The sequence below is a fragment of the Arachis ipaensis genome, chromosome B5 (genome assembly GCF_059453495.1).
Source record: "Arachis ipaensis isolate K30076 ecotype BB chromosome B5, ASM5945349v1, whole genome shotgun sequence".
Lineage (NCBI taxonomy): Eukaryota > Viridiplantae > Streptophyta > Magnoliopsida > Fabales > Fabaceae > Arachis > Arachis ipaensis.
The window spans coordinates 144,912,266-144,984,354 of NC_142440.1; the positions used below are offsets into that span (position 1 = coordinate 144,912,266).

The 72,089-nt window shown below is 32.7% G+C and overlaps 3 protein-coding genes and 1 non-coding gene across 4 annotated transcripts; 1 reads left to right on the forward strand and 3 right to left on the reverse strand.

Moving 5' to 3' along the window:
* Positions 1-28,481: 28,481 nt before the first annotated feature.
* LOC148566089 (small nucleolar RNA R71) lies at positions 28,482-28,589 on the reverse strand. The gene has a single exon (XR_015884060.1). It is a non-coding gene; the product is annotated as a small nucleolar RNA R71 (small nucleolar RNA).
* A 15,532-nt stretch (positions 28,590-44,121) lies between these two features.
* Positions 44,122-44,970, reverse strand: LOC107641205 (uncharacterized). Its single transcript, XM_016344707.3, has one exon. It carries the CDS (start codon positions 44,968-44,970, stop codon positions 44,125-44,127), a length of 846 nt encoding a protein of 281 aa, XP_016200193.1. The 3' UTR covers positions 44,122-44,124.
* Positions 44,971-49,141: 4,171 nt separating this feature from the next.
* LOC107644287 (AMSH-like ubiquitin thioesterase 1) lies at positions 49,142-54,884 on the reverse strand. Its single transcript, XM_016348121.3, has 14 exons — positions 54,505-54,884; positions 53,614-53,678; positions 53,394-53,469; positions 53,135-53,314; positions 52,883-52,977; positions 52,355-52,460; positions 52,239-52,285; positions 51,561-51,951; positions 51,328-51,417; positions 50,901-50,963; positions 50,729-50,803; positions 50,422-50,484; positions 49,980-50,032; positions 49,142-49,465 (listed from the first exon to the last, which is right to left on the reverse strand). Exons 1-14 carry the CDS (start codon positions 54,619-54,621, stop codon positions 49,291-49,293), a joined length of 1,596 nt encoding a protein of 531 aa, XP_016203607.1. The 5' UTR covers positions 54,622-54,884; the 3' UTR covers positions 49,142-49,290.
* Positions 54,885-66,390: 11,506 nt separating this feature from the next.
* Positions 66,391-66,924, forward strand: LOC148566090 (secreted RxLR effector protein 78-like). The gene has a single exon (XM_088487370.1). The coding sequence runs from the start codon at positions 66,391-66,393 to the stop codon at positions 66,922-66,924; it is 534 nt and encodes a 177-aa protein (XP_088343496.1).
* The last annotated feature ends 5,165 nt before the right edge of the window (positions 66,925-72,089 follow it).

Genomic DNA, 72,089 nt, shown 5'->3' on the forward strand with positions numbered 1-72,089 from the left:
GGAGGAGATGGGTACCTACAGTTGGGGTTCTGCAGCACTGGCATGGTTGTACCGGTGCATGTCTGTTCGCCACTCGGCACATGCACCGGTACAACCATGCCAGTGCTGCAGAACCCCAGCTGTAGGTACCCATCTCCTCCAGCCTAGCTACGTAGGGAAGCCCTCTGATGTGAATGCGGTTGCCGGACTTGTCCGCAAATAGTTGCGTACCCAACAACATCATGATGTACGCACGGGCATATCGCCGCACAGTCTCGTCATCGGCTCCCTCGGGGCACTCACCAAAAGTCTCCTGGAACCAGCTGCAGTTCACTGCGTACTTCTGAACCTGGCTAGGAGGAGGAATCACTCCAAGCAACTCCTGGAACCACACTCAGGCTGGACAGCCACCCTGGATGTATATCTGGAATTCTGATAGGCAGCCGCTCACGTAACGCCCGTCCACTGGCAAACCCAACTGGTATGCCACGTCCTGAAGTGTGATCGTGCACTCTCCAAACGGCATATGAAACGTGTGCGTCTCCGAACGCCATCGCTCGACGAATGCACTGACAAGGGCCTCGTCTAACCGGAACCATCTATCGTTCAGCCTTGCAAGATGGTATAGTCCGGCCATCTGTAAGTACGGAACATATCTGTCATCGAGTCGCATGCCCTGCTGCCGCCGCATGCTCCTGATGCATCGTTGAGGCTGCGCATGACATGCACCGCATTGTTAGAACCAGCTCCATAACCAATGACAAACATAACCAACATATTAAATCACCAACAAAACATCATACTAAATAAAACCGCATAAAAATCCATGAACGAGAACCACATGCAAAACAACTATCATAGACCACACAACTAAACCACTAACATAAAACAGCTTAACTAGAACCACTAACATAAAACAGCTTAACTAAAACCATTAACATAAAACAGCTAACATAAAACAACTAACACAAACCACTAACATAAAACAACTAACATAAACCATCAACATAAAAAAACCAACATAAACCACTAACATAAAACAGCTAACATAAAACAACTAAACCATACCACTAACATAAAACAACTAACATAAACCACCAACTAAACCACCAACATAAAACAACCAACACAAAACAACCAACACCTACCACTAACGTAAAACAGTTAGCATTAAACAACTAACGTAAACCACTAACATAAACCACCAACAGAAACCAACTAAATAAACCACCAACTAAACCACCATCTAACCCGCATCCTAAACCTCTCAACTAAACCACCAGCAATACCACTATGCTTTACCGCTAACATAAACCGCCACTAAAACCAAATGCAAAACCACTAAGTCACATATACCGCTAGCACGAAGTTATTTCTGTACTAACCTCGTCGTTGATGAGCCCGACTATATGAGCAACTCCGTCCAAGCGATATAACCGTGCCGGATCGTCCCCCATCAGCAGAGTTTTCCGTTCAGGTCTTCGTCGGAGAGAATCTGGGTCGTTTTCTCTGGGATTTGGTGGGGTAGGGGAAATGAAGAATGGTTCGAATGAGGCTGATTTGAACTCCTTATATAGCCGAATCATGAGTAATTCGAACCAGGGTGGTTCGAATTACTAATGGAGCCACGAGAAGGGTAATTCGAACCAGGTTGGTTCGAATTACATGGTTAGCTATCGTAGGTATAATTCGAACTAGCCTTGTTCGAATTATGTGCAATTTAAGTTCGAACCACATTGGTTCGAATTACGTTCAACGTTTTCTCATCCTAATTCGAACTATGTTGGTTCGATTTACTAAGGAATGTAGTTCGAACCAGGTTGGTTCGAATTACATTAAAATAGGCCTTGGCTCATTGCTGAAACGATTTTGCTTTTGGCTTATTTACATAATGCGAAACTTGCCTTGGCTTATTAGGATTTTTTGCCCTAAAGGCAAATTATGAATATATCAAATCAAAATTTACAAGAAAAAAGATTACAAATTTGATCTCTAAAGATAAAATATTAACAAAATTATATATGAAAAGAATATTATTTAATTGTTAATATTAAATACACACTTTAATTAAGATAGACTTTTTATTTGTAACGAAGAAAACTTATATGCTAAAACGAAAAACATATATTACAGAATATATATTGAAAATAATTTTAAACTTGTGAAAAAGTCTTAATAATTAATAAAACAAAAAAGTTGAGATTTACGAGGTAAAAAGAATAACTCAATTAATTTAATTTTAAAGTGTAAAAATTACAAATTTAAGTTATTTAATGTAATGTTTGAAAAATAGCTCAGATGAAAATAAAAAATAAAAAATACATTTAACGTAAAAACACAATTTTTGTAGTAGGATTTAAAATAATTTTTTCCCCTTCTTTGATTTAGTTTGTGTATATTTCACTTATATAGAAGCGAAATATTTAAGTAAAATATTTACATACTTTTTATATATAAAATTACAAAATATGACTAAAGTTTTTAATATATATATTTTGTTAGTGAAATATGAAAATGATATATAAAATAATAAATTTTAAATATTTAACACAAATTAAAAGAATTTTAAAGAAATGAAAAAAGAGCAAAATTAAATATTCTAACATTATTTTTCATCAATTTTTAGTAAATTTTTAATTCTATAAAATTCATGATAACATATGTATTTAAGAGTTAATTTTAAAAAAATTAAAAAAAATAAAATTTCACTGTAAAAAATAGCTTGGAAAAAAAATGACTTGACATAATTCACAATTTGTCAATATTCATTGTATATTATAATGAAACAGGCTAAGTTAGGTAGATTGGACATTTTCATCCATTTCAAACTGAAAAAAAGGAAAAATTTATTGCAGGTTTTTTTATAGACTTTCCGTAATTAATATGCACATTATTTTTATTCACCAAATCTTGATCATATGTATTATTTAATATATATCTCAATGGTCATAGAAATTAAAATATCATATTTCAAGCAAGTAGAATAACATTCGTAAACATCTTCCAATGCTTTAATTTTACTTTAGAAGCATTGTAGGTAAAGAAATTTCATACTACTAGCAATATAATAATAAAATTTAAATCCTTTTGTAACTTAAATTGTAGAGAAAAATATTAAATTAAATATGCAAGTACCTCATCGAACAAGTTATGAATGGACTTTTTGTCAAAAGCATTATTGTGAGGTATCTCCTCTATTTGTTATAATTAGTGATCTCAACATTATTTTTTTTGTTCATCTTCATTTTTTTCCATATACTTCAACTCATTCTGGTTCATCACAGGCTCCTCTTTAACATTATTCTTTTTTAATAAATTTTTATAACTATTTATAAAAATATAATTTATTTAAATATTTAATAAAAATTTGTATGATATAATAATATTTTTAACAAAGTAATTAACTAATAAAATTTTAAAATAATAATATAATTATTTGTCAAGTAATATAAAATAAAATTTAATTATTTAAAATTTATATATTACAATTTAAAATTTAAAATATTATTTTTTAATATAATTTTATAATATTAATTGATCTTAATAAATAGTTTTGGCATTTATATGTTTTATATTTATTATTTAAAAATAAAAAAATTATGTTTCTAATTTAAAATATTATATATTAAAAAATATTTATTTATATATTAGTAATATCTAATATATTCTATATTTATTATAGTTTATCAATACTCCTCTTTTATAATAACTTTTGATTTATATTTAATAAAATCTAATAATTTATAAAAGTGTGCATGTTCAATAAGCATAAACATAATTAAATTAAGTCATCTCCCATTGTAAATTTGTAATAATCGAGTTTCATATGCAATGAGCGAAATGAACAAACAACCAAACAATACCATAGATGATAAACAACTTAATAAAGCAAACAAATAATTCTCTCTCCTCGCAAGAGAAAGATGGAAGCATTGAGACTGTAGGAGAGAATTTTAGGTTCACAAAGTAATAACAAGTAAACACTGTTAGACTAAATTAATAACTTGTTAGTTCTTTTTATTAATTTTAATGCCAGTTGGCATTTAGGAAAGAAAGGAAACAAAAGATTTGAATAAAAGTATGGAAATCACATTTTTAAGTTTACTTGATAAAACAAGCAGACTATAATTCTAATTTTCCTGAAGACAGATTTAATCGTCAATAGTAGGGCTAAAAATAGAACTTAATTAATAGCATAAATAATATAAAGGGTTAAGTACTGAAATCGTCCCTAAGGTTTGGGGTGAAAATCAAAATTGTCCCTGACCTTTTTTTGTTATTAAAATCATCCTCAACGTTACAAAACGTTATAAAATCGTCATTTTCTATTTTTTTGACCAAATTACCCTTAAATATTAATACAAATAATATTAAAAAAAATAAAACCCCACCCCACCCACACCCAGCATCTCTTCGTCTCTCCCTCCACCCCAAACCCACCCCCAATTCCATCATCATCAGTTTCCAGTTTCCACTCCCTCACCCCCTCACCCCCTCATCCACTGCCGCCGCCCCTGCGTCCAACCAGCCGCCGCCCCTATGTCCAATCCGCGCGCCTCCCCTGCGTCCAACCCCCCACCACCTTTCGTTCTTCCTATTTTTCTTTTTTCTTTTTTTAATTTTTGAAGAACATATACATGATTGATGATTATTGAACTTCTGCTTCTTCCTCTGCATCTTCATCTTCCTCTGCTCTGCTTGAATTTTTGCTTTTGAAATTGTAATTTAAATAATTATTGAACTTTTGGATCTAAAAACTGAAATTGTAGTTGGTAATTATTGAATTATTGAAATTATTATGCTTCTTCTGCTTCTGATTTTTTTGTTGATTTATTTTGTTTTGTGAATGTTGCTGTTAATTTGTTTTGTTATGAGTAATGAATGACTATGGTGGCAGTGGTGATTGGGTAAGGGAGAGGGAGAGGGAGAGGGAGGAGGTGGAAGGGGATTGGATGAGTGAAAGAGTGGGGTGAGGGAGTGAAGGGTGATGGGTGAGGGAGTGGGCTGAGGGAGTTACGGGAGGAGAGGGGAGTTAGTTTTAATTTTTTTAATATTATTTTTAATTATTTTTGTTAATAATGAAGGGTAATATGGTAAAAAAAATAAAATTGAAGTGAAAAATGACGATTTTATAACGTTTTGTAACGTTGAAAATGATTTTAATAACAAAAAAAGGTCAGGGGACGATTTTGATTTTCACCCCAGACCTTAGGGACGATTTCAGTACTTAACCCTAATATAAAACACATCCAATAGCTAGAAGGATGTTGTTATCTACAATCATTCACCTCCTAGATATGTATATTGATATAGCTATGCTCAGCGACCATCTTAAGAAATCTATACACACTATCCATGAACCAATTATCTTGCTAGATAGAACAATTCAAGAATCAACAATTCAAATGCTTGGAATAATTTACACAACAAAGTAAAGAGTATACACACAAACCTATCAAAATTTCTCTTTTTTTTTTTCGGTCCTCAAGATTCACCACTCACTTCTCTTGATGCTTTTGAAAACTCTCGGAACTTGGATAAATGTCAATATTATGTCAAACCAAAGGTATTTTCGCATTTTACTTTCTAGGTTTGGGATTAATCCTTGTTGAATTAAAGATCTGATGCATAATTCCACATGTGAAAAAGTCATATAATTGATAAAGCTGTTAGAGACAGAGCAAATAAAGAGGAACTTAAGACACCAAAAGTGGGAATATAGAAGCAGACAAAAAATGAAGGTGTGTAGAGTGTGAAGAAAATAGAATTTTAATTAGGTTTAGTTTTCAAGATTTACATAATCAACATGTATTGTCGTATCAATCAAAATAACTAATTTTCAATCCTGACTGAATATGACTGCTAAAACTCTTTACATTATCTGCATCAAAATTAACTCTATTTAAAAATCTAAATTTTTTTTGGCCCACTTAACACATAAGATGTTAAATTGAGTGGTTGTTCTATACTTGCATCCACACTAATAAAATAATAATAAGCTCACCTCATATAATTAATAATCTATTATTATTATTATTATTATTATTATTATTATTATTATTATTATTATTATTATTATTATTATTATTATTTTTCCTTTTTACCTCATCAAATGATCTTATTCTTATGAGTGGCTCTTTGATCTTTGATTTTATTAAACTTAATAATTTTATTTTATATTATTTTCTTATGAATTTTGAGTGCAAATTAAAGTACCCACCCAATAAAATAGAATAAAATGAATGCTTCTAAGTTCTAACTAGAGTATGCATTAACTTTGAAGCTTCATGACGATCAAAACCAAAGAATATAGGTCAATTCATACTCTTTTTTTTTAAGTAAAAAAATCATAGAATCTCCAATCCAAATGGAGAATACTCATGAGGATGAAAGAAACACTCAAATTAAAACCATCACAATTATATACAATTCAATCCTATGACATAAATTTATGTAACTTATCAACTTTCATTTTCTAATTTTTATGACTATACAACAAATAATCTCTCAGATGGCATTTAAGAAAGAAAGAAAATAAAGGTATGAAAATCACATTTCTAAGTTTACTTGATAAAACAAGTAGGCTATAATTCTAATTTTTCCTGGAGACAGGCTTAATCAATAGTAGGGCTGAAAATAGAACCTAACTAATAGCAATATATTATCAAGAACGTAAAACACATCCAATAACTAGAAGAATGCTATTGTCTACAACCATTTATCTCCCATATATGTATATTGATATAGCTATGCTCAGCGACCATCTTAATAAGTCTATACACACTATTCAAAACAAAATGAAAAACATTACAAGTATAGTAGTATATCTTTTGATTTTTTTTCTCTTTGGTAGCCAGAAGTTCTTGAAGTCCTATGCCGTGAGAAAAGAACTATAGTCATAATTGACTAAGACTCTTGATTCATGGAAGACATCCAACTCAAACAACTGCAGATTAAAATCAACTAAATTCGCTACGTCACCTTCACTGGTCTCAAGCAATACCTCTCTGATATTCTTCGGCAACGCCAATGTCCAACGCAACGGGTGTGCAGCCACCTTCTCCTTCAACCTCTATAGGCCTCTTTCTCATGTTCTGCTTCACCTGCAATATGTTGTGCCACTGTGGGGAGCTCGTTAGTGCATGAAGTTAGCCCCACATAAAAAAAGTAAGGAAAAGTGAAGAGTTTATAAGATGAGAGACCCATTAACTTGACACCTTAAGGTTTTGAGTTGGATGTGGTATATTCTCATCTTATTTTCTCTCACTTAAGTAAATTCCATTATATTATTAATATTCTTTTAGGGTGGAGAGTACATACCTTTATATTATTAATATTCCTTTAGGGTCGACAGTACATACATTCTTATAATGTTTTATTCAATTATTTAATATACCCTATTTTTATTATGTGCATTCATATGATCTTTTATACCATTGTATTATTAATATTCCTTTAAGGTCGAGAGTACATACCTTCTTATAATGTTTTATTCAATCCTTTAAAACTACCAGTGGGTCTCTCATGTTATAAACTCCTCACTCTTCCTTGCTTTTTTTTATGTTAGAACTTGTCCAATATGTCAATGGTGAAGCATCTTTCCATAGCCTGAAATTCAACTCAGTTTGATGCAGTCGCGTATGAGAAACTGAAAATCGGTTTCATATGAGAAACACTGATGGTTTCTCTTTGACTAATCAACTTCTTCATATCATCAATAGTAAAGGAGGATGGAAACTCCACATGGAGCTTCTGAAAATCGGTAACATATGAGAAACACTAATGGCTTCTCTTTGACTAATCAACTTCTTCATATCACCAATAGTAAAGGAGGATGGAAACTCCACATGGAACTTGTTCAATATGTTCATGGTAAATTTCATTATATTATTAATATTCTTTTAGGGTCGAGAGTACATACTTTTATATTATTAATATTCCTTTAGGGTCGAGAGTACATACATTCTTATAATGTTTTATTCAATTATTTAATATACCATATTCTTATTATGTGCATTCATATATGATCTTTTATACTATTGTATTATTAATATTCCTTTAAAGTAGAGAGTACATACCTTCTTATAATATTTTATTCAATCTTTTAAAATCACCCGTGGTCTCTCATGTTATAAACTCCTCACTCTTCCTTGCTTTTTTTTGTTTTATGTTAGAACTTGTCCAATATGTTAATGGGGAAGCATCTTTCCATAGCCTGAAATTCAACTCAGTTTGATGCAGTAGCATCGCATATGAGAAACACTGATGCCTTCTCTTTGACTAATCAACTTCTTCATATCACCAATAGTAAAGGAGGATGAAAACTCCACATAGAGCTTCTGAAAATCGGTCGCATATGAGAAACACTAATGGCTTCTCTTTGACTAATCAACTTTTTCATATCACCAATAGTAAAGGAGGATGGAAACTCCACATGGAACTTGTCCAATATATTCATGGTAAATTCCATTATATTATTAATATTCTTTTAGGGTCGAGAGTACATACCTTTATATTATTAATATTCTTTTATGGTCGAGAGTACATACATTCTTATAATGTTTTATTCAATTATTTAATATTCCTTTAGGGTCTAGAGTACATACATTCTTATAATGTTTTATTCAATTATTTAATATACCATATTCTTATTATGTGCATTCATATATGATCTTTTATACCATTGTATTATTAATTCCTTTAAGGTCGAGAGTATATACCTTCTTATAATGTTTTATTCAATCCTTTAAAACCACCAGTAGGTCTCTCATGTTATAAACTCCTCACTCTTTCTTGCTTTTTTTATGTTAGAACTTATCCAATATGTTAATGGTGAAGCATCTTTCCATAGCCTGAAATTCAATTCAGTTTGATGCAGTCGCATCACATATGAGAAACGCTGATGGCTTCTCTTTGACTAATCAACTTCTTCATATCACCAATAGTAAAGGAGGATAGAAACTCTACATGGAGCTTCTGAAAATCGGTCGCATATGAGAAACACTAATGGCTTCTCTTTGACTAATCAACTTCTTCATATCACCAATAGTAAAGGAGGATGGAAACTCCACATGGAACTGCTTCTAAAAATCGGTGTCGACACGGGTTGAGACTGAGGTGATGCCGGTTGAGACACTGGTCGATGTATATTCACCAGACGTTGAGACACCGGTTAAAGCAGAGGCGGAGCTGACGCTGGTTGAAGCAGAGGCACTGGAGGTGACGCCAGTTGAGACAGAGGCGGTGGAAGTTGAGACAGACTGACCCGAGGTTGAGACACCGGTAGAGATTATGCTCTATTTTTATTTTCTTCCATCCATGCATGTTATCATGTTTCATTGTCTGGCATTAATTATCTTTTACTCATCCTTTATCCACATTGATCATGTTTGTCATTATGTCATTCATGTCTTCTTGAGTCATTAGTACATGTCTTCTTATAATATTTTATTCAATTATTTAATATACCCTATTTTACTATGTCCATTTATATGACCTTTTATACCATTATATTATTAATATTCCTTTAGGGTCGAGAGTACATACCTTCTTATAATGTTTTATTCAATTATTTAATATACCCTAATTTTATTATGTGCATTCATATGATCTTTTATACCATTATATTATTAATATTCATTTAGGGTCGAGAGTACATACCTTCTTATAATGTTTTATTCAATTATTTAATATACCCTAATTTTATTATGTGCATTCATATGATCTTTTATACCATTATATTATTAATATTCATTTAGGGTCGAGAGTACATACCTTCTTATAATGTTTTATTCAATTATTTAATATATCTTATTTTTATTATGTGCAGTTATATCATCTTTTATACCATTATATGATTTATATTCCCTTAGGGTCAAGAGTACATACCTCCTTATAATGTTTTATTCAATTATTTAATATACTCTATTTTTATTATGTGCATTTATATGATCTTTTATACCATTATATTATTAATATTCTTTTAGGGTCGAGAATAGATACATTCTTATAATGTTTTATTCAATTATTTAATATGTCCTATTTTTATTATGTGCATTTATATGATCTTTTATACCATTATATTATTTATATTCCCTTAGGGTCGAGAGTACATACCTTCTTATAATATTTTATTCAATTATTTAATATATCCTATTTTTATTATGTGCATTTATATGATCTTTTATACTATTATATTATTTATATTCCCTCAGGGTTGAGAGTACATACTTTCTCTCACTTGATTCCTCTCCTATTTTGAGAAGGAATCAAGTGAGAGAACATAAGATGAGAAGACACACATCCAACTCAAAACCTTAAGGTGTCAAGTTAATGGGTCTCTCATCTTATAAACTCCTCACTCTTCCTTACTTTTTTGATGTGGGACTAACTTCATGCACTCCTCACACTTGCAACACTAACGAGTTCCCCACGGCGGCACAACATATTGCAGGTGAAGCAGAACATGAGAAAGAGGCCTATAGAGGTGTTGGTTAGTCTGAACGACACCATTGAGACATTGAAGGAGAAGGTGGCTACACACTCGTTGCATTGGACATTGGCATTGCCGGAGACAGAGAGGTATTGCTTGAGACCAGTAAAAGTGACGTAGTGAATTTAGTTAATTTTAATCTGCGATTATTTGAATTGGATGTCTTCCATGAATCAAGAGTCTTAGTCAATTATGACTATGGTTCTTTTCTCACGGCCCAGGACTTCAAGAACTTCTAGCTACCAAAGAGAAAAAAAATCAAAAAATATACTACTATACTTGTAATGTTTTTCGTTTTGTTTTGAATAGTGTGTATAGACTTATTAAGATGGTCGCTGAGCACAGCTATATCAATATACATATATGGGAGTGAATGATTGTAGACAACAATATTTTTCTAATTATTAGATGTGTTTTATGTTCTTGATGCTATATTGTTATTAGTTAGGTTCTATTTTCAGCCTTACTATTGATTAAGTTTGTCTCCAGAAAAAACTTCGAATCATAGCCTGCTTGTTTTATCAAGTAAACTTAGAAATGTAATTTTCATACCTTTGTTTCCTTTCTTTCCTAAATGCCATCTGAGAGGTTATCTGTTGTATAGTCATAAAAAATAGAAAATGAGAGTTGATAAGCTACATAAATTTGTGTTGAGAGCTCCCCACGGTGGCACAACAAGTGGTATCAGAATTTGTTGGTATTTTTCCGGACTTGTGATTCTGTGAATAATGGAAGTCAATACTAATACTAGTAGGATTATCACTCTTAATGGTTCTAATTATAATTTGTGGAAGTTAAAGATGGAAGATTTACTTTATGTAAAAAATTTTCATCAACCAGTTTTTGGACGATAATGTGTTGAACCATATTATTGGAGAGACACATGCTCGAATTCTTTGGATTAAGCTTGAACAGTTGGTCCAACAAGTGGTATAAGAGCTCAAAACCTTAAGATAGTAAGTTAATGGGTTTCTCGGCTCTGATACCACTTGTTGGGTTAACCGGTAGTAAGTTAATGGGTTTCTCGCCTCTGATACCACTTGTTGGGTTAACTGTGGGAAGCTGTCGACCGCCGGAGAGATTTCGGAGAGGAATCAAGTGAGAGAACATAAGTGGGAAGCTCTCGACTGACGGAGAGATTTCGAGGAGGAATCAAGTGAGAGAGCATAAAATGAGAAGACACCACATCCAACTCAAAACCTTAAGGTGTCAAGTTAATGAGTCTCTCATCTTATAAACTCATCACTCTTTCTTACTTTCTTTGACATGAGACTAACTTCATGCACTCCTCTCACTTGCAATACTAACGAGTACCCCACGATGGCATAACATATTGTAGGTGAAGCAGAATATGAGGAAGAGGCCTATAGAGGTGTTGGTTAATTTGAACGACACCATCGGGACATTGAAGGAGAAGGTGGCTACATACCCGCTGCGTTGGATATTGGCATTGCCGGAGACAGAGAGGTATTGCTTGAGACCAGTGAAGGTGGCGTAATAAATTTAGTTAATTTTAATTTGCGGTTGTTTGAATTGGATGTCTTCCATGAATCAGGAGTCTTAGTCAATTATGACTATGGTTCTTTTCTCACGGCCCAGGACTTCAAGAACTTCTAGCTACCAAAGAGAAAAAAAATTAAAAGATATACTACTATAATAGGAGGTGAATGGTTGTAGACAACAACATTCTTTTAGTTATTAGATGTGTTTTATGTTCTTGATGCTATATTGCTATTACTTAGGTTCTATTTTCAGCCCTACTATTGATTAAGCCTGTCTCCAGAGAAAATTAGAATTATAGTTTGCTTGTTTTATCAAGTAAACTTAGAAATGTAATTTTTATACCTTTGTTTCCTTTCTTTCCTAAATGCCATATGAGGGTTGTCTATTGTATAGTCATAAAAATTAGAAAATAAGAGTTGATAAGCTACATAAATTTGTGTCGAAAGCTCTCCACGACGGCACAACAAATGGTATCAGAGCTTGGTAATTTTTCGGGGCTTGTGATTCTGTGAACAATAAAAGTCAATACTAATACTAATAGGATGATCACTCTTAATGGTCCTAATTATGATTTGTGGAAGTCAAAGATGGAAGATTTGCTTTATATCAAAAATTTTCATCAACCAGTTTTTGGTACAAACAAGCCTAATGATTATTCTGATGATGATTGGACTTTGTTGCATAGACAAGTTTGTGGAATATTAGACAATGGATTGACGATAATGTATTGAACCATATTATTGGAGAGACACATGCTCGAACCCTTTGGATTAAGCTTGAACAGTTGGCCCAACAAGTGGTATCAGAGCTCAAAACCTTAAGGTAGTAAGTTAATGGGTCTCTCGGCTCTGATACCACTTGTTCTTTTAACCGTGGGGATCTCTCGACCACCGAAAAGATTTCGGAGAGGAATCAAGTGAAAGAACATAAGATGAGAAGACACCACATCCAACTCAAAATCTTAAGGTGTCAAATTAATGGGTCTCTCATCTTATAAACTCCTCACTCTTTCTTACTTTCTTTGATATGAAACTAACTTCATGCACTCCTCACACTTGCAACACTTGTAACATATTGCAGGTGAAGCAAAACATGAGGAAGAGGCCTATAGAGGTGTTGGTTAATCTAAACGACACCATCGGGACATTGAAGGAGAAGATGGCTACACACCCGCTGCGTTGGACATTGGCATTGCCGGAGAATATTAGAGAGTTATTGCTTGAGACCAGTGAAGGTGACGTAGTGAATTTAGTTGATTTTAATCTGCAGTTGTTTGAATTGGATGTCTTCCATGAATAAAGAGTCTTAGTCAATTATGACTATGGTTCTTTACTCACGGCCCAGGACTTCAAGAACTTCTAATTATGATTTGTGGAAGTCAAAGATGGAAGATTTGCTTTATGTCAAAAATTTTCATCAACCAGTTTTTGGTAATGGGTTGACGATAATGTGTTGAACCATATTATTGGAGAGACACATGCTCGGACCCTTTGGATTAAGCTTGAACAGTTGGCCCAATAAGTGGTATCAGAGCTCAAAACTTTAAGGTAGTAAGTTAATGGGTCTATTGGCTCTGATACCACTTGTTGTTTATCAAGTGAGAGAACATAAGATGAGAAGATACCACATCCAACTCAAAACCTTAAGGTGTCAAGTTAATGGGTCTCTCATCTTATAAACTCCTCACTCTTCCTTACTTTCTTTGATGTGGGACTAACTTCATGCACTCCTCGCACTTGCAACACTAATGAGCTCCCCACGGCGGCACAACATATTGCAGGTGAAGCAGAACATGAGGAAGAGACCTATAGAGGTGTTGGTTAATCTGAACGACACCATCAGGACATTGAAGGAGAAGGTGGCTACACACCCGCTGCGTTGGACATTGGCGTTGCCGGAGAATATCAGAGAGGTATTACTTGAGACCAGTGATGGTGATGTAGTGAATTTAGTTGATTTTAATATGCGGTTGTTTGAATTGGATGTCTTTCATTAATCAAGAATCTTAGTCAATTATGACTATAATTCTTTTCTCACGGCCCAAGACTTCAAGAACTTTTAGCTATCAAAGAGAAAAAAATCAAAAGATATACTACTATACTTGTAATATTTTTCGTTTTGTTTTGAATAGTGTGTATAGACTTATTAAGATGGTCGCTAAGTATAGCTATATCAATATATATATATATGGGAGGTGAATGGTTGTAAACAACACCATTCTTCTAGTTATTAGATGTGTTTTATGTTCTTGATGCTATATTGCTATTAGTTAGGTTATATTTTCAGCTCTACTATTGATTAAGCCTGTCTCCAAAAAAAATTAGAATTATAGGCTGCTTGTTTTATCAAGTAAATTTAGAAATGTGATTTTCATACCTTTGTTTCCTTTCTTTTCTAAATGTCATCTGAGAGGTTATCTGTTGTATAGTCATAAAAATTACGAATTTAGATTAATAAAATAAATAAATTTAATAACTAATAATTTAGATTTGAATAAGTTAGGATGAATTTGAGTAAATTTTATAAATTTACATAAATATGTATAAATTCGATATCCCTCCAATATACTATTTTAAACTTATTTTGACCTCTTAAGTATTAAAACATATAATTTTATAAAAAAAATACCTTCAAATTAAAATTTTAAAATAAAAAAATATGATATCTAACTATATTTAATAAATTTTAGTTTTTAATATCACACATCTATGATTTGTTTAAAGATAGATAATAAAGAGAGAGAAAAAGAATATTTAATAAAGTAAATTGAAATTTTATTATTGAATTTTGATTGCTTAATTGATTTGAGAAAAATAAATTAAAAAATACTTGAAATTATTTTATAGCAAAATATTGATGTATAAGTAAAAGAATTTGTATGTTTCAACTTTCAAGTAATCTTTAAAATAAATTCAAATTAAACTCTATAATTTAATTATAAAAATAAATTCAAATTTCATTTAGATGATTTATTTGATCAAATCAAACATTATATTTTAATTATCAAAAAGATAATTAAACAGTCATTTAACAAATATTAAAATACTTATTAATATATGAACTTATAAATTTTAATACTAAACAAGTAGTAAACAAATCATACTAAATTTGCCAATTAAGATTGCTATTTAACAATAATTTTTAAAGACATGATAACATGAAATAATTATCATAATAGTTACACGGAAAAAAAAATTCAGTACTATTTTTTTATTAAAATATTCTATTATTAACAAATATTATATATGATAATTATGATCATAAATAATTATTATATTGTGAATCAATTTAATAATTATATTTATGTGTATAATATAATAAATAAGATACATTAAATTTTTTTCAATGAAAATTATTATTATTATTATTATTATTATTATTATTATTATTATTATTATTATTATTATTATTATTATTATTATTCATCTATCTAAATTATTATTAATATTTTTTAATAAATTCTAAAATATTTATTTCTCAACTTATTATCCATATCATAACAATAAAATCCACGTGAAATAATTACATAAATTGTTAAAATATATTTAATAGCTAATATAGGTATATATTCAAAATATATAATTATATATTTATATATGTGAAAATATATAAAAATACGTACGTATTTAGTGTATTTCTTTTTTGGCAACACTACTTTTTATGTCATGTAACACATTTCACATCCATTAAGAGGGGGTTACTTATCCAATAGCAGTTTTCAGTATTCACCGCTGCATCAACAATGTTGCATCATTATTTCTGTTTATTTAAGTAAAATCTGAAAAATTTTAATAAATTACATTTTTATAAATATTTTAATAACAAATTATATTATATAATAATATTTTTAATAAAGTAATTAATTAATAAAATTTTAATATAAAAAATCTAATTATTTGTTAAATAATAAAATTTAATTATTTTATGTTGTAGTTTAAAATATTATTTTAATATAATTTTTTAATATTATAAAAATTTTATTATATGATAATTAATTTTATAAATAAAATATATTTTTTGTATTTATATATTTTATATTATTATTTAAAAATAAATATTATATTTCTTATTTAAAATATTATATATTAAAAAATATTTATTTATATATTAATAATGTCTAGTGTATTCTATATTTTTTATCTTCTACCAATATTTTTTTTTATAGTAGCTATATAAAAAAATTTTATGTGGTTATCAACCTAAGTTGTTAGTCACCCGGAAAAAAAAAACCTAAGTTGTTATATAAAGAAAAAAGTTTGGTAATAAAAAATTTTCGGTCATAACTATCAAAATTTTTTAAATTTTATTTATTTATATAATTTAATAATATTTTGATTTTTTATCTCACTCTCCTATCAATTCATTTATCATACTTTTATGAATCTCAATTATTAATAATATTAATTATAATATTATATTTTTAATTATTAGATATTTTTATAAAGAAGTCACTTGAATAAAAATATTTAAAATTTTTTTTTTGAAGATTTTTTATTTCAACCAATCAAATTATAACACATAATTAATTAAATCATATTAATTTCATCTAAATTAGACCGAATAAAACGGTTTGATCGAAAATTAGATAAATTAAATTTTAAATCGGAATAAATTAATATTTTTTATATAAAGTCACTACAACTCTCAACTCTGTCCAAAATACCCACATTCAAAATTGCTAATTCCAAGTGTACCGTTTGCCAAATTAAATTAGGGTTCAGTTATCAACTTATCTCATCTGCTCATCTTCTCGGTTTAGGGAACCATCATCTTCTCAGTTGGAGCCGCTACTCCAACGCCTGCGCCAGGACCACCACCTCGTTGTTGCCGTGGTAGCCACCGTGAGTTGGGTGAGTCGCCGTCGCACGCTGAAGTTAGTAGCCACTCATCTTCTCATCTTCTCCCATCGCAGAATACAGGACTAGCACGTCGAGCACGACATCAGTGTCGCCGTCGTAGCGTTTGTAAGCTGGGTGAGTCGTTGTTTAGCCAACACAGGACCAATCTTCTTTTCCACTGTGTTCCCAAATTCCATCTTCTCTTCTTTTGCCAATGCAGGACCATCTGAAGATAGGTCCTCTAGTTGCTGCCAGGACAACCACCTCTTCATCAATCATCATCGTTAGCTTGCCACCGTGACCTTGGTTAGTCGCTCTGATCTTAATTCATGTCGTGATTGCATAATGTATAATTGACTTGTTCATTCAATATTCAATTTTTCATAGATAAGTAGTGTTAAATTTTAATCTATGAATTGAAGTCCTGAGATTTTTTTATAATTTTTTTTTTACTTTCATAACTTATTGAGATGATGGTTATACTGCAATTTGTGGTATTGAAATCATCCCTGCTTGCATTTATCTAGCTGTAGAAATCTGTGAATTGAATTACTTTTGCATTGTTTGTGTATTCTATGAATTGAATTTGCGAGACCATCCCTGCTTGCACTACATTTTGTAGAATTCCAAAAATTCTACGTTTTGAAGTCACGTAGATTTGAGGACTGGAAATTTGTTCTTATTAGGCTAGAAAATTGTTCATTTAGGTGTATATACTACTAAATAGTAATGAAGTGGCCTTTTCTGTGATTCTGTTTTGGGTTAGCTTTGTTTTGGTTTATGATTGGTTTATGGAAGGGAACAAGGTTTTTTTTTTTAAATTTAAAGAAAAAGAAAAAAAGTAGTACGAGTATTCTTTTTATTATCAAAATTTTTCAACTTTTGTATACTAGATTAAAGAGACAATAGCTTAATTAATACTACATTTCTTGCAAGGTTTATTGAAAGGATTCAATAATGTTTTGAAAGGGCAAGATAGCAGAAAGTGAAATCTACCTATAATATTGGATCACACTATTGGACTTCTAAAGTAATAGTATTATACAATAATTATTATTTGCTTAATGTTTGACTAATGTTATCTCCATTTGTTGTATTAAACTTTTTTGCAGTTCCTTGAAAAAAAAACTGAAGGACAAGATGGCTGAGTTTCAGGTTACTTTGTCTAAACTTATCTCTTTTGTTTTAGAATTGTGTTTAGTTCGTTTGTATATAATCTGTTACTGTTGCCAATAAGCAAGGCTTGGAATTTTATATTTTGAATTGTAAGTATGAAGTTGACCTACATACAAGATTAAGATTAGATAGAAGCTAATATCATTTTGTTTGAAAATTTAGGACTAAAAGCCTAAAATGGATTTGACGCAAATGGACACCATCAATTCTTAATTTGATGAGCACCAACAAGACAAACATGCTGCTGAATTGTTTTAATCAAGGTTCTGAAAACCGAACCGGTCATCGAACCGCTCTAGCTACTGGTTTATTGGTTCATAGGTTCAACTGGTTCGACCGTAGTTGAACCGAAAAAATTGTTTTATAATAAAATAATAAATAAAATATAAATAAACACATAAAAACATAATTATAGTCTAATATAAATCTTAAAATATCATCCCAATTAAAAGTGTTACATAAATCAGAATGTTATGATCTCATTCAAATACAAAATCAAAAGTCAAATAACAAAAACAACCAATCAAACATAAACATGCCAACATTCAACTGATTCAAGTTTGATAAAAATTTTCACTTACAATAGAAAGCATCAAAGCTGTTGATGGTAATACAACAGTTCCTCCTGGAACATAAAGACCCACATAATTAATACTTCTTGCAACTCGCTTGCATTGAACTCCCTGGTATTTTCAGAAGACTCAAAACAAAAATATTAGTGTAACACCCCAAGAATGAACAAACACATAAGCATAATTACAAAATCAAAGGACTTGGCACAAACATAATGGTGAAAATCCATAAATCAGGGGCAGTAATGCACATCTGACTAGAACCAAAATAAATCTTCCACGTATTTTGTATTTAATTTTTCTAGGAATATCTAGCCTTTTCCAAATAAAGTTGGCAAGCAACAATTGTCATAAAAGGACACCATTTAACATATCTTTAAATAATTTATTTTCAACTGTTTAAAAAAATTGACTTAATAAAACATGGATGATCCAAAGTAAGAATAAGAATTGGAATGGCATACATACTTTCATGTTCTCAACAATTCTCTTAGGTGTCTTCTGAGCAGCATGGAATGCATATATATTGTTGTAGGCCACATCAAAAGCTTCCTTAATAGCTCCATCAAGCTGTACTCCCATAAAATAACATAAAGTTAAATAGCAGAAAAAGCTGACTCTTACTCACTCAAACCAGAAAATTAGTTGCAGAATTTCAATTTCAATTCAAGAGAAACAAACAAACAAAACCTACCTATCAATTAGTTGCAGAATTTCAATTTCAATTTCAATTATTCAGTTGAAAAATCAGTTGAAACAGGCAAACAATTATTCAATCAATTATTCAATCACTATATTAGTTCACACTTCACAGTTCACAGAAAAATAATTATTCAATCACTATATCACCATATCAGTTCACAGTTGAATGACTTGAATCAGAGTTCACAAAACTTCACTATATTAGTAAACTACATATGATATATCACTATATCAGAGTTCACAGAACTTCACAGAATCAAGCAATTATTCAATCATAAATTCATAGTTAATAAAAAAATTACCTAGAGAATACACAAGAGATAGTGGTTGCGGAAAGGGACAGAGACACCGAGAGACAGAGACAAAGACACCAAGCGACCAAGGGAGACAGAGACACCGAGAGACACTGAGGGAGACAGAGCAGCAGACGGTGGCTTCGAAGGTCGCGATGGTTGCTGCACGATGGAGGCTTCGAAGGTTGTGCTGGCTGCTGCGCGATGGAGGCGGAGTGACGGTGCCTGTTCGAAGGAACGACGACGGCAGCGGCACGAGACGGTGGCTGGACGGAGGTGAGCTCGATGAGATTGAGGAGCCCTCCCCCTGACTGAGTGTGTGTGCGAGACTGAGAGGACTGAGGAGCTCGATTAGGGCTTGGCTGTGCGATGGAGTAATAGTTAGGGATTTTTGGGGATTGAAACGGCAACGTTTAGTTGCCTTCTCTAAAAACCGATCGGGTCACGGTTCAGTTCGACCGACCGGTTCACCGGTTCGATGACGGTTTCTGAAATCTACGGTTTTACCTATTGCCCGAACTGCTTTTCTCAACGATTCATGATTCGACCGGTCCGACCGGCCGGTTCGAACCGGTTTTCAGAACATTGATTTTAATGACATTGTGCACAAGATTTGGATTTTTATGAGTTGCATTATGTCTGTATAAGGAGGCAGGGTTCAAAGTAAAATTCTAAAGTCCAACTTCTTGCATTAGACTTATCTGCCTTTGCTCGTATTTGTGACTTGAGTATGCCTTTGTCTTTGTGCCTCTAACTTTGGAGATTAGAACCACTTCAGAAGAAGTTCCACCATTCATATCACTATGGTAGTTCTATTTACTCAAAGAGCCTAATTGATCCTGGCTTGGCTACTTATTTGACTTGGTTTGGTAGAATGACAAATGAGAATGAAGTGCTTATTCTTTTTGGTAACATGCCACATACAAATGTGTATTTGTTCAATCTTTTGTTGTATTTACAAGAACGTGTTAATCTTATTTGTTATTATGTAAAAGTTTAAAATTGAATTGATATTATACTCTTTTTTTGTTTATCTATATAAATAATGGATTTTTTATTTACTATCCTATCATTCTTTTTAAATATTATAATTATGTACAATTCATTTAAGTATGTTGATAAGGAACTAAATCAAGAAAGTACTATATTCACTTGTTAAGGAACCTAGACACAGTTTCTCTCTTGCCCCAAGCTGTGTATACTTCAACTTTAACCCTTTTAAACCAAGAGGCTTCAACTTGTAGTGGCATCCTGTTTTGCTTGGATTCTTTCTAAGTGACATTGTAAGTGACATTGTGGAGTGTAGCGACACACGTACAATTACTGTTTTATGCACAATATAAACTAGCAAATTGAGCTTATACAAGAGCCATGCCAATGCATATCCGATTTGGGTTTAATTATTATTAGTCCACTAATTAAACAACGTTAATTTGTTGGTGAGAGATAAAAACTTGTTTGTACGACTGAAAAATGATTTATACATTATTTCTTATGCCCTTTTGAACTCTTACAAGGTCGAGCAACTTTTTATATCAATGGCCCCTCCTTTCCCAACAATTAATCATCAAATAGGGAGGGTGAACCAAAATGAACGGTTGAGTTAATATCAAGTAGAGTGGTTAAAAAATACGGCCAAAACAGAATGCTCACATGGCATCTAAGATGTAATTGTAAATATGGTCTTTATGCTCTCTTCTGCTCTACATTTCAAGGGCTGCAAAAAGTTCTTCGAAGGCTTGGCAGTTTTGACAGCTTAATTATTCATACCAATAATGCATCCTGATTTCTTCATCTACTAGACTTCTAATCTTCAACCCGCTTGTATATCTCGTTAGCTCGATCCTTTAAATAAAAAACCAGATGCAACATAAGAGGATTAAAATATTTATTAACTTAACACAGAGCTTGAAACCTGAGGTTCATGACAAACAAAAGATATACAATTAAATACGATTATTATGGTAAAAATGACACATGAAATAACACACTACTCATCACAGAATGTGTTTTTCAACGTTAAATATGAATTATACATGCAAAGAAAGGCATAATACAAAGATCTAGTAATCCAGAGTTAAGAAAAGCATAATCATCCAAGAAACCAGGTGTTTTAGATGGAGAATTTCTGAAACTACGGTTCAGCCTTTGGGTTTTAGCATTGTGAAGTTGCTTCCTAATAAATAATGCTACTTTTTTAGACCAAGAATGCCTTTTGGTATATTTCTAATTGCTTACACAAACTACATCAGTTCATTCTACTTTTACTTCTATATCTATCATCCATCAAAAACCCGATTACTTAAAAACTCACATATTACTTAAAAATCCATTGGATGATTAAAATTACCAGCAGAATGCACAGATGATATTTATATGTTGTTATCTATGAAGCGGATGAATCAGAATTTTTATCCCTAACTCCCAAAATAAAACGACAAGCCCCAACTAAAAGATCTCTAGAAATAACCACACCAAGACCATCAAACCTTAAAGCAGAAATTGAAAAATTAAAACCAAATTATGTAGAGGAAATGCAACATACCAAGAGGAATTGTAGTCAAGGTTCCATCCCTAACAAATTCAAGGTTCAATCACTAACAAATTCAACTCAGTGATAATTTTCAACAACAAAAAAAAAATTAGCTAAGTAATTATTTGAGTAAAACAGCAACAAATTCAAAGTTCAGTAATGATAATCAGGAACCAATTTATCTCAGTGATGATTCTCAGCAACAAAAAATCTAGCTCAGTGATATTTTCAACAACAAATTATGGATGGTTCAGTGATAATCAGTAACAAATTCACGTCCGTGATTATTTTTAGCAACAAAAAAGTAGTTCAGGGATATTTTCAGCAGCAAAATCAAACACAGCAACAAAGCAGAAAAGGAAAGAACAGGGAAATTTGTTGGGACTCACCAAATCGGGACCAGCTTCTGGTTGCGCGAAGGAAGCTAACGGCGAGAGTTGCTGATAGCGAGGAGGAAGCCCTGGGACCTGCTGCTTCTGCCTGATGCGTGAGCATCTCATCTATCTTGTTCTAGTGAATTTGTATTCAAATTGTTGAAGTTTAATCAAGATTTAAATATCTTTTAGCCACTATGGATGCTACTTTGAGTTGTGTGTAATTCTATTTATTTCAGGTAGCATTCAGATGGATTTGATGGAGTTTTGTAGCAGAAAAGGAAGAAAGCGAATGATGCTGCCAACTCCGACCTCCTTGCACTCAAAAAGAAATAACTTGAGCTACAGAAGTCCAATTGACATGATTCCAGTGGCATTGGAAAGCTAAATTCCAGGAATTTTCAACGATGTATAATAATACACACTTCTTCTCCAGCAATCTCTGCCTCCTCCACGCTGAACTTGGCTCCTTTCAAGTTCAGCGTGGGCTTGAAAACTCCAAGGAAAATCACATGCGTCTCTCCACGTTGAACTTGATATTTTCCAAGTTCAGCGTGGATTCAAAGGAAATCACAAGTAACACACTGTATCATCCACGCTGAACTTGATATTTTCCAAGTTCAGAGTGGACTCAAGGGACACACCAAAGGAGACACTGCCTCATCCACGTTGAACTTGAGAATTTCCAAGTTCAGCGTGGATCCTAATAACCCAAGTGGTCCCCAGACACTCATACAAGGCTGCGCATGAAGCTTAATTAATTTTGATTGAATTTTTATTTTATTTTAAAATAGAAAAAGATAGGATAAAGTATATTTTTTGTCCCTGAAGTTTGGCAAAAGTTTTAAAAATATTCCTAAATTTTATTTTGTTTCAATTTTGTCCCAAAAGTTTTCGATTTGCATCAAATATACCCTCGGAGGCTAAGTTTTCAAAAAATTTAAGACCAATATAACAATAATGCATGAAAATTATACTTGATTTGCTTGTGTTGAGGAGTTGTTCTTAAGAAATTGTTGTTGAATCGATCTTAAATTTTTTGAAAAATTAGCCGTTCAGGGGTATATTTGATGCAAATGAAAAACTTATGGGACAAAATTGAAACAAAATAAAACTTAGGGATATTTTTAAAACTTTTGTCAAACTTTAAGGACAAAAAATATACTTTACCCAAAAAGATATTATTTAGTTTTAGAAATTATAATTTACATTAATTAGGATTAGATATAAAAAGGGAAAAGAATCAGCCCTTCGGGCTCTCTTCTCTTCTCTTGAACCTCATTCCGCAATTTACAATTTTACAGAATCCTAGTTTTCTCTCTGAACCATGAGCAACTAAACCTCCACTATTAAGGTTAGGAGAGCTCTGTCTATTGTATGGATTGATGCTATTATTTTTCTATTAATAATTCATGTACTGATTTATAATTCAAGAATTGTTTTCGTTCTTTATCTTATGAATTTGGGTGGAACAGAAGTATGATCCTTGTTCTAATTTAGTTCTTGTATAACTTGGAAAAGCTCTTTACTTGAACAACAACTTGAAAATATATTCTCTTAAATTTCTAATTATCTGGACTTAACGGGATACGTGACATATAATCCTCTTATATTTGGGTAATTAGGATTTTTGTGGCATATAATCTAGAATTGAACTTCACCCTCTAATTGGAATTAAGTGACCAAGGAATTGGCGGTTGATGAATTTTAGAGGAGACTAAAATGGTCTAAGGAATTAGGGTTTAGTCACTTATAGTTTGCCATGAATTAAATCTTACATGATTAAAATAGTTAGTAAGAAAAGTCAATCTAGAAAATAGATAACTCTGAAGCCTTAACTGTTTTTCCATATATTATTCACAACCTGTTTACTACTTGCTTTCTGATATTCTGAATTTACTGTTAATGCTTTTGAACCTTTAACCACCATTTTCTGTTTGTCTGACTAAGCCAATTGATGAGCGGATAATTTATACGCTTTTTGGCATTGTTTTTAGTATGTTTTTAGTAGGATCTAGTTACTTTTAGGGATGTTTTCATTAGTTTTTATGTTAAATTCACATTTCTAGACTTTACTATGAGTTTGTGTGTTTTTCTGTGATTTCAGGTATTTTCTGACTGAAATTGAGGGACTTGAGCAAAAATCAGATTCAGAGGTTGAAGAAGGACTGCTGATGCTGTTGGATTCTGACCTCCCTGCACTCAAAGTGGATTTTCTGGAGCTACAGAACTCGAAATGGCGCGCTTCCAATTGCGTTGGAAAGTAGACATCCAGGGCTTTCCAGAAATGTATAATAGTTCATACTTTGCCCAAGTTTAGATGACGCAAACTGGCGTTCAATGCCAGCTCTTTGCCCAATTCTGGCGTCCAGCGCCAGAAACAAGTTGCAAAGTGGAGTTCAACACCCAAACTGGCACCAAAACTGGCGTTCAACTCCAGGAATGACCTCTACACGTGTAACACTCAAGCTCAGCCCAAGCACACACCAAGTGGGCCCCGAAAGTGGATTTATGCATCAATTACTTACTTCTGTAAACCCTAGTAGCTAGTTTATTATAAATAGGACTCTTTACTATTGTACTAGATATCTTTGGAATCTTTGAATCTTTGGATTATCTTTTGATCTATTGATCACGTTTTGAGGGCTGGCCTCTCGGCCATGCCTGGACCTTCACTTATGTATTTTCAACGGTAGAGCTTCTATACTCCATAGATTAAGGTGTGGAGCTCTGCTGTTCCTCAAAGATTAATGCAAAGTACTACTGTTTTCTATTCAATTCATCTTATTTCGCTTCTAAGATATTCATTCGCACTTCAACCTGAATGTGATGAACGTGACAATCATCATCATTCCCCATGAACGCGTGCCTGACAACCACTTCCGTTCTACTTTCGATTGAATGAGTGTCTCTTAGATCTCTTAATCAGAATCTTCGTGGTATAAGCTAGATTGATGGCGGCATTCATGAGAATCTGAAAAGTCTAAACCTTGTCTGTGGTATTCCGAGTAGGATTCAATGATTGAATGACTGTGACAAGCTTCAAACTCGCGATTGCTGGGCGTAGTGACAGACGCAAAAGGATAGTAAATCCTATTCCAGCATGATCGAGAACCGACAGATGAATAGCCGTGTCGTGACAGGGTGCGTTGACCATTTTCACTGAGAGGATAGGATGTAACCATTGACAAGGGTGATGCCTCCAGACGATTAGCCGTGCCGTGACAGGGCATTTGGATCATTTTCCCGAGAGAAGACCAAAAGTAGCCATTGACAATGGTGATGCATTACATAAAGCTAGCCATAGAAAGGAGTAAGATTGATTGGATGAAGATAGCAGGAAAGCAGAGGTTCAGAGGAACGAAAGCATCTCTACACGCTTATCTGAAATTCTAACCAATGAATTACATAAGTATTTCTATCTTTATTTTATTATTTAATTTCGAAAACTCCATAATTATTTTATATCCGCCTGACTGAGATTTACAAGGTGACCATAGCTTGCTTCATACCAACAATCTCCTTGGGATTCGACCCTTACTCACGTAAGGTATTACTTGGACGACCCAGTGCACTTGCTGGTTAGTTGTGCGAAGTTGTGAACCATGGTATTGGCATCATGTTTTTGGCGCCATTGCCAGGGAAAGAAAGAGCAATGAATTTTACATAATCAAAGTGTAATCACAATTTCTGCGCACCAAGTTTTTGGCGCCGTTGCCGGGGATTGTTCGAGTTTGGACAACTGACGGTTCATCTTGTTGCTCAGATTAGGTAATTTTCTTTTTGTTTTCTTTTCAAAAAATTTTCAAAAATATTTCAAAATTTTCTCACCTGTTTTCGAAAAAAAAAATTGTTTTCAAAAATATATTTTTCTTCAGAATTTTTAAGAATGAATTCTAGTGTTTCATGAAGCATGTTGAAGCCTGGTTGGCTGTAAAGCCATGTCTCAATTCTTTTGGACTGAGATTTCACTTAGACCCAAGAGAAGAGCTTCTTTATCTTTCTTAGCCAATTGGCTGTTGAAAGTAGGGCATGTTAGATGTGTCATGTCTGAGTTACATACTAAAGCTTGGCTGGCTATTCAGCCATGCCTGACCCTTTGATTGGAGCTTTAGAATAAGAATGCTAGATTCCTGGAATTCATATTAAAAATTTTGGAATCCTTATTTTTCTTTTTCAAAATGATTTTCGAAAAATTAAAAAGAAAATACAAAAAAATCATAAAATCATAAAAATAAAAAATATTTTAGTGTTCTTGTTTGAGTCTTGAGTCATGTTATAAGTTTGGTGTCAATTGCATGTGCATCTTGCATTTTTCGAAAAAAATCATGCATTCATAGTGTTCTTCATGATCTTCAAGTTGTTCTTGGTAAGTCCTCTTGTTTGATCTTTGCATTTGCATGTTTTGTGTCTTTTCTTGTTTTTCATATGCATTCTTGAATTCTTAGTGTCTAAGCATTAAAGAATTCTAAGTTTGGTGTCTTGCATGTTTTCTTTGCATTAAAAATTTTTCAAAAATGTGTTCTTGATGTTCATCATGATCTTCATAGTGTTCTTGGTGTTCATCTTGACATTCATAGCATTCTTGCATGCATTCATTGTTTTGATCCATAACTTTCATGCATTGCATCATTTTTCTTGTTTTTCTCTCTCTTCATTAAAAATTCAAAAATCAAAAAAATTATCTTTCCCTTTTTCTCTCTCAAAATTTCGAAAATTAGATTTGACTTTTTCAAAAAATTTTAAAATCTAGTTGTTTTTATGAGTCAAATCAGATTTTCAATTTAAAAATCTTATCTTTTTCAAAATCTTTTTCAAAAATCAAATCTTTTTCATTTTTCTTAGTTATTTTCGAAAATTTTAAAAATATTTTTCAAAAATATTTTTCTTATTTTTGTATCAAATTTTCAAAAATAACAATAACAATTAATGTTTTGATTCAAAAATTTCAAGTTTGTTACTTGCTTGTTAAGAAAAATTCAAACTTTAAGTTCTAGAATCATATCTTGTGATTTCTTGTGAATCAAGTCATTAATTGTGATTTTAAAAATCAAATCTTTTTCAAAAACTAATTTCAATCATATCTTTTCAAAAATATCTTCTTATCTTATCCTTTTCAAAAATTTGATTTCAAAATATCTTTTCTAACTTCCTAACTTCTTATCTTTTCAAAATTTGTTTCAACTAACTAACTAACTTTTTGTTTGTTTCTTACCTTTTTCAAAACTACCTAACTAACTCTCTCTCTCTAATTTTCGAAAATATCTTCCCTCTTTTTCAAAATTTCTTTTTAATGAGACTAATTATTTTATTTTTTATTTTAATTTTCGAAAAAAAATCACTAACCATTTTTCAAAAACAATTTTCGAAAATCCCCTCTCTCTCTTTTCTTCTCCTTTTCTTCCACTCACCTAAAGGGAACCTCTATACTTGGGTAAAAAGGATCCCTATTATTATTATTTTTCTGTGCCCTCTTCTTTGTCATATGAGCAAGAGCAAGGACAAGAACATCCTTGTTGAAGCAGATCCAGAACATGAAAGGACTCTGAAGAGGAAACTAAGAGAAGCTAAATTACAACTATCCAGCAAGCACCTGTCAGAAATTTTCGAACAGGAAGAGGAGATGGCAGCCGAAAATAATAATAATGCAAGGAGGATGCTTGGTGACTTTACTGCACCTAATTCCAATTTACATGGAAGAAGCATCTCCATTCCTGCCATTGGAGCAAACAATTTTGAGCTGAAACCTCAATTAGTTTCTCTGATGCAGCAGAACTACAAGTTTCATGGACTTCCATCTGAAGATCCTTTTCAGTTCTTAACTGAATTCTTGCAGATTTGTGACACTGTTAAGACTAATGGGGTAAATCCTGAAGTCTACAGGCTCATGCTTTTCCCTTTTGCTGTAAGAGACAGAGCTAGAATATGGTTGGACTCTCAACCTAAAGACAGCCTGAACTCTTGGGATAAGCTGGTCACGGCTTTCTTAGCCAAGTTCTTTCCTCCTCAAAAGCTGAGCAAACTTAGAGTGGATGTTCAAACCTTCAAACAAAAAGATGGTGAATCCCTCTATGAAGCTTGGGAAAGATACAAACAGTTGACCAAAAAGTGTCCTTCTGACATGCTTTCAGAATGGACCATCCTGGATATATTCTATGATGGTTTATCTGAGCTATCAAAGATGTCACTGGACACTTCTGCAGGTGGATCCATTCACCTAAAGAAAACGCCTGCAGAAGCTCAAGAACTCATTGACATGGTTGCTAATAACCAGTTCATGTACACTTCTGAGAGGAATCCTGTGAGTAATGGGACGCCTATGAAGAAGGGAGTTCTTGAAATTGATACTCTGAATGCCATATTGGCTCAGAATAAAATATTGACTCAGCAAGTCAATATGATTTCTCAGAATCTAAATGGAATGCAAGCTGCTTCCAACAGTACTCAACAGGCATCTTCTGAAGAAGAAGCTTATGATCCTGAGAACCCTGCAATAGCAGAGGTGAATTACTTAGGTGAACCATATGGAAACACCTATAATCCATCATGGAGAAATAATCCAAATCTCTCATGGAAGGATCAAAGGCCTCAACAAGGCTTTAATAATGGTGGAAGAAACAAGTTTAACAATAATAAACCTTTTCCATCATCCACTCAGCAACAGACAGAGAACTCTGAACAAAATACTTATAATTTAGCAAACTTAGTCTCTGATCTATCTAAGGCCACTGTAAGTTTCATGAATGAAACAAGGTCTTCCATTAGAAATTTGGAAGCACAAGTGGGCCAGCTGAGTAAAAGGATCACTGAAATCCCTCCTAGTACTCTCCCAAGCAATACAGAAGAGAATCCAAAAGGAGAGTGCAAGGCCATTGACATAAGCACCATGGCCGAACCTGTGAGGAGAGGAGAGGACGTGAATCCCAAGGAGGAAGACCTCCTGGGACGTCCAGTGATCAATAAGGAGCTTCCCTCTGAGGAACCAAAGGACTCTGAGGCTCATCTAGAGACCATAGAGATTCTATTGAACCTCCTTATGCCATTCATGAGCTCTGATGAGTATTCCTCTTCTGAAGAGAATGAGGATGTTACTGAAGAGCAAGCTGCCAAGTTTCTTGGTGCAATCATGAAGCTGAATGCCAAATTATTTGGCATTGAAACTTGGGAAGATGAACCTCCCTTGTTCACCAATGAACTAAGTGATCTGGATTAACTGACATTACCTCAGAAGAAACAGGATCCTGGAAAGTTCATAATACCTTGTACCATAGGCACCATGATCTTTAAGGCTCTGTGTGACCTTGGTTCAGGAATAAACCTCATGCCCCTCTCTGTAATAGAGAAACTGGGAATCTATGGGGTGCAAGCTGCTAAAATCTCATTAGAGATGGCAGACAATTCAAGAAAACAGGCTTATGGACAAGTAGAGGACGTGTTAGTAAAGGTTGAAGGCCTTTACATCCCTGCTGATTTCATAGTCCTGAATACTGGAAAGGAAGAGGATGAATCCATCATCCTAGGAAGACCTTTCCTAGCCACAGCAAGAGCTGTGATTGATGTGGACAGAGGAGAATTGATCCTTCAAATAAATAAGGACAACCTTGTATTTATAACTCAAGGATCTCTCCCTACATCCATGGAGAGGAAGCATAAAAAGCTTCTCTCAAAGCAGAGTCAACCAAAGCCCCCACAGTCAAACTCTAAGTTTGGTGTTGGGAGGCCACAACCAAACTCTAAGTTTGGTGTTGAACTCCCATATCCAAACTCTAAATTTGGTGTTGGAGAGTCTCAACAATGCTCTGAACATCTGTGAGGCTCCATGAGAGCCCACTGTCAAGCTATTGACATTAAAGAAGCGCTTGTTGGGAGGCAACCTAATTTTTATTTATCTAACTATATTTTTCTTAGTTATATGTCTTTATAGGTTCATGATCATGTGGAGTCATGAAATAAATATAAAAATTAGAAACAGAATAAAAAACAGCGGAAGAAAAATAACACCCTGGAGGAAGCACCTACCTGGCGTTCAATGCCAGAACAGAGCATGGTTCCGGCGCTGAACGCCCAAAATGGGCAGTGTCTGGGCGCTGAACGCCCAAAATGGGCATCATCTGGGCGCTGAACGCCAGAATTGCACCCTGGAGAGGAGCTGGCGCTGAACGCCCAGAACAAGCATGGTTCTGGCGTTCAACGCCTAGAGTTGTGTGCAAGGGCATTTTACATGCCTAATTTGGTGCAAGGTTGTAATTCCTTGATCATCTCAGGATCTGTGAATCTCACATGATTTCCACCCACCTCACCCTCTCTCTCTCCATTCATGATCATCCCTTCTACTTTCCATTCACCACTCACATCCATACACACATCTCTCCCTCTCCTCCATTTCTTCTTCTTCTTCATCTATTCTTTCTTCTCTTGCTCGAGGGCGAGCAATATTCTAAGTTTGGTGTGGTAAAAGCATAAGCTTTTTGTTTTTCCATTACCATTGATGGCACCCAAGACCGGAGATTCCTCTAGAAAAGGGAAAGGGAAGACAAAAGCTTCCACCTCCGAGTCATGGGAGATGGAAAGATTCATCTCCAAAGCCCATCAAGACCACTTCTATGATGTTGTGGCCAAGAAGAAGGTGATCCCTGAGGTCCCTTTCAAGCTCATCACCATGAGATCCCGGAGATGCCTCAAATGCATTTTCCTCCACAAAACTATTGGGAGCAAATCAACACCTCCCTAGGAGAATTAAGTTCCAACATGGGACAATTAAGGGTGAAACATCAAGAGCACTCCATCATCCTTCATGAAATAAGAGAAGATCAAAAAGCAATGAGGGAGGAGCAACAAAGACAAGGAAGAGACATAGAAGAGCTCAAGTACATCATTGGTTCCTCAAGAAGGAAACGCCACCATCACTAAGGTGGATTCATTCCTTGTTCTTATTTCTTCTGTTTTTTGTTTTCTATGTTATGTGCTTATCTATGTTTGTGTCTTCATTACATGATCATTAGTAGTTATTATGCCTTAAAGTAGTGAATATGAATCCATCACCTCTCTTAAATGAAAACTGTTTTAATTCAAAAGAACAAGAAGTACATGAGTTTCGAATTTATCCTTGAACTTAGTTTAATTATATTGATATGGTGACAATGCTTCTTGTTTTCTGAATGTATGCTTGAACAATGCATATGTCTTTTGAAGTTGTTGTTTAAGAATGTTAAATATGTTGGCTCTTGAAAGAATGATGACTAGGAAACATGTTATTTGATAATCTGAAAAATCATAAAAATGATTCTTGAAGCAAGAAAAAGCAGCAAAGAACAAAGCTTGCAGAAAAAAAAAAGGCGAAAAAAAATAGAAAGAAAAAGAAAAAGCAAGCAGAAAAAGCCAAAGCTCTTAAAACCAAGAGGCAAGAGCAAAAAGCCAATAACCCTTAAAACCAAAAGGCAAGGGCAAATAAAAAGGATCCCAAGGCTTTGAGCATCAGTGGATAGGAGGGCCTAAAGGAATAAAATCCTAGTCTAAGCGGCTAAACCAAGCTGTCCCTAACCATGTGCTTGTGGCGTGTAGGTGTCAAGTGAAAACTTGAGACTGAGCGGTTAAAGTCAAGGTCCAAAGCAAAAAAAGAGTGTGCTTAAGAACCCTGGACACCTCTAATTGGGGACTTTAGCAAAGCTGAGTCACAATCTGAAAAGGTTCACCCAATTATGTGTCTGTGGCATTTATGTATCCGGTGGTAATACTGGAAAACAAAGTGCTTAGGGCCACGGCCAAGACTCATAAAATAGCTGTGTTCAAGAATCATCATACTGAACTAGGAGAATCAATAACACTATCTGAACTCTGAGTTCCTATAGATGCCAATCATTCTGAACCTCAATGGATAAAGTGAGATGCCAAAACTATTCAAGAGGCAAAAAGCTATAAGTCCCGCTCATTTGATTGGAGCTATGTTTCATTGATAGTTTGGAATTTATAGTATATTCTCTTCTTTTTATCCTATTTGATTTTCAGTTGCTTGGGGACAAGCAACAATTTAAGTTTGGTGTTGTGATGAGCGGATAATTTATACGCTTTTTGGCATTGTTTTTAGTATGTTTTTAGTAGGATCTAGTTACTTTTAGGGATGTTTTCATTAGTTTTTATGTTAAATTCACATTTCTAGACTTTAATATGAGTTTGTGTATTTTTCTGTGATTTCAGGTATTTTCTGACTGAAATTGAGGGACTTGAGCAAAAATCAGATTCAGAGGTTGAAGAAGGACTGCTGATGCTGTTGGATTCTGACCTCCCTGCACTCAAAGTGGATTTTCTGGAGCTACAAAACTCGAAATGGTGCGCTTTCAATTGCGTTGGAAATTAGACATCCAGGGCTTTCCAGCAATATATAATAGTCCATACTTTGCCCAAGTTTATAGGACGCAAACTGGCGTTCAACGCCAGCTCTCTGCCCAATTTTGGCGTCCAGCGCCAGAAACAAGTTGCAAAGTGGAGTTCAACGCCCAAACTGGCACCAAAACTGGCGTTCAACTCCAGGAATGACCTCTACACGTGTAACACTCAAGCTCAGCCCAAGCACACACCAAGTGGGTCCCGGAAGTGGATTTATGCATCAATTACTTACTTCTGTAAACCCTAGTAGCTAGTTTATTATAAATAGGACACTTTACTATTGTACTAGATATCTTTGGAATCTTTGAATCTTTGGATTATCTTTTGATCTAATCACGTTTTGAGGGCTGGCCTCTCGGCCATGCCTGGACCTTCACTTATGTATTTTCAACGGTAGAGCTTCTATACTCCATAGATTAAGGTGTGGAGCTCTGCTGTTCCTCAAAGATTAATGCAAAGTACTACTGTTTTCTATTCAATTCATCTTATTTCGCTTCTAAGATATTCATTCGCACTTCAACCTGAATGTGATGAACGTGACAATCATCATCATTCCCCATGAACGCGTGCCTGACAACCACTTCCGTTCTACTTTCGATTGAATGAGTGTCTCTTAGATCTCTTAATCAGAATCTTCGTGGTATAAGCTAGATTGATGGCGGCATTCATGAGAATCCGAAAAGTCTAAACCTTGTCTGTGGTATTCTGAGTAGGATTCAATGATTGAATGACTGTGACAAGCTTCAAACTCGCGATTGCTGGGCGTAGTGACAGACGCAAAAGGATAGTAAATCCTATTCCAGCATGATCGAGAACCGACAGATGAATAGCCGTGTCGTGACAGGGTGCGTTGACCATTTTCACTGAGAGGATAGGATGTAACCATTGACAAGGATGATGCCTCCAGACGATTAGCCGTGCCGTGACAGGACATTTGGATCATTTTCCCGAGAGAAGACCGAAAGTAGCCATTGACAATGGTGATGCATTACATAAAGCTAGCCATAGAAAGGAGTAAGATTGATTGGATGAAGATAGCAGGAAAGCAGAGGTTCAGAGGAACGAAAGCATCTCTACATGCTTATCTGAAATTCTAACCAATGAATTACATATGTATTTCTATCCTTCTTTTATTATTTAATTTCGAAAACTCCATAATTATTTTATATCCGCCTGACTGAGATTTACAAGGTGACCATAGCTTGCTTCATACCAACAATCTCCGTGGGATTCGACCCTTACTCACATAAGGTATTACTTGGACGACCCAGTGCACTTGCTGGTTAGTTGTGCGAAGTTGTGAACCATGGTATTGGCATCATGTTTTTGGCGCCATTGCCAGGGAAAGAAAGAGCAATGAATTTTACATAATCAAAGTGTAATCACAATTTCTGCGCACCACCAATCACTCAATCATTGTTGCTTGATCAATCAATCCTCGTAGGATCGACCCTCACTCACCTGAGGTATTACTTGGTACGACCCGGTGCACTTGCCGGTTAGTTTGTGAACTATAAATTCCGCACCAAGTTTTTGGCGCTGTTGCCGGAGATTGACTGTGATTGACAACTATTCATTGTTTGATTGCTTAGATTAGATAATTTTTCTTTTAATTAGTTTTATTTTAGTATTATTAATTTTTAATTTTTTATTTTTAATTTTTTTCTTTGTTTTTTTTTCTCAAAATTTTTCGTTTATCCAGCCCTATTTTCGTTTCTTTTTTTTATTTTAGTTCATTTTCGTTTTTCCTTTTTTATTTTATTTTCCTTTATTTTTTTTATTTTTTTTATTTTATTAATCTCATTTAAATTTTAAGCTTTAAATGATTGAAAATTTGCACAACTATTTCTTTTTAAGTTCTGAAATTAAGTTTGGGGTTACCTAGTAATTTTATTTTAATTTACCTATTTATATTTTTTTTAAATTTCGAAAGTTTTAATTTTTTTATTTATTTAGTTTTTTTATTTTATTTATTTTACACAGGTTACCTCATTGGAAATTCTCTACACTCTGACGTAGAGAGTCCCATCTTTTCTTATCTTTTGTCTGTTTATGAGTAGGAACAGGGACAAGAAACTTCTGTTAGACTTTGATCATGAACCTGAAAGGACTTTGAGGCGGCATTTGCAACAAGCAAGACTTTACAAGGCTGCAGAGTCCACTATGGATCATAATAATGCTGCTAATGCTAATATGGCAAATCCGAATGGGAATGAACAACCTAGAAGAGTGCTTGGCTCTTACACTGCTCCTAATGCAGATCTTTATGGCAAAAGCATTGTGGTGCCTCCTATAGCTGCAAACAACTTTGAACTGAAGTCACAGCTAGTTACTCTTGTGCAACAAAATTGTCAATATCATGGACTCCCTCAGGAAGATCCAAATCAGTTTATTTCTGATTTTCTGCATATTTGTGACACTGTGAAGACCAATGGAGTGAATCCTGAGGTATACAAACTCATGCTCTTCCCATTTGTTGTGAGGTATAGAGCAAAACTGTGGTTAGATTCTCAACCCAAAGAGATTCTGGATACTTGGGATAAGGTTGTCACTGGATTTCTGACTAAATTTTTTCCACCTCAAAAGCTGACTAAGCTAAGGGTGGAGGTTCAGACGTTCAGACAGAAAGATGGTGAGACCCTTTATGAAGTTTATGAGAGATTCAAGCTACTGACTAGGCAATGCCCTCCGGACATGTTCTCTAGATGGACTCAGTTGGATATTTTTTATGAGGGCTTATGTGAAATTTCCAAGATGCGCTTAGATAATTCTGCAGGTGATTCTTTGCACATGAAGAAGACACCAGAGGAGACTACTGAGCTTATTGAGTTGGTTGCTAACAACCAATACTTATATTCCTCCAACAGGAACCCTGTAAACTCTGAGACCTCTCATAAGAGAGGCGTTTTAGAAATGAAAGCTGTTAATGCTCTTCTTGCTCAGAACAAACTTTTGTCTCAGCAAATAAATCTGATTACTCAATGGTTGAGTGAAATGCAAGTTTCAGCTGTCAACACTCAGAATGCACCTCAAGAGGGCCCTTATGACATGACAGGTAATTTTATGCAAAATGAAAATTATAATTATGCTCAATCTTCTACTGAACAGGTCAATTACATGGGGAATGCTCCTAGAAATCCCAATAATGATCCATACTCTAAGATCTACAATCAGGGGTGGAGAAATCACCTAAATTTTGGGTGGAGAGAGCAACCTCAGAGGCCACAAAATTTTAATAATAATTCTCAGAGTGGTTTTCAACAGAATAATTTTAATAACCACCAATTTTAGTCATCTCAGCAAGCAACTTCTCAGTCCCAGCAGAACAATGATTTGGAAACAATATTGGCAAGTTTTAGACAGGAAACCAGAGCATCAATCAAGAACTTGGAGATTCAGATGGGTCAATTAGCCACAAAAGTTAATGAAATTGATCAGAGGACCACTAATAGCCTTCCTGGTAACACAATTCCAAATCCAAGAGAGGAATGCAAGGCTATCACCTTGATAAGTGGACAAGTGGCAAGTGCGGAAGCACAAGTTAATGAGGAGCCTGTTGAAAAAGAAGTTCCAAAGGAGAAGAAGGAAGAAGTAGAGCACGTCCCTCCAAAGCGTGCGGACAACCCATTCCCAGACTCTCTTGACACTTATCCTACATTGCCAAAGGCTCCTGAGTACAAGACTAAAATGCCATATCCTCAGAGACTTCAAAAGGAGACCAAGGACAAGCAGTTTTCAAAGTTCTTGGAAGTCTTCAGAAAATTGCAAATAAATATTCCTTTTGCTAAGGTTTTGGAGCAAGTGCCTCTCTATGTCAAATTTATGAAAGAGTTGTTGTCAAAGAAGAAGCCTTTAAAGGGAGATGAGACAGTGGTCCTGACTAAGGAATGTAGTGCCATCATTCAAAATAACTTGCCAAGGAAGATGCCGGATCTAGGGAGCTTTCAAATTCCATGCACCATTGGGAGCACAACCTTTGAGAAAGCATTATGTGATCTGGGAGCAAGTATAAATTTAATGCCCTTGTCTGTGATGAAGAAGTTGCAAATCCAAGAGCCACAACCCACAAGGATAGCATTACAAATGGCAAACAAATCTATAAAGCCTGCATACGGACTAGTGGAGAATATCCTGGTCAAAGTGGGTAAGTTCTTCCTCACAGCAGATTTTGTGATTCTTGACACGGGGGATGATAAGAATGCCTCTATAATTTTAGGAAGGCCATTCCTAGCCACTGGAAAAGCTCTAATTGATGTGGAAGAAGGTGAATTAGTGCTTAGTGTGCATAATGAGCAACTGGTCTTTCATGTTTTCAAAGATATACATTCAGCAGGTAAAGAAGAGAGGTGCATGCAGACTGAGCTTATTTATCCAAACCTTCAAGAACCCCCTGATGATGCACAACAAAATTTGCAGCTCAAACCTCCCTTGGTAACAATCAATAAAATTCCTCCTGACATCAAACCTAGGTTTGGTGTCGGGAATGCATCATCCACCAAGGCGGAGGTTCCCAAAAAGAAGAAAGTACTCAGGGGATGGAGAAACAAAAGATTTCCACTGAAGACTTCTCCCCAGAAATGAAGGTGGTATTCACTGCATGTCCAATCCTGCCTCATACAGTGAACAGGATCCTGTCTCTTGAGCATATAGAGTTGATCAATAGGAGCACAGGAAAGAAATTCATAGTGAGGGATGAAGAGCTGAGCCCCTATGATCCTCCTCCTTAGAGGAGCTGATCGTCAAGCTAGTGATGGTAAAGAAGCGCTTGTCGGGAGGCAACCCGATAATTTTGTATCCTTAGTTATTTTTTTTGTTGCGTTGATTATATTATTTTTTCGATTTTTATTGAATTTTTACTTTTTTCCTTTGTTTTACGGTGTTTGATCATGCAGAATTTTCAGAATAGGAACCGAACACTTAGAAAATTTTTTGGCTACTTTAGAGAAGGTTGGTTCTGCCAGGTCCACGCTGAACTTGGGATTTTCCAAGTTCAGCGTGGGAAGGGGGTAAAAAAAAGGGAGAGCCCACGCTGAACTTGGGCTGCGCCAAGTTCAGCGTGGAAGGAGGAGTTTCATGGTGTACATCATGGCACTGAACTTGCCCACCTTCAAGTTCTGTGTGGAATCACATCTCCTCATCAAATCTCATCCAAATCATATCATTCCCTAATCACAGCTCCACCCCTGCATATATTCCCAACACCCCTGTAACCCTCATTTCCTCATATATATATGTTACGAGGCCTGCTACACATACAAGCATTTTTGGCTTGCAAACTATACAAGTTGGCCCAAGTCCAAGAAAAAAATACGCGACCACTCCTTTAAATTGAGCGTCCAACGCACGCGCCTTACAACACGTTCATTATGCCGCACTCTTCCTCTTCTTCCTCAATCAAAACACAAACCATCGAGATTCAAGCGACATTTGAAACAAACTACGATTATGCGAAGAGTAGAAGAAATCAAAAAGAAAAGATACAAATTTCCATAAAAAATCACCAGAAAGAACGAAGAAACATTATTCAAGGTACTATTTTACTGTTTTTCTAGGTTTTTTTTCTAGATTGTCTCTGCCATGTGCCCCATCCTTAACCAACAAAACATTAAAAAATTTCAAGAAGAAATATATTGTCTCCCCCTGATATTGGGTGTATTTCTTAAATCATTTGGGTGTATTTTTGTAATCGTTTGGTTTTTTTTGTAACTATTTGGGTGTATTTTTGTAATCCTGATGGGGTTTCGTTCTCTTCAGACTTGTAAAGCTTATAAGCGCAAAACACTTGTATGTAAAGATTAATCCATATATATATCATAACCCCCCCCCCCCACATAATCCCCATCACATACGCCCCCCCCCCCCTCTTACATACAACTATATATATAAATCAATAAATAAATAACCTTATATATATATATATATAACAAAAAAAATTTTAAAAATTAAATTAAAAAAATAAATAAATAAATAATTATATCTATAAAAAAAACAAGTTTTAATTTTTATCTTTCTTGTCCTTTTATTATTTTCGACTTCTTTTGCATTAATATTTGTTTTTACTCCTCTATACTTTTTTTATGTCCCTTCCTATTTTCAGTTTTTCTTTGCTTGAGGACAGGTAAACTTTTAAGTTTGGCGTTGTCGCTTCGCTTATGGTTTTTCTGTGTATTTTAATGGCACCAAAGGGAGGCGAATCATCTTCACGGAGGAGCACAGCCTGAAGAATGAGATGGCCACTAGGATAATTGAGGTGGTTGAGTTCCTTTCATTCTATACCGTTCTTATTATGTTATATTCCTGTTTTCTGCTATTTTTGTTATTGCATGATCAGTTTTTTATTTCAATTCTTAGGTTCTAGTTTAATTTACTGTTTATTTTGTTATTTGATTTTTAGTCTGAAGGGATGTCTCATGTATTACTCACTGAGCTTGAAATCAAAAAGAAAAGAAAAAATATGTATTGCATGAGAGATTGAGTTTATATTGAAGAATAGTCTTATTTACTTAAATGTGGTGGTATTTTCTGTAATCCTGAATGCATGACATGAACAGTGCATATCTGAATTTGAATCAAAGGATATTGATGTATAAGGAACAAGAATTTCGAGAACTATTATGACTTCTCTGAAATTAGTGAAAGCTTAATCTTTGAAGCAAAAGAAACAGCAAAAGAAAAATAAAAGCAAGGTCCAAGGCTCTGAGCATCAATGACTAGGGAGGTCTGACATGATTAAAAGCTCAAAGAGTTGTTTTCCTAGTTATATGCTTGTGGTATTCTTGTTTCAAGTAATCCTTGAGACGGAATATTTAGAGTCGTGACTAAATGCATTCAGCAGAGTATGCCAAAGGCTTTGAGCACCACTATCTGGGAGAAGCTAAAAGAGCAATCAGAGCTTAAAGAGAGTTCCCCAGTTAAGTGCTTGTGGTGTTTTTGTGTCAAGTGAAGCTTAAAACAAAACATTTAAAGTCACGGTTAGGCTCAAGGTGCAAAGCACCAAAGAAAAGAGAATTAAAGTAAATTTGCTGTGTTCAAGGATTAAACTGGAGTATAAAGATCATAGAATTCATAATATAATCTGGATTCTAATTCCGAATGACACTGACATCCCTCTGATTCAAAGGAGAGTGAGATGTCAAAACTGTTCAGAGTTACAATAGATAAACCCCACTTTAAGAAGAGACATGAGCATAACTGAACTCTCGCTTCTCATGCAAATTCACATCTTGATCATGTACTAATTTTGGTTGCTTGAGGACAAGCAACAATTCAAGTTTGGTGTTGTGATGCGTGAGCATCTTCTCTATCTTTTCCTAGTAAATTTGCATTCAAATTGTTGAAGTTTAATAAAGATTTAAATATCTTTTAGCCACTATAGATGCTACTTTGAGTTGTGTGCATTTCTATTTATTTCAGGTAGCATTCGGATGGATTTGACGGAGTTTTGTAGCAGAAAAGGAAGGAAGCGAATGATGCTGTCAACCCTGACCTCCTTGCACTCAAACAGGAATAACTTGAGCTACAGAGGTCCAATTGACGTGGTTTCTATGGCATTGGAAAGCTAACTTTCAGAGCTTTCCAATGATGTATAATAAATCACACTTCTTTTCCAGCAATCTCTGCCTCCTCCATGCTGAACTTGGCTCCTTTCAAGTTCAGCGTGGGCTTGAAAACTCCAAGGGAAATCACACGCATCTCTCCACATTGAACTTGGGATTTTCCAAGTTTAGCGTGGATTCAAAGGAAAGCACAAGTAACACACTGTATCATCCACGCTGAACTTGATATTTTCCAAGTTCAGCGTGGACTCAAGGGACGCACCAAAGGAGACATTACCTCATCCACGCTAAACTTAAGAATTTCCAAGTTCAGCGTGGATCCTAATAACCCAAGTGGTCCCCAGACACTCATACAAGGCTGCGCATGAAGCTTAATTAATTTTGATCGAATTTTTATTTCATTTTAAAATAAAAAAAATATTATTTAGTTTTATAAATTATAATTTACATTAATTAGGATTAGATATAAAAAGGGAAAAGAATCAGCCCTTCAGGCTCTCTTCTCTTCTCTTGAACCTCATTCCGCAATTTACAATTTTACAGAATCCTAGTTTTCTCTTTGAACCATGAGTAACTAAACCTCCACTATTAAGGTTAGGAGCTCTATCTATTGTATGGATTGATACTATTATTTTTCTATTATTAATTCATATACTGATTTATAATTCAAGAATTGTTTTCGTTCTTTATCTTATGAATTTGGGTGGAACGGAAGTATGATCCTTGTTCTAATTGAGTTCTTGTATAACTTGGAAAAGCTCTTTACTTGAAAAAGAGCTTGAAAATATATTCTCTTAAATTTCTAATTATCTGGACTTAACAGGATACGTGACATATAATCCTCTTATATTTGGGTAATTAGGATTTTTGTGCCATATAAACTAGAATTGAACTTCACCCTCTAATTGAAATTAAGTGACCAAGAAATTGGCAGTTGATGAATTTTAGAGGAGACTAAAAAGGTCTAAGGAATTAGGGTTTAGTCACTTATAGTTTGCCATGAATTAAATCTTGCATGATTAAAATAGTTAGTAAGAAAAGTCAATCTGGAAAATAGATAACTCTGAAGCCTTAACTGTTTTTCCATATATTATTCACAACCTGTTTACTGCTTGCTTTCTGATATTCTAAATTTACTGTTAATACTTTTGAACCTTTAAACACCATTTTCTGTTTGTCTGACTAAGCCAATCACTCAATCATTGTTGCTTGATCCATCAATTCTTGTGGGATCGACCCTCACTCACCTGAGGTATTACTTGGTACGACCCGGTGCACTTGCCGGTTAGTTTGTGGACTATAAATTCTGCACCACTGCCGCCGGCAATGACGAGCGCAACGAAGGCGCGAGACTGACTGCGAGACGGTAAGGAGACAGGGAGAGACGATTACGACCAGTCCCGGGATCTGCTGCTTCTGCCGTCGGCGACGACAACGGCTGGGAAGGCGAGCGAGCGAGAGTGAGTGGGAGACTAGAGACTGAGTGGGAGACCAAAGACCGTGAGAGAGACCGGAGCCGAGAGAGCGACGAGGAGCTTGAGTACCAGACCAGAGACAGTGAGGGAGACCGGAGACGAGAGAAGGAGAGAGCTTGGGTGCGAGAGCAATGAGCCTGGCGAGAGAGATGAGAGATGAGAGATGAGAGAGCTCGAGAGCTTCAGTGAAGAGTGACGTTGAGTGAAGAGAAGGTCAGAAGGTAGAGTTTAGAATTACTGAACGATGTCGTATCAATAATTTTTTTAAAAAAATTAAGCATGTCCCAGTTCGGTTTTATGTAAACTAAACAGAGTTAAACTGGGTTTTAAAACCGAATTTAAAGAATAATTTATTAACCGATTTTTTAGATACAACCAATTAAAATGTGATATGTCAACAACTTTAAAAAAATGTTTGGAACATCTTTATGGGAGTATGTTCCTTTTTGTAATCACCACTTAATATTTTCTTTTATAATTTAAATTTATATTTAAGAATACAATAAATACTAATAATAATAAAAAACTATAATAATAATATTCATTAAATGATTTTAATTGTAATTGATTTTTAATTCTTTTATTTTATTTATTATCATTTCAGAAGTTAGCAAACGTTAAGGCCTTGTTTAATAGGTTTATCATTATTAGAAAAACTATAAAGGTGTATACTCCTTTGAGACCAAAAATCACAACTTTAGTTCAATTACAAGCACAATTGGGATAGGTCAAGAAAATTTACAAGAAGTCGCCTTTATTATTGCAAATAATATGACATTTGAATTTAACATTAACACGCTATTTATATCGGAAGGAGTTAAAGAATAGTTTGAACAACAGACGGTCTCACCCAATGAGATTATTGCCCGTCAACCAATTTTCGAGAATATGAAAAATCACATTAGCTTTAATGAGGTATGGTAATAAACTGATTTAATTTTTTTTGTATTTTTATTCGTATTTATAATTATACTGTACTAACTAAGTTCATACATATAACATTCATAAGTTCATATACATAACATCTATAATTACATACAACTAACATCTAAAAATTAAATTCATATTTATTAGATATTACATATATACACATATCATTTTTTAGTTATTGCATAAGTAACTATCAAGTTAGCACAGATGTTTTTGAATTTTATTATAATTGAATTTGAAAAAATGTTAAATTCTTAAATTAATTTATTCAATTGATAAATTTACTCATAACATTCATAAACTCATACACATAACCTCTATAGTTTCATATTATTAACATCCATAATTTTGTGCTCGTAATATTCATAATTTTATACATATGATGTCTATAATTAATAAATTTTTATAATTAATATTATCAAATTTTAAACTATATATCTTATTGTATTCTTCAAATTATCTCATATGAGCACTAATAGGTTATGATTTTAATTATTTTAATATTTTATTTAATATTCATATATATGTTTATTTATTGATTTTAATATAACGAATTAATAATTATTTTTAAAATTTTATTTTTAAATTTTTTTTATATTTTATATTTTATTTTTTTAATAGTCTATATCTAAAATATGAGTTGTATAGTAGAAGTTGTTAAAATTTTTTAATTTAACCTCTATAATTTTTGCAGAGAAATTATATTTTAATGGATAATAATATGATTGAAGGATGTTAGGAATTTGATTTGAAAAAAACTAAAATTGATTTTATAAAAAAAAAAATTAATAATTCTAAGCACGTAGAAAAAGGGTGGGTGATAAAAATAGTGAATGATAAAAAAATATGTCAATTGTTTATCGAGAGAATAAAAATTTTTATATAATATTTTTATATTGTAATTACTTTTTGACTACTTAGTATCACCGTATGCATCACCGTATATGATATTATATGTATTTATTTTTATATCTTTTGTGATTGTGTTGTTACATGTAACACTTTCTCTTTTGTAAAAATACACATTAATCTTTCTTCAGATTTAATTTAAACTATATATGACATTCCATATCTTTATTTTTGTGACATTAACTTCCACTACAAATATGTAGTATCAAAGATGACAAATCAATAATATTATATGTATTAATTTTGATACATGGTCAAAGTAAAAGAGTCTTACACACGTGTATTCAGTAACATAATCATATTTAACAAAAACAACTACTTCAAATATAATTAGACAACTATATAAAATTTTATACATTCTTCGATATTAAAATTAAATTCTTTATCGTAAGTATAATTATAAGTAAAGTCACTTGTTGTTCTTCTTAACCTTTCCAACACTAAAAAAAGAACCAAATCCAAATAGATTTAAACTCCCTTTGGAAACATAAGGAGTTGGTACATTCAAAACAGGGCTAATCCTAATACCACCATGGCCATAAATCTTACCTGAAGCTGCAGATTTTTGCACAGGAAAGAGGTAGTTTAAGCTAGAACATGACCAAAAATTTGATGATGATGATGATTTGTTGTTGATTGAGCTCATTCTCTTTTGATTATTCTGCACAGAACCGGTTGAGTTGCTTCTTGACAAAAGAGGCAAAGAACAAATCAAGCTTTTCTTTGTTTCACAATTTAGACTCTTGCTTCTACTGAATCCCCAGAATGATGATGATGAAGAACAATGAGAGTGCTTCTTCTTTTTCTTGTTGTTGTTCTTCTCTTCATATTCTTCACAACAACTCAACTCTAAAAGTTCTCTAATAATGGTTTCTTTCTTCATTTTATCAGCACTTGTATGAAAAGAAGAAGATGGTCTTGGAGGAAGAAGCTTTGTATGATGTTGAAGGTTGATCATGTGTTTTCTAGCAGCATTGTTTGTGGCGGTTTTTCTCTCTTGAATCTGAATTGGAAGGATCACACCATTTGAGAAGAGTTCATCAGCAGAAGATGATTCAAACTCAAAGATGTTGCTTGTTGTAATGAACTCAAATTCAGAATTTGAGTCATCATCATCATCATCATTGTTAAGCAACATTGTTGTTGTGTTCTTGCAAGGAACTTGTTGAGAATTTTGTTTCATAGGTAAAACATGTAGTTGAGCAACATCATCGTTTGACAATGATAAACGTGGAGGACTGTTTTCTGAGCACATAATTGGTAATAACTTAAAAAAAGCTAAAAAGATAAGAAAAATCAATGCTTTAAAATAGTTGTTGAACTCGTACGAGTACTATATAATATATTATTATACAGTATCGATTTAGAGCTTATGGTTTAGGGTTTATGCAAAATTTGAAGGAGTTAGGAGAAGATTGTGAGAAAAATTGCGAGATAAAAGAAGATTTTTAATGCTAAATATTATTCTCTGTGTAAAAGAAGCAGAAAAAGATTATTTTGTCCATTATTGTTGGGAGAGTAGGAGCAAAAGAGTGAATAATGTGACTCAAAAGGGAAAAATGTTATCCGTGACAGATTGGAAACTGTGACGAAAAGAAATTATATTATAGAGTAAGGAGCAGTGATGCTTGATTAGAGGAAAGTGAGTGAGGGCAACATCTAACTAATCTTGATTCTTCTCAATTAAAGGAATAATGTTTGGAATTTCGAGTCTTATCTCTGCTTGACTTGCTCTTTTAAGATATTGGACTTTTGGGATTCCAATACTAATCATTCATAATTTTTTAAGGATTTGGATTCTCTAAATTTTGAATTTCACTTTAGAGAGTAAAGTGTGATCTCTCACTATTTATTTCATAAGTGGGACCAAAAGTAAATATGAGAGAGAAACTATTCAATGGTAAAAGATCACACTTTACCCTCTAAAATAAAAATTCAAAATTTAGAAGATCCAAATCCTTTTCTTTTTGATATTGATATCGAGACTCTATTATTAATAATTCCATTAGTCTAATATGATGAATTATGACTACTTTTTAACATAAGTTATTATATTATCAAATAATAATAATAATAATAATAATAATAATAATAATAATAATAATAATAATAATAATAATAATAATAAGTCAGGTGAAGTGCTATCAGATACTTTTTTTTTTTCTAGAACCATATTTCGATCATCGTGTCTTTGGAAATTTCTTAAGCACATGTCGACAAAAATATTTTTCTTTTACTCTTGATAATGTCATAATATATGACACTAATTTGGTGGATCAAATTAAACTCCAACTCCTTTTGGTTTACTCACCTTGTAGCTAGGATTACACTCGATGTGTAAGTATAGTTATTAAAACCATCAGATTATTGAATCATTAAAATTATTGTTTTAATTAGTAAATTACAAATTGAATCGATTGATCCAGTCATAATTAAATAATTATATAAAATTTAGTTTAATTTTTTTATTTTCATAATAAATATTTTTGTTAGTTTTATTTTGTATTTAATTAATTATTATTTTTAAATTTTAATAACCCATCAATTAGTTTATATTTATTATACTGTTAAATGTTCAAGTATTTATAAATTTATATTTATTATATTCTTTAAGTATTTATAAAAAATAAAATAAAAATAATAATCATAAAAATAAAAAATATATTATAGTTAATAGAATATTTTTTAAAATTTGTAAATATAATTTAATTTTATTTACCTAACACATTTAATTAAAAAAATTATGTAACCAAATTTGACCAGATTGATTTAAACCAATTTAAAACGAGTTTGACTGAATTTTATTAGATTTGACTAAGTTTTACGAAGTTAATCACTTAACCAGTTCAAAGTTCAAACAATAACTCAATTCAAATTAGTAACTAAGTGACGACTGGATTTTCGATTCAACCGATCGGATCGGTCGGGTTTAATAACTATGTGTGTAAGCAAAGTTTTAAGAATATTTTGTATAATTATTTTGTTTTATATATATATATTGAACTAATCTACATTCATTATCATTAATTTTTATGTAAGAATGTAGAATGAGTTTTACACATAAAGTTGTGTTTAATTTAAGATACAAGAAAACAATTAATACAACTATGGTATCCGATGAGTTCGTTAACCCACGATGAGTTATCTCAATTTTCAATTTTCATACAAAAATAGTGATATCTTTTCTATCAATTATTAATCAGTTAAAATTATAATAATTATATATGTTCCAAATGCGAAAGATGAACACACTGACAGTGAAATCTTAATTCTTTCCTTTCTCTCATAATATATATATATATATATATATATAAGGCAATGATACACTAAAAACTATTATCCTTATCTTTGAAAGCAAGGAAAATTATGCGTGTTTTCTTGAATCATGATCAAATTACAGTTCCCAAAAGAGAGAGATGGATCAAATTTATGATAATCAACAAGGTTTAGTGTTGCAAAAATGTTACAATGAGACCACTCATCAATCTTCAGTTCAAATTAATTAGTCTTACCATCAATACAGATTTTAATGATGGTGAGTGATGATTTCCTATACTCTAAAAAGGAAGCCACCACAGTTTTCAAATTATAAAGTATAGGTAAACAATGAAAATATTAAATAATGTAAACAATAGATATATCGGATGTTCATTTTACTAGTGTACGGATGGTTATTTTAATATTAAAATTTAGAGGGTTAATTTGGAGGTATAGTGTGTTTTTATTTGATTGGTGATTGTTCATATTGTTCAACAAAGTTATTGTCCCCCTAGCATTCCCCATAATTATATTATGCAATCTAAAGTTCAAGATGTCACATTTAAAATTAATTTAGGTTAGTCAAATAGTTAATTTACTTGTCTATTTAATTAAGTATTTGAGTTTGAATTTCGTCTTATGTGTAATAACCTATTCATCAGTGATAAATCCTTAAATATAACTTTAATTTGTAATAGATTCATCTTTAACCTGTTAGATACAGAAATATTATGAGAATTAAACAAATTAATTGCAACATTTGACACCGAAATACTAGATAGTATGCTCATAAATATTTAAAAGGGGTAAGTTTACGTAACATGATATCCATCTGCTTATACTTGGTCAAATAAATTCATGATATACCAACTCCTTAGCATGCAATACTTGGGAAAAATTTGAAGCCATCCTTCACTGCTTCTATGGCATAATGCCATAATAGGAAAGTGAGGTAAGAAAAGATTAAAATGAAAGGGGACAAGTATAGCATAACAGATTAACAAGCAGCCTTGATGGGCTAACTCTATATAGAGCATGGGCTGTAGGGGCTAAAATTTGAGAATGGGACCCCAAAACATAACAAGTGTTTCTCCTTTTAACAAAAACGTATAATCAATTTTTGTCATCTTGTCATGTGAGCAGTCCTCTCAACATGGAATTGTGAATAAGCCCATAACCTTAATGACAAAACAGTCCTTAACTCCTTATTTTTTTAGATGCTCAAAACCTGACACAACATGGGGGCAATCCGAAGAGTATATCATCATTTTTTCTTTTTCATTGATATTGTGAAATATGATCTCTTATTATAAATATTTTTTATTATATATTTTTTTTAGTCCAACCTAGAGAGTAGTATATAGTAAAATATTATATTTGATAACATAAGCGGAAAAAAATTGAGAAAATCTATTTCCTTCTCATCCGACTACTTTTCTTTAAGATGCCCTACCAAAAATGCATGTATCTCTCAACCCCAGTGAATTGGCATTACAATTTTGTTGGTGAAGGGAAAAATGTAACCATAACCATATTCAGCACTAGGCTATGGTTTGCTTTAGTGGACCCAAATTGAAGGAAATACAGATAATTGTTGCTAGCATGGAATGCTTCACTTACAAGTGGTGGTTGCCTTGTTAATTTCGTTAAGAAAATAGTTTATTTGTTAGGGGAAAAGGAACTCTCGGAGTCGGAGGAGCATTTTGTTCCATCAATTAATGATAACTACTAGTGAGTAGCAATGTTGGGATTGAGATGTCAAAACGTAAAACTAGCATATGCAATTGAAAACACTTGAAATGTGCATTTAGATTTTATAATGGTCAAATTACATCTTTTTTAATTTTTAAATTCGTTGAAGAATTATTTTATCCAAACACACTTTTGTGTAAATACATTAACTTTTCAATGAATTAAAGAAAAAAACAGCTATTTTTAAAAGGGAGTAGTAGAACATAAGGAGTCTCAGACTCTAATATCCGAACATCAAAATTTAACTCTATAGTGTTAATAACAATTAACAAGTCACAGGAATGTTGAGGATACTTTAAGCAATGATTTTGAAATGTTTAGAATTAATCTATCTTCAGAAATTAAAGTTGAGGATTTGATTAAATCCTGAGTGAAGCATGAAAAGGCATTGATGAATAGTAAAAATCAGCCAAGAATAACAATCAAAAGGGCAAGATTTCTTCTTATACAAACATGGCCAAAACCTGCTTTCATGATGGCCACGGCAATGGCAAACCTTATATTCATAAAGAGGGAAAAAACATGGTATACAAACAATGATGAAAAAGAGTGTTGCTATCACTTATCACCGAAGATCAATTACATCAAATTTTAAATCAGGATTCATGTAAACATCTGTACAAGTGTTGTAAATAGGACCACCATCTGGAGGCTGACTGTGTGGATGAAAGCCGCGGTGCTGGCATTGTTTGATGACGTTCATTCCACCAGGGGTTGTCAACCGAAAAATGCCATGTTTTCTGTAGAATGCCATGTATGAGAACTAAATTCAAATACCCATTTTTTGTGTAAGGACCAATACTATATATTTTGAGGAACAACCATGATTAAGAGATTTCCTCCAAAGTTTATGCATGTATTATTATTTCGGTAAATTACAGTAACCTATTCTAAGGTTGGGCAACATCACACATGGGCACACCTTGATATATTGTTATGCAGACACTAATCTCTCCTCTTGTATTTATAAAAAAGGTCAATGTCACATTTTGTAAATTAGAATCGTGACGAGTTTAATATAACTTAAATTCAAAGGATGGTTGGTGTATGCCTTTATGAATAGGAGAGCATCATGTGTAATATCACTTAATCTTAAGGAATGTCAATGTAATTTACCCTTTATTAATTTTTCTAGGAAGGATTTTACATTCTTTTCAAGTTTCAACTTATGGCCTCTAATTGTGTTTCCAAAATTTATTAGGGAAGATGCCTCTATAAATCAAGAATTCAAGATACATCTGTAATGTGCCTTACCTTGAACTGTCTCTTGGTGCCATAACTATTGCAACGGCTTCTGGAAGCATAATCTGAAGAGAGAACATACATTTACATAAGCAATGAAAGAAAGTATAAAGGAATCACCTAATAAATAATAACTTAGTTCCGTAGAGTAACAAAGGACCGCAGAAATTTATGCCAAATTATATGGCAGGTCCATAAAAAATTTCAGGAGCATAGAGGCTTGTATGTTCTATATGAAGTATACTCTAAACTTTATGTTCAGTAGATAAAGGTTTATAGCTGAATCTATCATGACAGTTATGAAGAATTTGACATAAAAGTAGAAAACACCATCATAAATACTCTTGGTTTTCTCTCTTCCACCATTTTCTCTAAAAACTAAACAAATTCACCTCCAAAGACAAAGCAAAACAAATCCATAAAAATAATCTTTAATTAAAACTAATGTACTTACCTGATATGAGTAGTGAGTGTGCAGATCAATTGATGACATGAAACAAGATTGTGTAGGATGTGTCTGGAAATCACAAATAGTGTGTCAAAACAACAATTCAAGGCTAGCAGATAAAATACAAGGAATTTAGATTTTGGTTAACTCTATTTTATGAGCCAAATGAAAGAGTCAGATATTGAGAAATTACACCCTAAATGACATAATTTCTTATAATTTTTTTTCATTTAGGTAAGGAAATTAAAAAAAAAAAAAAAATCTTTCTACAGCATGAATCAGTTCCTTACAAAGGAAAGATTTGAAAACTCACATGTATCCACCCAAGGGGGAAAAGAGATCGTTTATCCTGCACTTCAAATATTTCCTCTTCATTTGTAGCCTGACACTGCTCAGAAAGTAGTAAAGTACATAATAATTGTAAGGTTTTAAAAAATAATAGTCATACATATGCCCAAAAATATTTATAAGGAAAGATTTCTTACAGAATCTGATGTTGACTCCTGCTTTGGGATTATTAGAGCAGTAATATAAAATTTTCTGTTTTTCTGCAATCAGATGTATTGCAAAAATCACAATCTCACAATTGAACTATATAGTACTTAAGGCATTAGGAAGCTCAACCACAACAGCAAAATTTTCCTAAACTACCATATTAGAATACCTTGCATCTTATACATCAATCCCTTAACAGAAACATAGCTAAAGTAAATAAGAACATTGTTGCTATTGCAAAAGCACAAGACCATGAAAATAGGAAACCTAGTTTCTTTGAGTCTCGGATAGATTCTGCAATGGATAAATTATCGTTTATATAATAGGTAATATGCAACTCAATTTCAGGGACCTATGCTCCTTTTAGATCTATCTTTGCACACCAATTTAAGTTAACAAATTGTCGACATCACTTACAAGCAAACCAGCAAGGATACCACAAGTCTCCAAATTTTTGTCCGTATTTGACTTGGCAAGCTTCATAAAATTTTCCATCATAGAAGTTGACTGCAAATAGAAGCATTTATTAGGAACAGAGAGAAAAACGTCAAACTTTTATTAACATTTAATTTTTCAGAAATTATCAGCACACAGAAAACATTTACTTAATAGAATACATTAAAGATGGATAAAATGTTATTGGCTCTCACAACGTGCAGCTGCAGAGGCGACTCAGCATGAACATAACCACCTGATGATGGAATATCTGCCTTGCATCCTGCCTCGTCAACATGAGGTGACACTGCAGGGACCAAATCCTGTACTTCAGCAAGTACAGGTGGAGGAGAAGGCTGCCTGACAACTTCTATTTGGGCAGGGGGTTTTGTTGCTTCAAAAGAGATCAGAGAAGGAGATTCTTTAACCCCGATTTGAGCAGGGGCTTCAGATTCTTCAAAAGAGATGAGAGAAGGAGGTTCCTCAGAATGCTGGGTATTGCATTCCACGCTCTGGGCAAGATTTGAATCTAAATCTGATCTTTTGTTTTCTGTGATGCTATTGTCTTTTTTATTACGACATCCATCTTCCAAAGAATGTTGTAGGCTGTATACGGGAGAACTTGGTCAGATGGATGTAGTTAACGTATGAAAAAATATATAAACTAACCCGAGATGCATTATATAGCTGCAAACCTGTAATTTTAAAATATTTAAACTCTCAAAATCAACAAACCCTCTTAAAGTACCAACAACTTTAAATTGAGTTCCATTATTTTAGAAAGACCAGGATACAACATACAATTTTTATTTCTTTTTTTCACAACAGCAGGAGGCAAAACAATAGAAAAGGTCGGAAAATCATTGCAGAATAAACTTAAAATAGGTAATAACCTTGGTATTTCAACTGGAGATAGATCTGTGATAGATGGATATCTGACCTACATCAAGAGAGAAAAGTCAGGATGATCTTTGAATAGAATTGAATTTACAGATAAAAGCTAGCATACCCCTTTATCACTTGTAGGTAATCTCAAATGCCCATTAAGCCCGTGGGGACCAAGGAAAGAATGTTTAGAGCGAGTTTCCTCCTTTGCAGGCGTAAGATTTAGAGATCTACAAAACAGTAAGAAAAAATGCAACAGACATCTTAGTCAAGCAACAGGTAATCCAACTGGGAGTTTGGGAATTTATTTTGTATATCTGTTTCATTAAGAGGATTGTATTTTAACCAGCTGGTATAACCAAAGAAAGGACACATTGCAACAGTTTAATGCTCACCCGCCTAACTAGGTCAAAGTTTATATTATGAAAATCAATGCAGTAATGTAACACCTCCACTATTATTGGCATCGGACAAAGATACCACCTAGCTTATCAACCTTCAAATGTATAATTTAATCTCATGAATATGATCATTACAGATAAAGTAAAAAGAAGAATGGAAGTTTCACATAACTTAATTCTATGACTGAAATTATGCAATATCATAACCAAAAGGAAACCAATCATAAATTAATGAAGAGTCCAATACTTACCGTCTTTGCAAATGCTGTTGGACAGGCCTGGTATAAGAGAACTGTTGGGTCCTTGATCCTTGGTAACCAAATTCCATGGCAGTTGGTCTGACTGTCTGGTCAAATATACAATATCATAGGGATGCAGAACTTCTTTTCAAGGAGAACATGAAAAATAGAGATTCATTTGCGCAAAAGAAAGTATGTAATTCTAAAGAAAGATTACCACCGGCAAACTACAATCTTCAAAACAAATTCTCCTGCAAATATTACCTTTATTTGGCCATAACTGCCCACAGTTTGCTTTTTCACTGGAGAAAAATCCATTAAATTATTTGAATGAAATTTTCCATGCTCATTTTGTTGGTAAGAATGTCTACTGTTAAGCTCATTGATCTTCTGTTGTACCAGTGGTTTCAACTTCTCCAGTTCATTCATGGAAATTATCAATTTCTACAGAAAGAATTTGAAACTTAGATTACATCAACTATTTTATAATAGATTACCATTTGAAGGAGAGTAGGAGATAAACCTTTTTCAATGATTCTTTTTTGCTTTGTGGAGATGTTCTATAATCTCGGTGTCGTGGTATTGTCTCGGATGCCAAACTAGTACAAAATAAAAACGATCATCAATTCAGTTTGACGACAAAATTTCATATACGACGAAGTCCAGCTACTTTAAACCATTCAGCTTAAGCAATCATAATTTGAGTCCAATAGTCATTTATTACAGGACACTTTTTGTGTTACCTAGAAAATCTTAGGAGCATGACATATAAGTCAATAATATTCCTCTCTGTCCGAAAGATATCAGCCTGCAATGTAAAATTCAATATTTGGAATTTAGATGCCACGCAAGAGAGAACCTAAACAAGAAGTGCAACTACGAGAAAGAACAAAATAATTATTCCAGCCAAAGGATAATTTAACTATTACCCTTATATCCAAAATATATCAAGACTGTAAGGGAAAGGAAAATATGAAAAAGATGACAGAATTCACGCATGTCATTTTTCTCATCATGCTCACTTTTTAAATATTTCATTCATCTACTATAGCCTATAGGAAAGTGTGTACTAAATATTTTTATTTCAATAATTCGTACTCCCCATTCTCAAGTTAAGAGATTCTCCATGAACATAACCAATATGCTTCCAAATTCAAGTACAACAATGCATTCATGATGCATAGTAATTAGCAAGAAGCTCTTAACTAGTGCAGATTGTAACATCTCAATAAACCCTTTTGCCCCTCTATCTCTCCCTCAACCTTAAGTATACCCCAAAACAACCAATAGCAATTCATTAAAAAAATACAAAATTACAATAAAAACAAAAAGCAGCTCCATTTTTTTCCTTAAAAAAAGGAAGTAAACCACAAAACTCCTATTAACTAGGGAAGTACATTGAAATCCACCAAACCCTAAATTAGACCCTAGTTCCAACAAAGGGTTCCCCTTACAATTATATTCTCCTACACACAACCACAAAACCAGCTCAAAGCAGCAATCTTTATCATCAAACTTAAAACCCTAAGTCCCTTACTCATTGCTAAACCCTTCAAGACTCAACCACAGAGATTAAGTTCTAATACCAACATAGCTAAAATAATTAGAAGAGAATATAGAAAGAGAAGAAGAACCTGTCTGAGGATGTTATCAGCGATGCGATAATAGAGTCGCAGGCCGATTCGATTATCGACATCGAGTCTCTGTGTGCTGGCGGCGATGTTGATCGTGTTCGAAGAAGAAGACCTCATTTTTTATTCCTATTTTCTTTTTTCACTGTCTTCCTTGTTAGAAACGCGGCGACAACAACAACAGCATCGTTATGTGCGAAACTGTATGATGTTGTTGCTGTCGTCGGTGAGGGAACTAGGATTTTAGTCGTTAATGGCGGCTTTAGATCAAAGAGACAGAGAGGGAAGAAGAAGATGGGGAAAGCAATGACCAATGGGAAGAGGGATTTGTAATTTTGGTTTGTTGTGAGGGCAAATACGGAAACGCAGCGTCCCCAGGATCTGTTTGTAATTTTGTTTCAGAAATGTTACGTTAGAGAGCCAATTTTTTAAAATTATTTAATTTATTTAAATTATAATTTTTAAATTATATAATTTAAGAAAAATTATAACTTTTAAAATTTTAAAATAATTTTAATTAAAAATTAATTTTTATTTTTTTCCCTTTTTTTAATACTAAAAACTAGCGACCGACAGTTGTGAAAAATGAATTTGTAGCCAATTAATGAATTGGAATATTTTATAGGATAATTTTTAGGCATATTTATCAAATTCGGTCCGATTCGATTAGTTAAATTAAAAACAGTTATTTGGTTATAAAATTGGATTGGAGTATTATTTGAATTGACTAAACAATTAACTCGATCAAATTTAATTAAAATCAGATAAATTCAGTCAAAATCTATTAAAATCGAATAAATTGATTCTATTAAATTCGATAAAATTTGATCAAACTAGATTAAATTATTATTTATTATATATAATTCTTTATTAAATACATTACATATATAAAATTAAATTATACTTATAAATTTTAAAAAAGTATTTTTTATTATTTATGATATATTTTTTATTTTTATGATTATAATTTTTTTTATAAATACTTTAAGAGTATAATAAATATAAATTAATTAATAAAATTATTATAATCTAAAAATAATAGTTAATTTAATATAAAAAAAAACTAAAATATAAGACATTTATTATGCAAATGAAAAATTAAAAATAAATTTTATATAATTATTTAATTATGATCAAATCAACTGATTTAATCTGTGATTTATCGATTGAATTAGTAATCTAATAATCTAATAGCGTAACGGTTTTGATTATTTATTCAGTTCTCCTAATTATATTTTTAGGTGATACGAAAATATTAATGTTTTAATAATTTTAATTATTAATTATATATATAATAAAAATTAACGAATAAAAACATTAAAGCACTAATGTTCCATTTATGTCAGGATTAATAACCTTTTTATGTACACACCACTTTATTGATCTAAATAAACTGGATTTTTGTTAAATAAATAATTTATTTATCAAAATATATAATTTGTAGTATTTTTATTAAAATTTTTTATATTTTTTATTAAAATTTGTAAACGAGAGATAAGGCATGAAACATTAAATATGTTTATTTCCTTTGAAAAAGTATAGGTAGACATAATGAGAATACTAAACAACGTGAACAATACATATGTCGGATATTTAATTCAATAGGTATACAAATAATTATGTTCATTTTTTTTAATTGGATGGTTATTTCTTTTGATTCGATTTACTTATGCACGATTAACAATGGCTAAATGTTCAATTCATTAGGTGTGCAGATGATTATCCTAATGTTAAGATTTATGAGATAATTTGGGTTGGAGTATTTTTTTATTTTATTGGGTTAATTTTAGAGTCTATTGTTCACACTGTTTACAAAAATCATTATCTACCTAGCAAAACTGATTTCCTTAACAGTGTAAATGAAATATGTGCACTCTTATTTGTTTATAAATACATTACAATAAATTTTTAGCAAGTATAAAAAGATGTGCAATATTTGTATTCTTTACAAACATTTCACTTCTTCTTCTCTGATGGAAAAACTCAACAAAGGTTCAAACAAGAACCTATCTAACAGCGGAAGCACCAAAAATAATTTTTCCACAACTTGTGCGATTAAATAGACAATGCCAAAGATACTCCAAACAATAAATATAATAGCAGAAATTAAATAATCAGACACCAAAACTTTAACGTGGAAAAACTCCAAAGAGAGACAAAAAACTCATGGGACCTAGTCTAGAAAAATCTTTCACTATCAAAATAATGTGTACACAATCAGTCTTCCTAGTAACACTAGGGCATCTCAACAATAAACAAAATACATCATTAAAACTGATAGAATCAACATAAATATTTCACAAAGTCGTATCTCAAATCAGGCAAAAGAGAGGGTAATATAACTAACAAGTTATATGCTAATGTTATACTAAAATTTTATAAGAAATGGAACAAATTTACTCGTTCAATCGGATCAAAAATAACTTACTCTTTTCTCCCAAATTTCCTTCTTCTTCCTCTGACGCGGAAACCCTATTTTTTTTTTTTCATTCAAAACTGAGTGAATCTTCTTTCTCTTCAACAACAACAACAAAGCCTTGTCCCACTAAGTGAAGTCGGCTACATGAATCAAACGATGTCATTGTGCTCTGTCATGTGTCATGAATCTTCTTTCTCTTTGTGGCTTAAAAATGAATTTCTTTCTTTTTTTTATTTTTTCTTGTTTTTAATATGTGGGTCTACTTAGTTAAAGATCCACCAATATTTTCTTCCGTTTCTTTTTCTACAAACAATAAACTAAAATCTTTAGTAGTAATAGATATATGATTATAAATGTGTATCTCAATTGTCATATGAAAAATAATAACACCAAAATTATATTTGAGTGTGATAATTTCATTCTATTGTTCATCCAACGAGTTAGTGCTAACCATCACCAGACCTTACTCCCATCCGTCTTTCCCTAAAAAAACCTTACCTATAGTAATAGTGATACAATCTTCCTAACAACTGCTTTGGGCATATCGAAAATGCTCAAGTAGTACATGGGTAAATTATTGAGCATCGCTTTATTGAGTACAAGTTTACCAACCTTTGTTAGATACCTACCTTTCCATGCTTTAATCCTATCTTCCACTTTAATAATAATCGGCTTCCATGTCTCCAATCTTCTGATACTGAATAGATAATGTACCCCTCTTACAACGCCCAGCAACCTACATGCTACGCTAACTTCCTCTTCCTTACAATTTAAATCAATTAGGATTGATTTTTCATAATTTATTTTCAATCCAATCATAAGCTCAAACCCTTGCAGGAGGCATATGTAGCTTTGAACGGAGTCAAGATCACAAGGGCAAAAAAAAAAAAAAGTATCATTCACAGACTGAAGATGGGTGATACTAATCCTTTCCCTTCCGACATGTAAGACTTTGATGTTAATTACTTATACTTGCTTGCTTAGTAACTAATTCAAATAACATAGATGTTAATAAATAACCAAAAAAGAAAATCTTATGTAGCTAAATGTTTTTTTTCAATCATTGGAAGAGAGTCTCAACATAAAATAATCTTAGGGATCAAAAGAAAAATACACCAAAAAAACAAGATTAATTTCTGCCATAGTAAAATATAGTATCTTATACTTTTATGCCAATCTCACTTGCAAAAGGGAATCATGTTCGATTCCATTAAAAACCCTGTGAATCAAGTGAGGGACGAGGCTTGTAAACATCATCTATATGAAATTATTTCAGATAGACCATCAGTAAAAAAAAGTATACGCAAAATACTTAACTATCTTCACCATAAAGCAATTGTCATTTCCATCGTAAAAATACTCATAATCTTCAAGTTGATAAAAAAAAGTACAATTAAAACTCCTTGGGACTTCAAGCCTAACCTATAGAAAATTAAAGATACAAAAAAAAAAATCAATAATTCCGTAACTCGAATAATACTTACATAATTAGTCAACAAAATGAGATAACAAACTAAATCTTTAATACATATAGTAGTCATATATTGATTGAACATTGAAAGTATGAAAAAAAATTGAATATAACATAACTATATCAACTTATTAACCGGCTAGAAAAAACAGGACCAACATTAAAATCAATGCAAATGAAAATACATTTCAACATATTATAAAAATTAAAAATTAAAAAATATTAAGTTATTTAGCACACAAAATCACTTTTAACATGTAACATACGAATTAAAATTACATGTTAACTTTACTTTTTTTCGAATCTTATTTTCAATGTATTACTAATATTAATATTAATATTATAAATCTTATTATTATTATTATTATTATTATTATTATTATTATTATTATTATTATTATTATTATTATTATTATTATTGTTGTTGTTGTTGTTGACTAAACATATAAAATATGTTCATTGCAAGATCCTAATAAGTTCATGAAAATTATTGCCAATATAAGCCTCATGTAAGTGTACAAATTTAATTAACAGGAATTTCAGTTTTTCCACCAAAATAGAATAATTTATACAAAAAAAGAAAAGTGGCTATGAAAACTCACAACCCTGGGATCAATGGGTATATAAAAGCCTTTATAAAATTTCAAGTCAGCCACATTTGAATCTTTAGCAAAGATTTTCTTAATTAAATAATATATGATTAAGTAGGTCTAAATAAACTTATAAAACACATACGAATATAAACTAATGCAGAAAAATCTCAACATTATAAGAATGGTGCAATATTAACTTATTACCTCTTGTCACCAGCCACTCAGATAAACACGCCTAAAACGTCTTTTTTTAAAGATGTCTTTATGTTGTGTTTTAATTGGTTTTGGTATAATTTATTCGGTGTTCCTCATCACATATTATTAAATTTTTCAAAAGATTTTCTTTCCAAAAACAATAAAAAATATTTAATTTGGATTAAAACAAAAAAGGTAATAGATTAACTATTAGATTTTTTTAAAAGATTATTTACATAAAAAAATATATCACATTCATCAATAAATATATATATATAAGCTCTTAAAAAATTTTATAAATAAAAAAATAATTAATTTTTATTCGTATAATATATAAAATAATTACTATATTATTATTATATTATAGATTAAAATTTACTAATTTAAATTTTGTTTTTATTTTTAATATAAGCATTAGAAATAAATAATTTTTTATAACAAAATATATTGTAATAAAATATATATAATATTAATTAATTTTTAAAAAATTCTGAAAAGATGGTTTTTTTCTAATAAAGTGTTATTAAAAAATTAACATTATAAAAACTAATTTCAACCAATATGATATAATATGATATAATAGGTTATTAAATATATTTAATACAAAACACATTGAATATAAATTTTTATTGAGTTTAAATTTTAAATAATTTTTAATTAAATTTTGAATATTTTTATTTTAAAGAGTTAAAATATTTTAACATCATTTTTTTCGTATCTTTTTAATTGAGTCTTTGATTTTTTAAATTATAAACCTTATTTATAATTAAGAGTAGGTTTTAACACCACCAATTAGTCACACAAATAAAAATACAAAAACAATTCTATTGTCATAATTATAATCTAACTTTATAAGCAATACAATACTATGAAACTATATATAAGTAATATAACTAAATTTTATCTACATCTATAGTCACATTTCATAAATAATATAATTAAATTATATTTATGTTTATAATTAAAATATAAATAAAAATACAAAAAAGTATCAGGATGGTTAATTTTTTTCATTCATAATTTTTTATTATTTTTGTTGTGAAAAATTTAATTATTTTAATAATTAATTATTTTTTAAAAAAAGATAATTGAATAACACAAAAAAGTCTTATTAAGAGTAATTTATTTATATATGATTAAAAAATAATTGAATAATTATATACGGTAAAAAATTAATATTATTAAAAAATAAAAATAAAATTTATTTTAAAATTAAAAATAAAGTTTATTTAAAAATAAAATTAAAAATCATGGTTTTTTTTCTTTTTTACAAAATTTTTCTACGAGTAATTCTATAAATATTTTATGATGAATAAAAATATTAAACTCATACTAAAATTTATTCTAATAAAATTTATTTTTATTCTACTAAACGTTAAATAAATTATTGAAAAGAATTTTGTTTCCTCCGTTAGAGAATAATGATAAACTTCCATACTTCTATTATGTTATGGCAATAATTTGGCCTGTTATTTTTTAATGTACATAATAATAATAATAATAATAATAATAATAATAATAATAATAATAATAATAATAATAATAATAAACAAGTATATCACAGTAAAAAAGAAAGCACGTCACCAAATAATTTATCATCCGAATTATATATGAATCAAATTGATAATATGAGAGCTAACACTACAAAAATCGACAATAAAGTTAGAGACTTACAAAACCTATCTTAAGATCATAGAAAAAAAAACGTTTATATTTGTGTGATATACAAAGCAATTATCATATTATTATTATTATTATTATTATTATTATTATTATTATTATTATTATTATTATTATATATATATATATATATATATGAGCAAAAAAAGTCCAACGGTATGTTTTAAAGTAAAATTTTTTTTTTAATATTTGATTAAATGTTCTTGTATTTAGTACTTTTTTTTTGCACTTCCTCTTAGTTAAAAATATAATCATTATAATTTTTTAGTTATTATTGCTAGGGGTGTTTATAGATGGGATATGGCTGAAATTTCGATCCAATCCGCACTAAACTCATTAGATCAAATTCGATATTCGCACTTTTTATGTTTGGATCAGATATCAAATATATCCATAAAATAAAAAATATAAAAAAAATTTATTTTTATAAAAAAAAGTCAATAATTTTTTTTGTTTACTTTTTTAAACATATTTACTTCTATCTGATTAGAGTGTGGATCCGATTCGATCCAATCCGATCATCTTACAGATCAGATCATATTCTCAAATTACAAATCAGTCAACTTAATTACCATTATTATATCCATAGTTGTAAAAAAACGAACTGGATCGGTTGGTTCGACCAGAAAATTAGTGAACCGGACTAGAACTGGATTATAGTCCAGTTCGGTTTACTCTTTGGACCGTTTAAGGAATAAAATCGGTGTGAACTGGTAAGAACCGGTGCAAACTGGTCTGCTTGAAAATTTTTTTAAAATGTCTCCACAAGATCTCGAACCAAGAACCTTGGAGCAAAAGTAACCTCTACTTGCCACTTAGCCATTGCACTTCTAAGTACTATATTTGACAAATACTAATTATATAGTATACATAAATATCTAATTTAATTTAATTTTTGTTTTTTCTATTTTTAAAATTAATTATATTTTAATTATATACTATTATTAATATAAATATAAATTTCACTAAAAATTTATTAATTTACTTGATCTATTTTATTGCTAGTATTGTGATTAAGGTTATTTGTTTTGATGTTAGTGTTAAAATCTACTGATATTATAGTTAGATGATAGGCTTTGTGAATTAATTATTTTTTTATTGTGTCAAAATAAGATACTATTGTAGTATTAAAATTTTATGGTTTTTTTTATATTAGTTATTTTTAGAAGTTGAGACTTGATTCTTCATAAAATGTTAGTGAAGATATGCATTTCAAATTTTAATTTTAAGTTTTTAACTATTTTATATTTTATATTTACGTGAGACCAGTTTTATCGGTTCAACCAGTGATTTATCAGTTGAACCAATAAACCAGTGAATCAGTAGCTTGATCGGTTCGATCACTGGTTCAGTTCTAACAATTATATTTCAATCTAATTTTAAAAATTTCGATTTACTCAATTTAATAGTTATGACTCACAATTGGTTCCTAATCAAGCAACAACAAATTATGTCTCCCAATTGGTTCCTAATCAGTTCTAACAATTATGTCTCCCAACTTAATAGTTATGATTCACATTGGTTCCTAATCTTATTTTTGTCACTGTCTCACAAAATCGTTAACGACATGCCGAAATGGACTAACGACTGCTACATTATACATTCTAGCGACTATTTGATGTGACAATTGAAATTTTTTTATCTTATTTTTTATTTTCAAGTAAACACTTAAAACCCTAATATGAGTCACGGATACCTAAGTTAAAAAATCAAACTAAGTAAATTGAAACTTTAAAAATCAGATTAAAGCTCGAATATAACTTCAAAACAGAACTTTAACTTATGTAGTGATTAATTTAAATGAAAATCAAATAAATCAAAATTCAACATAATTTTTATCAATGTTTTTAAATTCGAAATTTCTATACCAAAATTAACCAGGATTTTTCTTTAAATTAAAAATTTAATGAAATAGTGACTTTAATTATCTTAACCAATGTCCTAATTAATTACTTTTATGTCTTAAAAAAATCGTATATGAGAAGAAAATAATTAATTTGTCTACTTTAATAAATAGTTATTTTACTAAAATGAGAAACTATTTTTTTAAAATTTTTAAGAACTAATTAATATTATATATATTTTGTTACACTACATTTAATTATAAAAATTTTATTTATGTCTAATACTTATATTAAAAATAAAAAAAATTAAATTAGTGAATCTTAATCTATAATATAATAATAATATAGTAATTATTTTATATATTATACGAATATAAATTAATTATTTTTTTATTTATAAAAATTTTTAAACGCTTGAGCTTGTTTTATATATATATATATATATATATATATATATATATGAATGTGATATATTTTTTATGTAAATAATCTTTTAAAAAATTTAATAGTTAATCTATTACTTTTTTTGTTTTAGTCGAAATTAAATATTTTTTAGTGTTTTTGGAAAGAAAATTTTTTGAGGAATTTAATAATATGTGATGAGGAACACCGAATAAATTATATAGAAACCAATTAAAACACAATATGAAAACATCTTTAAAAAAAGATGTTTTAGGCGTGTTTATCTGAGTAGCCTCCTTGTTAATGAAGACTCTTCGAAATGAACGAAAAGATAATGATATTGAAAGGAAACAATGTAATAATTGAAATAATAAGAAACACTAACTAATAGAATAAGAAATTTATGTGAAGAATGGTGATGCAAATAGACTTGATCATTTATATAGTAAAGTCATATTTTGGATGGTTTAGGAATTTTGATGTTTGTTAGATGAAATGAGAGAAAATCAAAGAGTGAGTGAGAGGCTGGGAGAGAGGAGCAGACCTTAGTAAGCAGAAGAAAATATGGATACTATTGGAAACCCAAGCAACTAGCCACACAAAACATTATAATAGTTACAGTAGGGAACATGGGTGGAAGAGAAGGGTTGAAGGGATGACCACGCTTTTTGTGGATAACTTGCCTACAAACACAATGAAAGAGTGGTTATGGAAGTCATTTGGTAGGGAAGGCAAGGTTATAAATGTGTACTTGGCAAGAAAAAAGAGGTTTAAGAACCCTCTACTTTGTAAGGTATGAAAGCAGACAAGAAGCTAAGCAAGCAGTAAAGAAGTTGGATGGATGGTTGATTAATGGATGCAGGCTCAGAAAAGGAGAAAATCTTAAAGAAACAGAAATGCATAGCGGTCTCAACACTAAGAGAATGGTAAGAAACCATCAAGGGAGAGGAGAAGATGCAAAAGTGGAGTAGTGGACAGAAGATTGTTCTCAGACGTAGTTAGAAGAGAGGAACACATGGCTCCTCCCGTTACAAACATGACAGTCGCGAACTCAATCCAGTTCTTTGGCAACTCCAAGCTAGTCCTTGCCAAAGATCATGTAATGGCAGAGAAAATGCCAAGAAGCCTAGTAGCGTCATAGAGTTGGAGGAGATGAAGAAGACGTTGATGAGAGAGTGGCACACTATGCACACTCAAGGTTGTCATGACCTTTGATAGCATGGACAATATGAAAAGAATCGGTGAAGTTTGAGGTTTAGTGGTTAAATTAGAAGATAGTCAGAATATAACACAATATTATAACTCTTGTGCAAGCGAGATTGGAAGTGTGCATAGAAGATCAGGTCTTCGCATAAATAAAAAATATAAAAAAAAAACAAATGAGACAAAGGAAGCATATGAAGAAGTTACAGAGAGAAGGAGACATGAGGTACACAATAGCAAGGACTATGACAAAAGTAACAATGTTTGTGTTGAAGTAGTAGTGGAAATGCCTAGAGATGGAGAAAGGTAAAAGGAATAGACATGGCAGAAAAGAAGATCGAACGAGGAGAATCAAGGAAACAAGATGCACTACCTTTATTCTTACTCAAGGCTCGATTGAAGCAATAATGAGTAACGGCAAGTATGATTAATGATGAAGCAGCAAGGGAGAAGGGCACAAGAAATAATTTATCAAAAAATGAAAATTGAGCTCAAACCAAAATCACTCAAGAGAGGCCCAAGACAATCGCAAGGCCAAGTATAGATGATATTTCAACCCACTCTTCAACCCATTGGAAGCTAATGCACCTGACCCGACAATAGTTGACAGACCAGCAAAAAAGAACAGAGGAAAGAGGCCCAAGTCTCTAGAAAAGATAAGAGAAGGAAAAAAACTCCTAGTCAATAGAAGAAAAAGAAAAACGAAAGATTCAAGGAAGAGAATCAACAAGAGAGAGAAAAATGTACATTCAATAAATGAGAGGAATTCAGGGACGTGCACGAAGAAGCAAAAGAAAACAACATCAAGATGCACCTTGTAGATGAGGAAGAAAAAGAAAGAGTCAGAATAGCGTCAGAGCCAAAGAGAAGAAACTGAAGAAGGAGAAAAAGGCGAGCTCAAGTAAGTGATCATGTTACTACTTTGGAATTGCAGGGGTATTGGGAGTGGGGTTAAAATGGGGTCTATTAAAGATAATGTAAAGATGTTGGGTTTGGTAGAAACAAAAAAAAGATAAGATGAATGATTTTATGGTTAGAAGATTGTGGGGAAGAAATTGATGCAGAAAATGGGATAAGGACTTGTTCAAACCTCAAAATGTGGTAAAAGGAGATAGATGGATATGTATGAGGGGAATCATTAGGGAAGAAAATAGGAGAATCTATGGCCCAAACCTGTACAAAGAGAGGAGAAGAGTGTGGAAAGAAATTCTATAAATAAAACAACAATTTAATGAGGTCCTGTCAACAGAAGAAAGAAGCAGTGGTATGGTTAATCAAGACATGGAAATTATGGACATCCCAATGTTCAGCAGGAAGTATACTTGGAGAATTGATAGGTTCCTTGCTCATGCAACATTGGTACAACAGTTTCCAAGTTGGAGAGTTAGTGCCATCAAATTCTCAAAGTCTGATCACATGCCAATTCTCCTTGAAAAAAAGAAAACCACTTGATGTATGGTTCAGTCATCCTCAGTTCAAGAAGATGTTTTATTCTGAATGGAAGAAGCTGGAGAAAGTACCGATAAAGAAGTGGAGCAGAGAAAATTTTGGTAGCATGAAGGAGGAAATAAATTGTTTTGAAGAGGAAATATCTAGAACAGAAGAAAAGATGGACCAAGGTGTTGACTATGAGGAAAATGCATCAAGAAGAGAAGCGCTGAAGACGGAAAAGCCATATCTAGGGACAGATTTGTGAAAGATGTTGATGAGAACACCAAATATTTCCACACAATGGCTACCATTAAAGGAAGAAAAAAGCAAATTCTTGAGATTAGACATCGAGAAGCAATCAAAGCTTAAGCTCTAGTGAAGAGATATTTTAAAGAATTGTACAGACCAGGTTGGTTCCGAAGATCATCTTGAAACAAGCCGCAATACTTAAGGAGATACCGGATGAGAAAGAAATAAAAGATGTAGTGTGATCTTGTGGATCCACCAGAGCACCATGGGGGAAGACTTTAGCAAGATGGTAAAGGATTTCTTCTAGAACTACAACTTGCTGAAGGAAACTAATATGACATCAATTACTTTAGCAACAAAGCCAAGAGAGAAAAGAAAATTAATGACCTTAGACTAATTAGTATGATTGGGAGATTGAGGCCTCTTATGGAAGCATTGGTTGGGGTACAAAATAGAAAAATTTTGGATGGGACATTAATCGTCTGTGAAACAAATCAAGAAAAACAAGAAGTCAGGGGTAATAGACTAATAGTGAAGCTAGAATTCAGGAAAGCTTATGACTCGGTTCAATGGGATTTCGTCGAATTTGTGTTGAAGCAAATGGAATTTGGTGACAGATGGAAGAGATGGATAAATGAGATGATGAGAACAGCGGCAATGTCAATCATGGTCAATGGTTCCCCAACAAAGCCATTCGATATGGAACGGGAACTTAGACAGGGCGACCCGTTGTCCCCATTTTTATTTATCCTGGTTGCGGAAGTGCTTAACAAGATGTTACAGGAAGCAAAAGAGACAAAGCTAGTGAAAGTGAAAGGACTAGAGGTGGGAACGCATAGAGTTTTGTTATCGCATCTCCAATTTGCTTCTTATTTTATCCTGCCAAACCCAAAGTATTCACAAACTATAGAAGGATACTCAATGTATTTGGACTAATGAGTGGGCTCAATATTAACTATGAAAAATTCCAAATTATTAGCGGGATTAGAAAGACAATGAAATGCTCAATTGGATGCTTGCCGGTGCAAACCCCAAAAGGATCCAAACCTAGGCACCAATCATTAACAGAATTGAGAAGAATCTGAATGGACAGAAAGCGAGTTTGCTATCTAAAGCAGGGAGACTAGTTATAATAAGGTCAATAATAAATAACCTTCTGATATACTATCCTGGCCTGTTTAAGATGTTCTGGGGAACAAAAGATGGTGATAGGATAATTTCCATGGTTAAATGGAGCAAACTTCAATTACCAAAGAAATACGAAGGCTTGGGGTAAGCCATATGGTAATGCAAAATGCTTCCCTTGTGTTCAAATGGTGGTGGAGGTATTCCGAAGAAAATCAGCCTCTGTGGATGAGAGTGGTGAATTCTTGCTATGAGCCTATGACATCAAGTCAAATACCAAGGTGCATGGAGGATCACAGATGCAAAAACAATAAATGGCAATGAGATATTTACAAGGGTTGCAATAGAGGGCATGAAGATATATGTAGGAATTGCTTAGAGATAAATGCCTGAAAGATATATATTGTCTCGAATATGAAGAATACTGTTATTAGTGATTATGGGTTGTGGAATGGCATGGCATGAGTCTGGAATTTTCAATGGCGTAGGAACCTATTTGAGAGAAAAAAAAAATCATTTAGTGAATTTAATAATACACTAGGGAGTATTTGTTTATGTGCATTGTTTGGAAGTACAATGATGAAAATTTTACTTCCAAAACATTCAAAGAGAAGGGGATTGAGATGATGCTTGAAGAAATACTTTTGATAAGTTATGAGAGTGGTCTGGTTCTCCCGCGGGTAGAATTACTAGCTTGGTTTGTTATAGTAGGATATTTAAATACTAGAGATAGATTACATAAATTTAATATTGTGTAGTCTCTGGTGGGAGCCTTGAAATCAAAGAACGCCTTTTTATTCATTGTAACTTTGGGTTTAGTCTTTGGAACATAGCTTTTTTATGACATTAGAATATTTTTTGATATTTGGATAGAGTAGGACGTAGGTAGAAATCAATATAGAAAATGATTGTGCTTGTTTTTTGCAATTATTGGGACTGTCTGAAAATGCAGGAATATGTTAATTTTTGAAAAGAAAACAATGGAGTGATGAATTTGGTAAAAAGAAGAAAAGAAATAGGAGTCGACCTAGGCAAGAGGAAACAAGTTCTGATAGCAATTCAACATGGTTATGGTGGATTTGTGCACAAAAAGTAGAAAGAAAAAAATTTCATTATTGGAGGGTATCCAACAGACAATAATGGAGTATGGGTGAAAAGATCATAGCCAAATCAAAAGAAGAGGTAACCATTATGGCAATTGAGATATCAACACAATTTGTATTGAAGGAATGTAATCTCATGGAAGGAGAGGGTACCATCATTACATCATACAAGAATACTGTAGAGTGGTGTGAAAAGGTGATTTCTTATACAATAGGTTTTTTACAAAGAAAAATTACTTTCAAAATCCGAAATTAAAATATAGTATGCACAATGCATTTGATTGGTGGTCAGCATGGAAATCTCAAACCAATACAAGGGAAGAGACTTGGATAATATGGTGTTAAAACATTACTCATCTTCTAAGAAAAAGAGAGCAATTAAATTTTAATATTATAAGTCTATGAATGATGGTGTAATAAAGTATATTTTAGTATGTAAGATAGTACTAACATAGTGGATCATAGAGGAAGATGATGTAAACGAATTTGTAGCAGGAACCTTTTGTAATATTGTCATTTTGGATCAAGAATTTAACAGAACTAAAAAAAAAAAATGGTAAAAGCCATACCTTCACTATAATCATGAAAATAAATCAACGAACACTAATCAGAATATGTACCAATAGCAAACCTCAATCACACATGAGTAATAAAAAACCACATCTCTATTATATGTCTTTGGTAATGTCTAGAGTAAATAGCCATTTTGGGACCCAAAAGATTCAATTTTTATTTTTTAACAAAATAGAACTCAACATTTATTTTTGACAAAATAACTCCTAAAAAATATATTTCGTTTGACAAAGTGACCGAAACGTTTAATAATGTTTAATTTACCTAGTCAATTGTTAATTTTTTTAGGAAAATACTAATTTATCCTTATCTTCTCTTATAAAATTACAAATTTATTCACTCTTTCTCATCATTACCTACCACCATTCTTCCATCCTTCGCCCACATCATCGCACATCCTCCCCTTGCCCCCATCTCTGCTTCCACCACCACAATAACCAATCTCCAATTTTTCATTACATAAACCAAAATGAGTAAAATATTAACTTAATAACCACCAAGGTTTGTGAAGGATAAAATTAAAGAGATTACCCTAAAATGGGATTAAAATTTATTGTTGTTAAATGATGGGAATTCAACTTTATTCTAGTAGACTACTAATTTCAAGGTTTAATGGGTAATAACAAATTATTTAGTAATTGGAGCACTAAAACATAAGATTTAGTGCTATTTACAATAGATTAGGAGGGTGAGTTAAAACTCTTAATAGAATGATAATATTATTTATTAAAGGATTCCACCTATATGAATATAGGAGTGGTGCCGCTCTAATCGAGAATTTTACATATTTTATTCTTGTAAATATTCATGAAATTAGGATGAGCACAAGACATATAAGTACCTAAAATTATAGACTCTTGAACTTAGAGGGTATAAGTAATGTGTGTAATTTTTGGTAGTAGCATATGGAATATAGGTTTAATCGATTAGACACTTATTATTTTATTAGAACTTTAAAATTTATACTAAAAGAATATTTAATCTTAGTGACACGTTTTTTATACATATATTTGTATGACATTTAAATTTGTAAATAATGAGAGATTGAAAGGTATTTACAAATTTATAATATTATTATTAATATTTGTACTGGATGCCTCCGGTACGGGTTGAGAGATGGATCAAAAACTTGCAGGTTGAGGCGGATGCCGGATTATTTGACTGGAGTAATGGGGGTGGTACCTGCAAAGACACTCCGACGCTCAAGTCAGAATGGATCTAAGAGGTAGGAGGTGTGAGGAATGAATGAATACCTGGAGGGACCTGGGTCCTCTATTTATAGGTGATAGTAGCTATCTTATCTTATCTTGTTCGGCTAAGATAAGGGAGACGTTTGAATTCGAAAGTTGGTTAAGAGCTCTAGAGGGCCGGTCTTCGGGCCTTCTAAAAAGGCGAGGCGGGTCGGACTCGGATAACCGGTTTTGGGTTTGATCGCGGGTCATGGATCCATGGGCCGGATCTGTAACAGTTGTCCCCGCAGCGGGAGAGCGAGCAAGGTCGGTCTGTCGCTGGGAGGTGTGGTTTCTGACCATGAGCTAGGTCTTTAGTTCTTCTTGGATAGTCGTTTGACTCTTTTTTAGGGGAAGTCGGTGTGCCGGCTCTGATCTTGATGGTCGTGCCGAAGGTTCGTCTGGCCGTTTTGGTCCGACGCGACTCTTCCGTGTCCAATGCGCCTGTTGCGTTTTTCGAGGCGTGCTTTATTGGTTTCTTTTTCCAAGGGGGCATTTAATGTGAGGGGACGTTTTTTAGGTGTTTTTCCTTTATTGCCTCTACGCACCTTTTTATTATTTAGGGCTATTTGCGTCTTTTTCTGCCCTTTTGAAACCGTTTTGGCTTTCCTCCTTACTTCCCTCGTTCATTTCACTTTTTTTTCGTTCTCTCTTCTGGAAAAACTCTTCTTCTCTCTGTGGCGTTTCTAGTGTTTCTTCGAGGTTGAATTTCTACTTCTCAGCTTTTTCCAGGCTCGTTTTCTGCATTATTAGGTTGGTATGCCTCCGTTCTTTCTTGTTTTGTTTTTGTGATGTTTTGTTGTTCTGTATTTGCCATGCCATTTTCTTTCCGTGCTGCATTTTGTATTTTTTGGGTGGTAGTATTCGTGTTTTGAAGGGGCTGAGCACTGCCGTATTGGTTTGACAGTGGGCAGTAGGTTTTTGTCTTCCTTGCTTCTGCGTAGGGTTAGTAGGCTGATGGTGGTGCTCCTCCCTGTTTTAGGTATGCATCGGCGGAGGAGTGAGGGTGTGGGTACTCCGATAGCCCCTTCCAGGGGCGTCCCTGATCGCTATACTTGGGTGACTAGCGATGTGTGGGGTGTTCCATCACGGATGACGGAGGCCGATCTTCAAAGGCTCCGTGATCAGGGGGCGATTTGTGGTGGCGGCGACGTGGAGTGGCAGTATGAGCTTGCCCTCCCGGATGCCGATGAGCGTGTTTGCTATCTGAATCTCAATTCGCCCACTGTACCGGACTGGATGTGGGTTTACGAGTCGATGTTTACTCGGCTCGGCGTGCGACTCCCTTTTTCGCCGTTTGTTCAGGATTTGCGGAGTCGGTGTTCCGTGGCACCGTCTCAGCTTCACCCGAATAGCTGGGCCGCCGTTCGGTCTTTTGAGCTGGTGTGTCAGTACCTCGACCTTCCGCTTTCTGTTCCTATTTTTCTTTTTCTTTTCTTATGCACTCTTCCGACGAAGGAAGGGAAGCAAAAGAAAATGGTATATGTCGTTCCGGGCTCAGTCTCATCGTCGTATTTTTGGTTTGTTTGAGGATTCTTTTCACGGTTTCAAGAGAGAGTATTTTAAAGTGCTCCCTGTCCAGGGGCATCATCCATTTTGGCTGACGTCAGAGGGCGAGCGCCGGTTTCCGACCTATTGGAATTTCGGTGTCGGGCCGTCGGTTTTGACTAAGGTCACCTATGATGGTTTGTCTTCAGAGGATAAGGATATTGCTGGTGTCTTGTGGTATTTGTTCGGGGAGCGCCCGTTAAATCCTCGAGATGTCATGGGGGATCCTGTGGCCTGTCGGACGTATATTGGTGTGTGGCTATCTCTTTCTTTGTTTTTCCGATTTTGTAACTTGATGTTTTTCTTTGGGTTTTTCAGTTGAGATGGCTGGTGGTTTGACCTCTCTGGCACGGCTGAAGGCGGCGATGGATCGGGAGGAGGGGTCGTCGGCATCTTCTGCTACCCATGTCTCCAATTCTGCCGCAGATTCTCGGGCTGTTTCCCAGGAGGTAATTTCATCTGGGGTGAGGGCTGGTGCTCAGGCTTCTCCTGGTCCTGTGAACTCGCCTGAAGTTGTTGTGGT

Bases quoted from the DNA above. Each gene is read 5' to 3' on its own strand.
- LOC107644287 (XM_016348121.3), bottom strand. From the start codon at position 54,621: ATGAGGTCTTCTTCTTCGAACACGATCAACATCGCCGCCAGCACACAG. The intron at 52,461-52,882 runs GTAAGTATTGGA...ACTGTTTTGTAG, and splicing joins CAACAGCATTTGCAAAGACG to ATCTCTAAATCTTACGCCTG. The intron at 52,286-52,354 runs GTATGCTAGCTT...CTCTTGATGTAG, and splicing joins TACCTACAAGTGATAAAGGG to GTCAGATATCCATCTATCAC.
- LOC148566090 (XM_088487370.1), top strand. From the start codon at position 66,391: ATGATTGGGAGATTGAGGCCTCTTATGGAAGCATTGGTTGGGGTACAA.
- LOC107641205 (XM_016344707.3), bottom strand. From the start codon at position 44,970: ATGTGCTCAGAAAACAGTCCTCCACGTTTATCATTGTCAAACGATGAT.